Source organism: Musa acuminata, chromosome BXJ2-5 (assembly GCF_036884655.1).
Source record: "Musa acuminata AAA Group cultivar baxijiao chromosome BXJ2-5, Cavendish_Baxijiao_AAA, whole genome shotgun sequence".
NCBI classification, from domain to species: Eukaryota; Viridiplantae; Streptophyta; class Magnoliopsida; order Zingiberales; family Musaceae; genus Musa; species Musa acuminata.
This window is the reverse complement of record NC_088342.1, coordinates 38,919,965-38,990,697: the sequence shown is the minus strand read 5'-3', so window position 1 is coordinate 38,990,697 and position 70,733 is coordinate 38,919,965. Positions and strand designations below refer to the sequence as shown.

General features: G+C 40.3%; 5 protein-coding genes and 1 long non-coding RNA gene across 10 annotated transcripts; 4 read left to right on the top strand and 2 right to left on the bottom strand.

Moving 5' to 3' along the window:
* The first annotated feature begins 12,216 nt into the window (after positions 1–12,216).
* LOC135612727 (uncharacterized) lies at positions 12,217–17,903 on the top strand. Its single transcript, XM_065109342.1, has 4 exons — positions 12,217–13,524; positions 13,634–15,058; positions 15,840–15,954; positions 17,434–17,903. Exons 1-4 carry the CDS (start codon positions 12,556–12,558, stop codon positions 17,643–17,645), a joined length of 2,721 nt encoding a protein of 906 aa, XP_064965414.1. The 5' UTR covers positions 12,217–12,555; the 3' UTR covers positions 17,646–17,903.
* A 3,637-nt stretch (positions 17,904–21,540) lies between these two features.
* LOC135612726 (COP1-interacting protein 7-like) lies at positions 21,541–31,629 on the top strand. 4 transcript variants are annotated; one of them, XM_065109338.1, is made up of 13 exons: positions 21,541–21,698; positions 22,048–22,272; positions 22,926–23,105; positions 23,287–23,407; positions 23,478–23,517; positions 24,080–24,132; positions 24,903–24,961; positions 25,295–25,447; positions 25,838–26,058; positions 26,632–28,235; positions 28,845–29,762; positions 30,201–30,600; positions 31,290–31,629. In XM_065109338.1, exons 2-13 carry the CDS (start codon positions 22,214–22,216, stop codon positions 31,355–31,357), a joined length of 3,876 nt encoding a protein of 1,291 aa, XP_064965410.1. In that variant the 5' UTR covers positions 21,541–21,698; positions 22,048–22,213; the 3' UTR covers positions 31,358–31,629. The 4 variants fall into 4 exon arrangements, with proteins under 4 accessions (XP_064965410.1, XP_064965412.1, XP_064965411.1 ...); XM_065109340.1 differs by having other exon boundaries at positions 21,541–22,272; positions 28,845–29,358; positions 29,434–29,762; XM_065109339.1 differs by having other exon boundaries at positions 21,541–22,272; positions 23,287–23,392.
* Positions 31,630–32,019: 390 nt separating this feature from the next.
* LOC135612725 (large ribosomal subunit protein uL22-like) lies at positions 32,020–35,874 on the top strand. The gene is made up of 7 exons (XM_065109337.1): positions 32,020–32,140; positions 32,231–32,267; positions 32,692–32,732; positions 34,339–34,569; positions 34,650–34,752; positions 34,827–34,894; positions 35,647–35,874. Exons 1-7 carry the CDS (start codon positions 32,138–32,140, stop codon positions 35,713–35,715), a joined length of 552 nt encoding a protein of 183 aa, XP_064965409.1. The 5' UTR covers positions 32,020–32,137; the 3' UTR covers positions 35,716–35,874.
* A 6,513-nt stretch (positions 35,875–42,387) lies between these two features.
* On the top strand, positions 42,388–44,718 carry LOC135612724 (NAC domain-containing protein 21/22-like). Of its 2 annotated transcripts, none has more exons than XM_065109336.1 (3): positions 42,388–42,761; positions 43,286–43,506; positions 44,053–44,718. In XM_065109336.1, exons 1-3 carry the CDS (start codon positions 42,455–42,457, stop codon positions 44,437–44,439), a joined length of 915 nt encoding a protein of 304 aa, XP_064965408.1. In that variant the 5' UTR covers positions 42,388–42,454; the 3' UTR covers positions 44,440–44,718. The 2 variants fall into 2 exon arrangements, with proteins under 2 accessions (XP_064965408.1, XP_064965406.1); XM_065109334.1 differs by having other exon boundaries at positions 42,390–42,761; positions 43,286–43,551.
* A 2,240-nt stretch (positions 44,719–46,958) lies between these two features.
* On the bottom strand, positions 46,959–53,554 carry LOC135612723 (uncharacterized). Its single transcript, XR_010487066.1, has 4 exons — positions 49,459–53,554; positions 49,271–49,354; positions 47,539–47,819; positions 46,959–47,455 (listed from the first exon to the last, which is right to left on the bottom strand). It is a non-coding gene; the product is annotated as an uncharacterized LOC135612723 (long non-coding RNA).
* Positions 53,555–66,383: 12,829 nt separating this feature from the next.
* LOC135612722 (pentatricopeptide repeat-containing protein At5g04780, mitochondrial-like) lies at positions 66,384–69,966 on the bottom strand. The gene has a single exon (XM_065109333.1). It carries the CDS (start codon positions 69,873–69,875, stop codon positions 67,047–67,049), a length of 2,829 nt encoding a protein of 942 aa, XP_064965405.1. The 5' UTR covers positions 69,876–69,966; the 3' UTR covers positions 66,384–67,046.
* Between the last annotated feature and the right edge of the window lie 767 nt (positions 69,967–70,733).

Below are 70,733 nucleotides of genomic sequence, written 5' to 3'. Positions count from 1 at the left end.
TCCTTATACTACTTCAAGTGTTGCTCGTATTTTTGTGGAAAATATAACTAAATTGCATGGGAGTCCCCGTTCCATTATTAGTGATAGAGATAAGATTTTTACTAGCTTCTTCTGGACAGAACTTTTTCGTTTACAAGGTACTCAACTGAATATGAGTACTGCTTATCATCCACAAACAGATGGGCAAACTGAAGTGGTAAACAGGTGCCGAGAAAATTACCTCCGATGCTTTACTGGCGACAAGCCGAAGGAATGGATTAAATGGCTTCCTTAGGCAGAGTGGTGGTATAATACCTCTTACCATTCTTCTATTAAAATGACTCCATTTGAAGAAGTTTATGGTCAACCTCCACCTATAATTACAAAGTATATACCTGGTTCTTCTAAAATTGATCAAGTGGACAAGGAATTGATGGATAGAAACAAGATTATTCAGCTTTTAAAGGATAACCTCACAGCCGCACAAGCAAGAATAAAACAACAAGCTGATAAACACTAAAGTGAACGAGAATTTACTGTGGGTGATTGGGTTTTCCTTCGTCTTCAACCCTATAAGCAAACTTCCATAAATGTCCGATCTTTCATGAAGCTGTCTCCTCGGTTCTTTGGGCCTTATAAGGTATTAGAACGCATTGGACCAGTTGCCTACCGCTTGGATTTACCTGCTAGCTCTAAAATACATCCAGTCTTTCATGTTGCATGCTTTAAAAGGAAATTGGGTGAAGATGCAATAGTGTAGTGCCATTTGCCAAACACTTATACTACTGGAGAAGTTCAAGCTCAACCACAAGCCATACTTGATCGACGAGTTGTAATGTACCGCAGACATTCTGTAATTGAAGTGCTAGTGCAATGGGCCAACTTACCAAAGGAAGATGCCACTTAGGAGTCCTACAGCATGCTTAAGGAGAAGTTTCCAGAATTTGATGCTGCTCAACCTTGAGGACAAGGCTGAATTGAAGGAGGCGGGATTGTCAGGATCCTTTTATTTTTTCTTTTATTTTCTGCGTATTTATTAAGTCTGTTTTGTTTAGCTAAAGTCGGAACTCTATAAATAGGGATGTAACTGCTTCTTTTCAGTTATCTATGAAAATATTATTCTGTCTTTTGACAAACCCTAGGAGGTCGATCCCCTCGAAGTGATCATCCCTTTCCCTTCTTTTTTTTACGATAAGATTTTAGGGTCTTATCATCTCCTTGGCGCAATATTCGATTTTCTTGGCTCGATGCTCAAACTCATGGCACGAAGCCTTTTGCCAACACATCGACTGATCTTTCTGCTCGACGTTCAATCTTCTAACATGTTTTACTTCAGCCCAATATTAATTCTTCTTGCTTTAATCAAATTGTCTCTTCATGATCAAAGTTAGTCCTGTGTCACTCAAAACACATATTAGATCACAAACTTATCAATTGATTTCATCATCAAAATCTGAAATTCAACAATTTTTTCCTTTTTGATGATGACAACTAATTGATGACGGAGTTTAACTAAACTCCCCTTATCAATATGTCATATTGATAGAAGTTCAACATGTCATATCAAAATAATCATATGCAGCAAGTCATTACATTCATCATTGTATATATCATTCAAAATTATGAGTATTCATGCATAATACCTATTCATCATGTATATTTTCAAAATCATCATTATATACATGATTCCAAATCATCATGCATAATTTCAAATCATCATTTTAGGTTTAATATGCATCATTATCATCATATATTCTCTCCCTTTGTCATCAACAAAAAATAGAAGTGCAACTAGCAAATTTTTAGATATACAAGCTAGTAAGATGACAAGTTTTGAACATTCAAACTAGCAAGTTTTGAACATATGAAAGTTAATAGAATTTTTTTTTACATCTTTTGAGATATGCAAGATAGCATGTTTTTGCATCTTCTTAAAATGTGCAAGTCAGGAAACTTTACTTCTCTTTTGAGATGAGCAAGCTAGCAATTTTAGCAAATTTTATATCATATATGCTAACAAATTTTACATCATTTTACAACATACAAGCTTGCAAATTTCGTATCATTTTAGAACATGTAAGCTAGCAAGTTTTCTTCTCTTTAGAATGTGCAAGATAGTAAGTTTTCTTCTTGAAATATGTAAGTTAGCAATACTTTCTCTCCCTTTGTTATAATAAAAAACAAAAGAAGAATATAATATTTTAGTTCATTTCCTTTTATATCAATTATCAAATCCTCATATGAAGAATACAAAGAAGTACTAAAATAACTTTCAAGTTGTGAATCAAATATAAAAAAAATCAAGAGAAACATTATGATTCATTTGGATAAATCAAATAGCGAAAAGAAACATAAGAGAATATAATGGTAGAATATCTTGATTCATGCATAAGAAATCTCATAATTCATATAGAAAATCTCCTTTTAAATAAAATCCAAGAATAATACGAGAATAAAGAGTAAGAGATCATGATTCATAAAAAAATCTCAAGTATTAAATATTGAGAAATCAAGATCCTGATTAGGATAAAACTCATACAAATTTAAATTATCAAATCATCAAAATCACTTTCAAGAGATTTAAAATGGCATAAATAAATTTATCAATCTCTTATTGAAAAATTGATAAGATAAAGAAAGAGAAAATTTTAAAATGCATTCCCTTTTTATGTGTTTCAATTTCTATAATTTGATTTCATACAAGCATGCACAAGTTTTTTACGCTAAATCATGCATCATTGTTTAAAACTGAAAGAGTAAATTTAATCATAGAAATCATCAAGATCAATAAATTATAAATAATAAAAATCATTATTACTTCAAATCATCATACATAATTAAATCATTAAATCATCTAGCATGATTTAAACATAAAACATTTTTAAAATTATTTTGTTTCGGCAAGTGAGCTTTTTGAAGTGTGTTGGATTTCTATCATAAGCCTTGAGCATCCACAATAAAAAAATTATCTTTTGCTCATAGTTTTCAATTTTAGAGATGTCTACGAGAATGGTGGGTTTATTCTAGGTACCAATTTAGCTTTATACCTCTCATAATTAGGTTTATCTATCTTGATTTTTGGCATAAGGTCATTTATGATTCCTTTAGGAACTTAAATTAATTTATGCAAGTCATATCTTTTAAATGAACATTTATATGTAAAATGATCATATCTACCAAAAAATTATATTTATTTTCAAGAGAAACATATAATGTGGGTCATTTAACAAAAGTAGTTGGCTTTTGTTGAGTGTTACTCACAAAGCCAATTCCTTTCTTACTACAAACATGACTCTAATAGAATCCTTGCAGATTCTAAACTTGGGGTTGATCTCTTTAGGGGATCGATCTCCTTGGAACTCTATAGGGGTTCCTCCCTCCAATTTACCGCTCAAATGTTATAGAAAAGATTCATCTATTGCTTATCAAAAGAGGACGAATACATGGCTATTTATAGGGCTTCTAAACTATAACTCCTAAAAGGACTCATACTCAAGACTCCTACTTCTAACCAACTCCTAATATGACTCCTACTCAATACTCCTATTCCTTTACAACTCATAATTCTTCTCTAAGAAACAACCTCTTAACCCTAGCCGGCCTCTTCACCTCCTTAATAGGGGTCAGCTTAGGTTGGTTTTACATGAATACCCCTCTCAATTAGGACTCTCCTAGCTAGAGTCCTAACAGACTCGACCTCTTCAAATCAGACTTGTCCCCGAGGCTGAGATTCCATGAACTCTGGGAATTTGATCTTTAAGTCGTCATAGTTCTCCCATTGTATTAGTACTTCAGTGGTGGGTCATTGTCGTCGGGTCATGATTCGTCGATCAATGATACTCGACTAGGTCTGGAGTTCTCCTTGGGTAGTCATATTTGGTGGATGGCTTTGGGCTGTCTCCAAGCACCTATTCACCACTTTCATTTGGCCATCGATTTATGGGTGATATGCCGTACTCCTTTTCAATTTAGTGCCCTGCATCTGGAATAACTCTGTCCAAAATCTGCTCGTGAAGATGCAAGTATAATTTGGCACAAGCACAATGCGTCCTTTATAACACAATTCTTTTGAGTCCCAACTGTAATGAGCCATGGAGCTTGGTGCTTCCTCCAAATTTTTTTATGATCTTACTAGTCTCCGGATCTTCCTATCATTCCATCTAAATATCCTCAATGAAGTCGTTGGTCGGAAGTGAAACGACCAAAAATTCAGCTTGCTCGGGTAGCCTCGAAAGCGTATTTGCAACAACATTCTCTTTCGTATTTTTGTAAGTTATTTCATAATCATATCCAAGTTGCTTTGTTATCCATTTTTGCCACTCGGGAGGAAGATATCTTCTGCTCCAAGAAATATTTTAGGCTTTTATAGTTGGCCTTGATTTGAAAGCGTCGCTCGATCAAGTACGGTCTCCACTTGGCCACCGCATGCAAAATCGTGAGCATCTCCTTATCGTAAATAGTCATCTTGAGATGGGAAGGAGATAACGCCTTACTAGTATAAGTGAGGGGGCAGCCATCTTACATTAGTACATCACCAATTTCGACTCCGGAGGCATTAGTTTCAATAACAAAAGTCTTGTCGAAGTCGGGCATTATCGTCATTGCGGCTTTAAGTTCATCGAAGGTGGTAGTGGCTTTATCCAACCATTAGAAAGCATCTTGTTTTAGCAAGGAAGTAAGTGGTGCACTTATCTTTCTATAGTTTTTCATGAACTTACGGTAGTAGCCTTTTAAACCTAGAAAGCCATGTAGCAATTTTATGTTCCTCGGGGTTGGCCAGTTCTATATTGCTTCAATTATGGAGGGGTCCACTGCCACACCTTCCTCTGATATGATATGCCCAAAATTCATAGTGGTCGTTGTGTGTTTGAAAGGTGGTTTTCAGTATGTCTTCTTCGCACACTCGTATTTGATGATACCAGGATCGAAGGTCCAACTTTGTGAAGATTCGTGCTCCCTTTCATCCAACAATTCATCTACTACTTGAATAGGGTATTTGTCCTTGATGGTGATGCCATTTAAAGCTCGGTAGTCGATGTACATCTGCCAAGTTCCGTCCTTCTTGCGTACAAGTAGCACCGGTGAGGAATAGGGATTGTAACTTGGTTGAACCACCCCTATTTCAAGCATCCCCTTTATGATCTTTTCAATTTCATCCTTCTAGAGGTGAGGATATCGGTATGGCTGAGTGTTCGCTGGTAGCTTTCTCGAAAGGATTGGAATCTGATGGTCATGTTGCCACATAGGAGGAAGACTGTGCGGCTCAGCAAAAATGTCGATAAATTCAGCAAGCAATTGGGCGAGATTTTGATCTTCAATTTCTATTTTCTTCCCCTATAGTTGCTACTAGAGATGCATAAGAAAGCCACCATTTACCTTGTGCAAAACTTTCTTCATTCATTGGGTTGAAACGGTGGTTACGTTACTTCTGTGCTTTCCACGTAGGATGATCTGTTTGCCTTCGCAGATTGCTCCCGAAGCTCTTCTCTTGTCAACCTTTTTGGTGCAGGGACTCGGTTGACAGTAGGGGGGAGTTGAGGGCTTTAGTATTGCTAGTCAAAGAGTGACCCTAGTCCTTTGGGTTTCATGGTTCAATTGCTCCTCTTGAAATCGTGCAAAAGAGATGGATGTCATAAGCGTATACGGTTGTCGCACTTTAACTTCTTCCCGGATCTTTGGCTTCAAGCCCTCAATAAAGGTCCATAATAGCTATTTTTTAGACCAATCACAAGTTTGATTAGATAAACTTTCAAACCTGGTTTGGTACTCCTTAATGGTGGAGGTTTGTCGGATCTTTGCTAGTTGTCCGTTAATATTCTCGTAATCGATTAGTCTGAAGTGGATCAATAGTCCTTCTTTAAATTGTCGCCATGAGAGGACTCCATGAGTGTGTTCAAACCATTCAAACCATTTTATAGTATCCCCTTCTAGATGTATAGCCGTAATTTCTATCATAGATGCGTTCGCGGTTTTGTGGTACCGAAAATATCGCTCCATGCGTAAGATCCAACCAATCAGATCTCCTTTTTCCCATCTAGGGAAGTCCACTGTTATGCATGGATAGTTAGGGTCGGTCATAGAGCCTCTCATCCCATGGAAGTCATCTCTTGGTGCTTGGTGCGATTGGGCAGAGCTCTCTCCTTGATGTGATTTCTTTGAGCTTGGTGGTCAGCTTAATCTGAGTTCGGTAAAGAGCGTCCGAATCTTATCCTCCATTTGCGCCTCAAATACTTTGAATTTAGCATTGATTGTCTTATCAGATGCCATCGTATATGCCTTCAAATCTATGATATTAAGATCTCTCTTTTGTTGTCGAATTAAAGGCATATATAGGTTGAGAGAAGTGATGGTCGAAAGGGTTGGTGGATCGGTGGATGTAGGCTGCAGTTTATGCTTATTTTATGGCTGTTTTGGGTATAGTTTGAGGGTGTGGTTTAGTAGAGTTTTAGGGTTGTGATGGTAATGGATGAAGGTTAGGGAAAAAGTTTTAGATCTGTGGTAGATGGCAACAAAAGTTTGATAGAAATCAGTGGAAGTTGCTGCAGGTATGTGTTGTCTTGTATGAGCAAAATTGTCGTTGAAGAAACATCGATTTCTCAATGAAATTTCCAGCAAAAACCAAGAAATTTGAGGAGGGATTTGATAGCAAAATCATAGCTTATATGACAGCAAGGATGACCAATTTAATTAAAAAAATTTCGACAGTATAACAGTAAGGAAATTGATGCAAATTGTGATAGTAGAATTTTTGTCGAAAAATTTCAACGGTTTGCGACAAAAATTTCTTGCAACACAAGAACACTTTCAGAGATGAATTCCTTAATAGATCAATCTTAGATAGAAGCCAAGATGATATATGAAGTGTATAAGAAATTTCGTTCAAAAAGTATTGCAAATAGATCAGTTAAGGCAACAATATGTGATTGAAATTTTCTACAGCGCAGGTTTTCAAGTGTAGCAGATTGGACGTAAAAGATTAGTAGTTTATATTGAGAAATTTTCAATGAAGCTAAAGGGAAATATGCTGTTATGAAGTGTCAAAGTATCATAAAAATTTTGTATAGATTTGGACAGAAAAAACATAATAGTAAGATCAAACAGACTATGCTATGCGATTGAAATTCTGCAATATATCTTTTGCCATAGAGATGAAAACTTTACGACGAAAAGCTTATGCAGCAATATAGGAATAAAATTTTTTTAATTTTCAAATAAGGATAACTAAATTACAGTAGTAGTAAGGTAGGAAACCAAAACTTGTTGTAATTCACGGGGAGATCAAAGGATGATCCGCGATGGTGGAGATGATGGCGAAATTCGACGATGATTTTTTAAGCAATTATAGGAATTACTTTGGGTGGTTGTGGAGGGTTGATGGATAGCTGTGGAAAGGCAGCGAGACACTAAGAATATTGCTCTGATACTAGATGATAGAACCCTTGCAGATTCTAAACTTGGGGTTGATCTCTTTAGGGGATCGGCCTCCTTGGAACTCTATAAGGGTTCCTCCCTCCAAGTTACTGCTCAAAGGCTGTAGAAAAGATTAATCTATTTCTTATCAAAAGAGGAGAAATATATGGCTATTTATAAGGCTTCTAAACCGTAACTTCTAATAGGACTCATACTCAAGACTCCTACTTCTAACCAACTCCTAATAGGATTCCTACTCAAGACTCATATTCTTTTATAACTCATAATTCTTCTCTAAGAAACAACCTCCTAACCCTAGCCAGCCTCTTCATCTCTTTAATAGGGATCGACTTAGGTAGGTTTTACATGAATACCCCTCTCAATTAGGACTCTCCTAACTAGAGTCCTAACAGACTCTTATTGGCATGAATCATATTTAAAGATTTGCTATCAATTTTAAATTTTTTTAAAATTTATTGTAATAACAAAATTTTCTTTTTTATGAATTTAACTATTCACATTTAGTGCAAGAGCTTAACATGCAATTATCATGCTTATTTTTTAATTTTTTAAATTCATTAGAAAGAGAAGCATGATTCTTTTTTAGTAATTTAAAATTTTTGCTAACTAATTTACATTCATCATATAAATCATTAAATGCATCAAATAATTCATTGTAAGGTAAAGACATTTGGGTTAAGTCATTTATCTCATCGTCAAGAGCCATCAAAGAGAAGTTCACCACTTCATCTTCATCAGTTTGCTTTTTGTCTTCGGATGCACTCATTTCATCCCAAGTCACCTTGAGTGCTTTCTTATTCTTTCGTAGCTTCTCCTTTTTTAGTTCATTTTTAGAATTAGTCTTTTTTATGAACTTTTTAAATTTTTTGTTAGAAGTTTTATGTCATCATCACTTGAACTTTCGCTTAAGTGGTCTTTTATTGTTCGAAGTGTCAAATCCTTCCTGTTCTATAAAATGTTATTCTTATATTCATCATGTGCCTTGCATGTCATTTCATAGGTCATCAAAAAGCCGATAAGTTCTTCAAGTAAAAAGTTATCTAGATCCTTTGGCTCTTGTATTGTAGTTACTTTCAAATCTAAATTTTTAAAAAGTAATCGTAAAATTTTATTAATAAGTTTAAAATTTGAAAAATATTTGCTAAGAGCTTTTAAACCAATGATGACATTTGTAAAACGAGTGTACATGTTGTCACTTGGTTCTATTCGAAACAATTCAAAACTATACATAAAAAGATTAACTTTAGAATCTTTAACCCTACTTGTGCATTCGTGCGTGATTTCAAGAGTGTGCCAAATGTCAGTTTCGCAAATATAAACCCAATTAGATTCATTTTTATCTAGAGCATAAAACAAAGCGTTTATTGCTTTAGAATTCAAAGAAAAAGTCTTATTCTCTAAATCATTCCATTCGTTCATTGGTTTAGAAGACTTTTCAAACCTTTCAACAATGTTCCATAAATCGAAATTCATAGAAAGTAAGAAAACTCTCATTTGAGTTTTCCAGTATATGTAGTCAGTCCCATTGAACATAGGAGGATGATTGATAGAGTGACCATCTTGAAAGCAAAAAAAAGTCATTTCTCTTGGGTGTTAAACCAAATATAGAAAAACGTGGCTTTGATACCAACTAATAGGATCAAGTCGGCAGTAGGGTGGGTGGGGGAAGAGAGGGGGAGGGGGGAGGGGGGAGGGGTGCGTTGGTGAATTAATGCTTTCGATAAAAATGATGTTAATTCAAAGATACGTTTGATAAAGCATATATTTGAAAAAGTGTTTAAATTTAAAAACGTTTGTAAGTGATTGAGGGTAGTGAGCAAGTAAATCAGTGAGCGATGAGAATGAAAAGTATGAAAGAAATGTCATAGAAAGAAAGCACACCAGATTTATAGTGGTTTGGTCGTTATGACCTACGTCCACTCTTGATTCCTTTTTACTCGAGGTCACCGACTTCTACTACTGATATTCTTTTCAACGGGTGAATATCAACTACCCTTTTTCTCATTTTCATAGTTTTGGATGAGATACTCTATCTCCTCATCCTTGAAAATTATTTTATAATTTTTAGCATTTCTCGATAATGGCTCGGGCATAGGTTTTGTGACCCACAGTATTATCCCCTCTTAAGGTGAGTTCCTCGATAATGATGTCGATTTGCCTCTTAACTGGGCCTCGAGGTTAGGGTGAAGGTTCCTAAGGTCTTTGGATGAATGTTTTGAGATGCCTTCGATGAATGAACTCCTCGATTTGCTCATTTCAAATCATGATAGTCTTCCATATCATGACTATAGTTATGGTGGAAATAATAATATTGAGATCTTTCCCTCCTTTCCGATGGCATCTTTATCGATTGATGGTTCTTCAAAAATTAATTTTTTTTTATTTGTAAGAAGACCTTAGTTTTTATTATGTTAAGGAGTCAATTCAAGTCTTAGGCGAGGCAACTCGAGTTAGTCTTGTTTTCTTCTCTGAGATGACCTTGGGGTTGGAATCAATGATGATCGCTCCTACCGTGGCCTTTTTTGTATCTCCTCATGCTTACTTGAGACAATCGTATCAATGACTATGAATTAGTTTACCCTTTGGAGGACTTTAAATATAATCACTAATATCCTTTCTATCAATGACCAAAATGGGTGAGAGGACTTAGCCTCATCTTGAAGGTTTGAATCGTGAGTGATGGATGGACTTCTTGAATGCCTTAATCTCATTGGTTAATTGAGCAACAAAGTTGAATAGTATCTCTTCCTCCCCTTGCCCAACTCCGAGCAACATTATCGTTGATGGCTTCAGGCATATATTCTTGATGAAGTAGAGTTTGAACTCCTTTGTAAGCCAAGTGAAAAAGTCGACTAAGAGTGGCTTAAGATGAGTGTACCACTCTCGCGCCAATCAGCTCAACATCATTGGGTATGTGTGACACATCAAAGCATCTGAGATGCTGTAGAGTGAAATATGGGCAGAAAAGGTAGTAGTGTGTCAATCAGGTCGGTATTATCATCAAAGACTTATAACAATAAGAGGTGAAAGTTAGTCAGGATTGACTCGTCTTGGATGTTCTAGGTGAATGGGGATTGACCTGAGGTGGGATCGACCAAATTCTCCCCCATGGACTACTAGAACTCTTATCGCATCTCGTTTAGGCATTGATTTCTTTATCTCAGTTGGACTCTTAAGGAGCCATCCATTGAATTCATTGATTGGGTCTCGGATTTGGGCCGAGTAGAGTAATGATGTGGTAATGCACTAAACTCCACCATTAGGGAGTAGGGTGCTCCTTCAGCCGGTGGTTCCATGGACCTCGGGCAATCTTGAGATACTAGCATCATGTCAACTAGGGGGATTTTGATGGGTGCCGGTGCAAGTGGCAATTGAGATGTCGGTTACTACTAAGATGGTAGTTCTATTTGTTAGGCTAACTAAGGCAAGATCAGGGTGATAACTTGCAATATGCCCATGAGCATCTACACATGATGAGTGAGGTTTAAAAACATCTCGGCGGGAAAGAGTAAGTTGTTCAAGCTTGACCCTAGGAGTGAAGGGCTTGAGTTATTGAATATGCGCTATTACATTGCTGGCGTTTGCATCAAGGTAGACTCATTTATATGTGGGAAGGATGACAGTTGCTCTCTATAAGTAAAAGTGTTATGAGTTGAAAGTAATGTCTCATCGTTGGAGAGTTCGTTAAGAGGATTGAGGGATGGATATTCCTATGAGATTAAACTCTCATTCTAGCACCAAATTGTTATAAAAAAAAAAAATATTGATATTTTAGTCAACTCGATATGGTTTGGATCCTTGTGCGTAGGATTGTCCGAAGCTTCTCCAAGGTGAAAGTATCGTGCCCTCGAGGTGCTCCCTACATAAAGACCACGATCGGGAGAGGTTTCTTGATCCGATTCTTCCGATGCTAAGTTAGTGATCCAAGATCCCTAAATATGAGTTCGAGTACTTAAATAAAAAAAACTTACCCTTATTTAAAATATATTTTTATACCTTAAATATTATTTAAGAATACATTTTGGAATTGTCTGTTTTCTGGCTTAATATTTGTCCACGTAGACATATGGGTGAGAATATATTTTATTAATTTCTATTCTAATCTTTTAGGTTTAACCTTTGCTTGGTTGAATCTAGTCATATATTAAACATGTTTGATAAAATGTCACAAAGGAACCACACGTAAGGAATATATTTGTCATTATTGAAGCTTATAGGGACATGGATGTGAAAAAGCACTTTCAAGGGATGTTAATTGTTAGGGTTTTTTAGATATTTGAACTACCCCGGCGACGTGCGTTCGATCGATGAACAACAGCCCACAGGACAAGAGATATCCAGGATTTTGCGCACGACATCATTCGGAATTCAGGATTTCTCACCAATAAGAACTTTTATTTTAGTGGCCCCACTAATTTGGTTCATTTTTGATTCGGCCAAATCTCGAATTCCCGTTGAAGGCCAAATAGGTGATATTGTCAGTCAACAAACATGACACGTGTAAGCCTGCCAGTGCCTTGAAACCCCTGTCCTATGGTCTCCCGCAAAGCACGTCCGCCGATCCCACCTGTCGCCGTCACCTCGAACTCCGCGACGAGGACACGCTTGCCCCCTCGCGTCCGCTGCTCCGCGGTCCCACGTTTGGGAGCCGAAACCGTGCCTTATAATCCGCGAATGCAATCGTTTCGATGACCGCCGCGTGGTCAGCCAACCTGAGCCGCGGCGCACTCGACCGATGCGCCTAGAAAAATCGCCCCGGCCTGTTTAAAATCCCACGACGAGAGGAGCAACACGACGTGTGAAGTCTCCAAGTTCTATCCGTTCGATCTCCATCAGACGGCTCCACTCGCCTTGTCAGTCGTCATTAATAGCTGTGCCCGAATCCAAACCCTAACTCGCCCTCTCACACTCTCTATCTACCCCGACCGGCGACGATGTGAAGCGCCTTAACCGCCATCAGTTCAGTCCCCCTCTTCAGATCTTGATCTCGGAGGGAACCGGACAAGTGGTGAAACGAAATCGGCGTCAGGGTATTGAGACTAACTGAAATTAAGGAGGGGAGACGGAAGGATTCGGGATCCGATCGGGCTTTCACCATGGGCGGGTGATCGGAGTTGATCATGGGGAGGTTCTTGGGGTGCCGAGATGGCGGTGGTGATGAGGCGGCAAGCGAGACCGGAGGGCCCTAGCGCTGCGCGGAGGAAGCTGTACGGGGCGGCCGAAGCGGAGATAGGGTCCCGGGTGTTCCCACTGCCGGCGCCGGCACCGCAGTCCATGCCGTCGGTGGGGGCTCGGCGGTCGACGAGGGTGTTCGTCGCCAAGCCTTCCTCCGTTGCTGTGGCCGCGAATGCCTGCGGCGACGGCGACTCGAGGATCCTCCGGTCCGGGAAGCGGCTCGCTGTGTGGAAGCGCAGGGATGAGTGGTTGGATGTCTTTAGCGGCGGTACCGCGGATCTGCAGTGGTGGAAGCGGGAGGATGGCGCAAGGCGGGAAAATAGGGACTCCATTGTGTGGAACGAGCCGGAGGCTCGTGCTGCTGGGATCGTGAGGGAACTGCCGGAGTCCTTTGTTCCCAAGAACTCTCTGGATTGTCCGCAGACTAAGAAGTTTGGGATGGTTTATGGGCGTAAGCGGCAGAGGCAGCTTCCTAGTGACGCAGGGTCACCATCTTCGTCTGTTGGAGATGGGGATTCCGAGATCGAAAAAAGATACGGCTTGGTTTTCATGCGGAGAGGTCGCAGGAAGAGACTAAAGGTAGCGCCTGTACCTCTGGTAATCAAACGAGAGCGGGTGGAGATCTCGAACGAAAGAGGTGTTGTGAAGAGACAGCCTAGAGTTGCAGTATCTTCAGTGAATGGCGTGAAGAAGATCGGTATTAAGGAACGTAGTCTGTGCGTTACCACAGGTGGTCCTGTGGTGCTCTCACTGATCGTGGAATCCTCTTGCGTCGGTAGTTCACTCTTGTTTCCAAGACTCCTAATTGCTATACTTAGATGGACGAGGAGGGTCACGGTGACTCTTTGGGAGTTTGCTGCCTTCCTACTATCTGGGTCGTTGGCAAGTGTCTTCTCTCAGCATGGAGTCCATATATTGCCACTCCAACGAGACAGAGATGTAAGGCTTTTATTTTACAATGACATATTTTCCTTCCAATTTTGCACTGATTCTCTGAACGCCTAATTGTATGAAATCATGAATTTTGTTTTGTTTTGTTTTGTTTCAGAATATGGTGTTGACAAATGCTTTGCCTTCTTGTGGGTTATGTAAGATTTATGGTTCTAGACAGTCGGTTCCTATAATATGGCTTGATATTTCGGCCCTTCCGTCCTACTTTAGGAGCTTGCATGTCAGCTTTCTTCTTGGTTCACTTTATTTACCTCGTGTTCTTGCGAGGACCTTAATGGTCTCACATGTTGATCCCTACGTGGCTGTTAATTGCGGAGAAAATGATTCTCATGCTCTTGTGGAGGCAGATTATTCGGGAACTAAACGTTTAAGGCTTCATTCTATGGATGTATACGAACAAAATGATCTAGTTGATGCTTATAGATCATTTACCCAAAATGCAATTCCTTTTAGTGGTTTAAGGCCAAATAAGCATCGCAGGAGAAGAAGTTCCTCAAGGTTTCTAAGTAGTCAGAACCCGGGTTTGATGAGCTCATGTACAGATACAGCAAGTCAGAATGGTTCTAGTGTTTTATCAGAAGATAAAGCAAGTAGTTTCCCAGAACTCATGGTAAAGCCAATGTTTGTTGATGTGCCTGATGCCTGTGGTGAGGACTCCAGTTGCAAAGATGAGAGTGATGTCTCAAGTCCACTTAGTTCTCAGGGAAAGCAGAAGAAGTCTGCCAAGAAGAGCCCCGTGGAGCAGAATAAGGAACTAAAGTCTGCTTTGGCAGAGGTGAAGCGAAATATAGACTCTGTACATTGCAAGGCAAATGTTCTGGTTACTGATGCAGACAGGTGTTGGAGAGAGGAAGGTTTTGAAGTCATGTTGGACATGTTGGCCCCGAAGGACTGGTGTATAACTGTGAAGTCACATGGTCAAGTGAGGTACCTGCACAGGCCTCTGGACATGAGGCCTTGTTTTGTCAATCGGTTCACTCATGCCTATATGTGGGCTGGAGAAGATAGATGGAAGCTTGAGTTTTTGGATAGGTGGGACTGGCTTGTTTTCAAGGAATTGCATGCAGAATGCCGAGAGCGTAACCTGCAGGAGGCTTCCTTTAGGATGATTCCAGTGCCCATCTTTGAGGAGGTCTCCGGTACCGAGGCATGCGCTGCAGCTACTTTTGTACACCCTGATGAATACATCAGGATGGAGGATGATGAAGTTCAGCGAGCTCTATTTAGCAAAATTGCTAGGTATGATATGGACTCAGGGGATGAGCAGTGGCTTGATGAGTATAATTCTAGCATTCGACATATGGATCTTGGCGAATTGGCTGTTATTACAGCAGACAACTTTGAGAAAATAATTTATGCAATGGAGAAGGATGCTTTCAGCAATGTGGATGATGTATTTGATAAGGAGAAGGCATTAGATCTTTATCAGAATTTTGGAATGAGAGAGATGTTGGGTGCTGTTTATGACTACTGGATAAGAAAGAGGAACAAGAGATGTGCTGCTTTAGTTCGAGAGTTCCAGGTAATTGCAGTTGTTAGTTTATTGTGTTCTTTTATATTGTTTTAAGATTTGAATCAAGTCACAAAACGAAGTTTGATGACCTAGTATTAGGATACATACATGCATACATATGCATGCTAACTTACAGTGTTTGCTGTTAGCTGATTGCTGGATGCATCTTTCTGTGAAAGAACTCCACTTGCTTTTATATAATTTTAGAGTAGATACATGTTGTTTCATACCATAGGTTTTAGCGTATCACTACAGTTGCATGTTTCTTTTTTGTTCCATGGAGTCATAATGGGCAGTTGAATAAAAGTTGTTGATGGCGTCACAATTTTTAAGACTGACTCTGTTTCGTGAGAGCTTGTTGCAATATTTTGCTGCATCAGCTGTACTTTGATTTATTCCACATGGTCAACTATTTTCTCTTCTATACTTAATAACAAGCTTCAGATGTGGATCAATTTCTTACCAGCTTCATTTTACTCTATCTCATATCATGTAATGCTTATGCAACAGTATCATGTTTCACGAGTTCTCTTTGTCCATGTTGGTTCAGTGTTCTTAAGATGTATTTTCTTTTCTTTTGTCATTATGATTTTTTTCCATTTTAATTGTTCCAATTAGTCTGTTATGTATGGCTAGTGTTCTTTCTTTTATGTCTGTGCTTTTGGTGTTTATTGAGCTTAGTGCACTGATCACTTTAATGATGTTACTGTGATTTTTTAATTAATGGTTAGACATAAATTTTTTTTGTTTCAACTTAATGTCTCAGTTCCTTTAGTATAATTTTGAACAGGGTCCACCTTTGCGAAGGGCAAAGTTCATACACAAACCATTTGTGCGCAAGAAGAGATCTTTCAATAGGCAACGTAGCCAGATAACTAGAACAAAGCTGGTGGTCACCTCTCAAGGTTTGTTTTGCCTTTACCATGACATTGGTTTGGGTCTTATGCAAGCAGTTCTAATGTTATCATGAGATACAGATCGTTGAATTGAAATTTAGATGTCTGCGACGTGTGCTGATCTCATGTTTTTTTTGGTTTTTTGTTCTTAAAATATTTTCATATCACGAAAATTAATTTGATTTTTTCACGCCGTCATCCCCCCTTCATCTACACATCAAGTAGCCTAAGATATGAAATGCTGAGAGATCAAAGAAAGTTCATACAAGAGGCCTTGACCATTTATGTTTTGTTCAGAATTAGAATTTCATTGGTGGTTGTTTGATTGTGTTCTTTGGATTATTTGTTGGCTTCTCCATGGTTGAACTCGTAATTGCCCCTTTTCTGGATTGTCTCTCTTATAAAGTTGTACTTGGAGAGTTGCTGTGCTGTTGTGCATGTTTAGAGTGCAACGAATATATTACAAACCTTTCTTTATCAAACAGGCTTGTAATTTGTTGGCAGAACTTTGGAGGGTTCATGCCATGTTGCTGCCTGTTGTCAAGTATTTTTTGAACTTACATAAACTTACTCTGATTGGACATGATACACCTGCGTGCTGTATCTGTTTTGTTCAAATTTCGTACTGTACCGAAAATTTGAGACTTATTCAATACGGTATGGTATTGTATACTGAACGGTATATTTCAGTAAACCGCTTGGTTTACCTCTATGCGGGGCGACGTCGCTGAGGCGATGTCGCAGATAAAAAAAAAAATTGCGATGTCGCCTCGAGCGACATTGCAAAAAAAAAAAAATTGTGACGTTGCCCGAGGTGACGTCGCAGATAATAAATAAATTTGTAGGCGACGTCGCCCGAGAAGAGAAGAAAAAAAAAAAAAAACTTCGCCTCTCTTTGCCCCGCGACGTCAATGCCTCTTCTCCTGGGCGTGGAAGAGAAGTCGCCGACAGACGAGGAGGAGAGTGGTGATCTCCTGGTTCTCCCCTTTTCCTATTTCTTTCTTCCCCTTCTCTCTCTTCTTTCTTCTCCCTCGGTCATCGTCAACGATAACGCCTCAATCGATTGTACCGCTCGGTAGCGGACAGTCAGTGTGCTGGTCTGCTGATGGACCGGTACGTATCGTCTGGTACGGGCGATATCATTCGGTATTGCAGACCTTACCCACAACCTTTGGTCCAGTATCCATAGAATAGTTAGGTTATTTTGTTAATGAGACCCTTATGTAGTAAGTTTAATTTGCTTTGATGTTAACTTGTGTTCTTTCTGATTATGATGAAATGCTTTCCTAGAATCCATGCAAGTTTCTCTCACCCGCAGAAAGTAGTTTTCTTTTCTTTTTTTGGCTCTTTTTATAAAGTCATTAAACAATTTTTAGAGCATTTATATCTTGAACTCTTTGTCGGATTGATTAGGTTTTGCCACTCAGTCTGGCTTTACTTTTTTTTGCTTTTCTGTGACGTGCCATTTATCACTGTCAATTATTATAGTTGAACCACACGAGGAGGCCTTGCAGAGGGTACAGGAAGCCAAGAATGCTGCTAACAAAGCTGTTGAGCTTGCCATCCATTTACGTGGTAGAGCTCAGATGCTTTTGTCAAATGCTGAGCTTTTAGTGTACAAATCTGTCATGGCTCTCAGAATCGCCGAGTCTATTGAGGCATGTGATACATCAGATCCTGCTCCAATGATTCTGGACTGAATGCAAGGGGCTATCTGATATCTGTGCCCTGTCATGGCTCTTAGAATTATGGAGTCCATTGTGGAATGACTACCAGCGGTTGAGATTGTACAGGAACACTATATAAAAAAAAAAAAGAACAACTGTTCGCCTAATGGACTTTTTGTTGTTGTTTTTTTTTTGTGCTGCCGGATGGTTCTCCAGCAGAGTAATGTGATAGGACTGTTTTCAAAGCCATTTTTGAGGTCGGTTAGTGGAAATTATGCCGATCAACCATAATCTTTGTATAAAATGAGACGATCCCTATATTTTGTAAATTGTATCATTCTTGCGTTACATTTGCAGTTGGTATCTTATCTTGTGCTTCTCGATGCTTGTAAACTGAATCCGAATGTCTATGCCAGTGTTGAGTTATTGCTTTGAAATTTTTATTCTGTTATATGTAGATATCAACCATATCCCTTGAGATCTCCAGATTGATGGTTCTGGGAGAAAGAACATTTGCTGCTGTAAATGACTCTCTTCTTTCTTCTGTAAAAGGTGAGTTACATGGGTGTACTTTTATTAATTTGAAATTAAATATTTTCAAATAGCAGTTGAGAAACATCAAATCGACGAGATTGATGGAAAAGACATGGATGCCTCAGTTGTTCAATGTTTAGGTTTCTGCAGTTCTGACTACAGAACAAACTGGTGAATTGCATTTTCTCCATTCAGGCAGATTCCGAAGCTGAACATTTTTGTTAGTTTGAATACAAGAAAAACACTCTGTACCACTCCCCTTTCGCTTAGTCAATGAACAAAAGGCTAATCATTCCTTGGAATGATAAAGTTGGTCTGCCATTAGGCCCCATATATTGGATTCTACCTCGGCCAGTTCCAGAAATATGACTGAACCAACTCATGCAGTGGGTTACTCAGTTGTTCATGGATCTGTCTGTTCGAACATTTCATGTAAGAAAAAGAAATCTTGGAGATACAAGCTTCTGATACATGGAAGTAAAAAAGGACTTCCTTTTCTTACACCAGAGGGAAAAAAAGTCTCGCAAGTTACCCTTCTCCAACCTCTGATCCCCTTCAGAAACCAAACAATATGCAGTCCAAATGTCACCTGCTTAATAACAAGTGGTGTTTGGATAAGCTATAAGTTAGCTCAGCAGTTCCTTTCCAGCTCAGAAAAGTAGTGTTTGGTAGTATGATTAATACGTTTCAACCTCATGGTTGTGTCCGAAACCAAGTCTTCTTTAATGTCCCAAAATCCTCTCTTGTTCTGCGCCCATGGCTGCTGCCATTGATGTTTCAGATACAGTAGGATGTCGGCAGGTGGCTCATTTTTCACCTAAACAAGAAGGTGGAGAATCTCCCACCTTTTGATCGATCAAGCAAGGTGGTGCTGAAAATCTGGCTCAAGATACTACTGTAAATGAAGATTTAGTAATCATAGAAGCTGAAATGAACCGACAAGCCTGCACAGATTGCCTTTCTCTTCCAGTGAGAAATGAAGATGGCATAGGTTAGGTTGAGTTAAGGAACAATACTGGTGTGCAGGCCAAGCTGTGTTCGACAACATGATCATATTTAGAGCTTCAGCTATTAACCAACATCTGTTTCAGTCAGCATGATGTGTTAGGGGTTTAGATGGAGGTTTAAATATATTGAAACATGTTCATCATCTTGATCAAAATCGACATCTCTAGGTAGAAAAAGTTGCTCTTACCTCAGTCTCTTCACTATCCAGAATATAGGATTCCAGGTTGACATTATGTAACCACAGAGCTTCTATCCTAGTCAGCCTCCAAATGAGGATTGACAATTGTTTCTCATATACTGTCCAGTGCTGATATAAGAATTATATTTCTGAATTTAAGAACTTTTGTGCCTGAATTATTACTCTTAGCTTCTTATGATTCATGATTCACAAATCCCAAAAGCTTAAATGGTAAAGAAAAGATAAAAGGTTCAATATCTTCTTTAACATCTAGTAAACTTTGATTGTATGAATATTTTTTAATTAAACACCTGAAAAAAGAGATAAGCACAACATTTAAACTCATGACCACTCTGGGATCATCTTGAGATTGACTTGGATGACCACAAATCAAATCTTAGTAGGTTAAACTTTTCGAAAAAGAAAAAAAGGATAATATATACTCTTAACAAAAAAAATTCAAAAAAGCTGGGAGAGAAGGTATAGGATTGCTGTGACTGCAAATGCATAGTTTACCCTGTTTCTTGTCTGACTTCCCACCAACCATAGCAAGTGATGGGAGAAGCAAATGGGGATATGTTTCTGATGGCAGACAACTAAGCAGCAGCTGTTAATGTGAATGATAACAGTGCAGCAGAGCATGTGTAAGCAATAGGCCATGGCCTAATGACAACTTGGATGCCGGCCACTTGTTGGCTAAGCTTTCTTCTCGCTCCATGGCATCCATCAAGAACAACACAAGAAGTTGACTTGTACTTCACTGCTGGTTAGAAAATGAGCAGTAAAAAGAAGTCCAAACCTTTCACCCAAACTTCACATTAGCAGATGTGAGTGAGAAGAAGAACATAGAAGAGAAAACTCTGCTTTGACCCAACCAGGTTTTCATGTCAGAATCATATTTCTTAAAGACAAATGGACAACTTAGTTTAGGTGTGAGCTTGGAAGTCAGCAGCATCATCAAGTGAGATCTGGGAAGAGGGTGGAAAGATATATTCCACCCAACACCGACACTGTGTGGTTAGTGGGCAGTCACTTTTGGGAGGGAGCTCCAATCTGATGTGGGTCCAAAGAAGCCAACCTGTGTCTACAAAAAGATAACATCATATGTCAAGGGAAAGAGGCCTCATTCATTTCTCCCACCACACAATGAGGGAGGCATGCAGCTATCTTCCTTGTTATGTTGTAGCTATCACCACATGAACACTCCCTAAATCATCATCAAATTGTGGAGAGAATATATATGCACATCATCAACTCCATGTAAGAAACATCACAGATGCAGCCTTCAAAAGCTGGCCAATTTAACTTTCACTGTAGAAGACTTCAAAACCGCAAACATCAATAACCGAATATAAATCTAAAAATCCAATGAATCAACACAATCAAACGCAATAGAATTTACAATTTTTCATCAGGTAAGATCAAACAATAAATTTTCTTGAGTTAATGGAAACTCAAGCTCGAAATCTTTTGCATACTAAAAGTATCTGTCATAGGAAGATGGAAAGATGATTGAGTTGGTGGGGGAGATGGCACTTTGGTCTCAGGTGAAGATGCCAAGAAGCACCCTTTGCTTCTTCCTCAAGATCAAAAAGATAAAATGGTTGGTGCTGCAATCATTGACAGAGTGGCTTTTGCATCTATGCTTTGCTGCTTTCACTCCACATAATTGAGGTGCCATGAGAAGTGAGTCTCTTGTTCTTTGTCATGTCCTGCACCTACAAGCTGGAGATTGATGGGTGTTTGGGCTTATCATCACCACTGCCAATGAAGACAACATGTAAATTTTCTATGACCCTTCAGAGAAGAATAAAAAAAGAAAAGGTTGGAATGCATGCTATGCCATTTAATACATTCACAATCATTCATTCTGAATGATCCATCAACACAGTTAGGCTTTATCCTACACTCAGCAATTTCTTCTTTTTCTTTACTCTCCAAGAGGATGAAAATTATTCTTAATATAAAAAAGTAAGACTGCATAAATTAACCCCCCAATACAGTAAAATTTTTCTTGGAATTTGGAAGATTTTTAAGAGTAAGCAAAGTGAGAGAGGACGGTATGCTAATCAAACCGAGCGAGTGAAAGATCCTCTGCATCCAAGATGTCCTGCTGTTCCCTGGGACCCATGTTTTGTGGACCCCTCCACACCCCTTCCACTCCTACTTACTCAACCCTCCCACTACTGTGAAGCATCCCCTCTTCCTCTCTCTCTCTCATATTCCACCATTATTTTGGATAAAAAACTCTGCTTTTTATTCTCTTCCACCCAGTCTCCAGTTGTCCTGTTGGAATCCAAAGCCTCTCTCCCTCTCTCTCTCTCTCTCTGCTCATTTCATCTTCCGAAGAATTTAATTCATTTTTGGTCTGCAAAGCTTCTCTCCGTCTGTATTTTCTTTTTGTTGTTTGCATAGATGCCATGCTCTGCTACAGTTGTTCGGAAGCTCTTTTCTTGTGACTCCTGAGGCCTCTTTTTCTCCAGCTTGCCGCCTCTCTCTCTCGCTCTCTCTCTCTCTCTCTCTCTCTCTCTCTCTCTCTCTTATTTATACTGTTTGTTTACTTGTAATTACAGTCGCCATTGAAGATCCATTTGGTACCTTAATATTTTAGAGAGTTTCAGCATTAAGGCAGCTGTTTCGAGCCATTACTCCGCCGCTTTGCGCTCCCAAAATTGTTCATTGATCGCTATTCCTTGACTTTACTTTTTCGTTTAGGTTTCTCTGAATGTGGCGCTTTCGATGCCAGAACCTGGCTACGAGTAAGATCTGATAGAGGGCAGAGGGTGGAAAGAGGAGAGAGGGAGAGGGAGGAGTGGGATCAAAGACCTAGTCTTTCTTCAAAGATCTCATCTTTCTTCCGAGATCTTTGCTTCCGGGTGCAATGAGGTCGGAGGCTCGGCTAGAATCCTTGGTGTTTCAGCTCACGCCTACTCGAACCAGGTAAAATGTTAGATCCTTCTAGATGTAATTGTTTCTTGTTCAAGGGTTGGATCAAGGTGAGCGGATGGGACCGTATCAGATGTTTCCATATAGAAAAAGTTCAGATCTTGGGAGATTTTGTGGTAATTTTGTTTGAGATGTGGGAAAAATCTTCTTGACTAATTGATAAGATCTATCAGGGTTTCTCAATCGAGCTCCAAAAGAAAGAAAACAAATTTCTGCATGCTATTATAATGGGGACTTTGGGAGTATGAGTGGAATCCTTCTTTTTTTATATAGGAAATTGTCAAAGTTGTTAGATTACACAAAGGAATTTGCATTGACATGCTTCGGATGTGATTACTTCCCGCTAGTTCAGATAAGGATTAAACTGACAATTTTGGTTCAGGTAGTAGTTAGTATTATTTTCGCTATTTCTGTATACCAGGCTTCTTAATGAGTATGATATCATTTGGATTGATATCTATCCACCCTGTAGACCATTGCCTGACTGAAGAGTATAGTACTCGATAAAATTCATCCCTCGTTTTTTGTTTATTGTAGCCATATGTATTGGGCAGACTTAGGCTTGTGTGAATCATTATAAGATGGTTTTGGTATCATTCGTGGAGGATGCTTGTTCATTATGGAGTCTTGCTTTTCTTTCTTAACAGGTGTGATTTGATCATCATAGCAAATGGTAAAACACAGAAGATTGCATCTGGCTTGTTGACTCCTTTTCTTGCCCATTTGAAGTTCGCCCAGGATCAGATTGCCAAGGGTGGCTATTCCATCATTCTTGAACCAGACCCAGAAACTGAGGCAGCATGGTTCACCAAGGGCACTGTGGAGAGGTAAGCAAATGATCTTTCAAGTGAACAACACAACATGGAATTGTCATATTAACTGTTGGTCTTCAAACATGTCATTTCTCAATTCTTGATGAGCTAGTTGCATTTTATCTTTTTGGAGGAACTTTGGGCACATGCTCAAATTTTAATATCCAAATTCAGCATCTAATTCTGATATTGACAGGTTTGTTCGTTTTGTGAGCACACCTGAGGTTTTGGAGCGTGTGACAACCATAGAGTCTGAGATCTTGCAGATTGAAAATGCAATTGCCGTTCAGGGGAATGATAATGTTGTCTCAAGCATTGTATATATCCGAACTATTCATATGTTGTTTGTAAAACTCAAATGACATCCTTTTTTATGCAATTTGGCAGGTAGAAGATCATCAATCAAAGCCAGCAGAAACAGTAGAAGGTATATAATTTCATCTGGTTCTATAGTAGTCCTAAATAAAAAACCATAATTGATTTGTGAGCATTTTAACATTTGGTTTCTCCTTTCCTAGGTGTGTTAATGTAGTCCCATGGATCAAAGAAGTTGTAGTTTGTGTCCAATTTTCAAACTAACATCTTGTTAGTAGGAGCAGGTTTCTATATGTTCCAGCATCAGAACTTTGTCAACCATAGTGTACAAGAACAGCATTAAAACACAATTTTTTTTGTTCTGAACAACATTAAGACACTTTTTTTTTTCTTCAAAAGTAATGAAGTCTGCTATGCTGGCTTTTCATTAGGGCTGATGATCTCCTGACCTACATATCAAAGATACTTAAGGAATCTTATGTCATCCACCATACATGCTAGTTGCATTTTTCATTTAACTTTCTGAAAGTTAGTTATCTTAATATTTCTATTTGGCCTTAATTATCCATATGTATGCCACGGACACATCAATTTTAATATTGATTTCAGTTTCTGTTCCACTACTTACACCCTTTGCTATTCTGACCTTTGTATCGTCGCTGTCTCATGGGTAGGTACGAAGATCTCAGTTGATACTGATGCAGCGAAGGCAATAGTTCTTTATAAGGTATGATTTTATGCATGCATCATACACACATACATGTATATTTGTAACAGTTGACATTTGCATACAAAACCTCTGGAACACTGATATGGAGAGCTGATATGATGTGTTACTTGCATGTCAACATGACAAATATTGAAAAGATATAATAGGATTTTGGTTCAAACATAATAATAAAGTATATTAAAATGTATACCATATTATACGGTAAAATTTTCCATTTATTTGAATTACTAAAATATGTAGTTAACAATCATGATAAATAATAAAATATTAGCTAGCTTCTATTCGACATGAAAGTATACAACCAAAACTTATGATAAGTGAAGTAAGAAAAAAAATAGTTATTATAGACTTATAGTTTTGTTAATTGTAATATGATGTTAAATACAAATAAAACCATATGATCTGTCTAGAGTTCAATATTCATATTGACTATTATCGCAAAATTGACATTTGCAAAAAGTGTTTGGCTATAAATCTCTTTTTTCAATGAAATTCCTATACATCCTAAAAGTATCCTATTTCTGAATAAATAATTATTTGAAAAAAAAATTGATGCTTCAAAAAGTTATGTTACTTGTTTAAGAAGTATCCTTCCAAGTGTTAGTATTTGGTATGTATTTGATGTTGGTACATTGAGAGATTCAAAGTAATTTTATTCTGTGCACACAACATGCATATACGTAGCTACACACATGCACATTTGTATGTATTTAATACTTGTCTCACAGAGATGTTAATAAACATGTTTTTTTCTTGATATGTGGCAGCCTGATTCACAACCAAATCCACCAGATTCTAATGGATCCACCACACAAGAGAATTCAAAGTATGAGCAACCTAACATATCCTTAGCCTTTTCTTTCCTAGAAATTGGTTCTTCTGAAGCATGCAAGAATAGTAGTACGAATGTCCCCCATATATGCAAGAATAATTTATATTGTCTTTTCCATTTAATATGTTGAAGCATCAGATAATCAATAAATAACGGATAAGTAAGGTGGCGTCCATGTTCCTTTTAGATATTTCCAGTGATAGCATCCTAATTGCATGATAGGAATAACAATGAAAAAATAAGTCTTTTCTTTGGTGGATGCTTATATTATCTTCCATTAGTACTTTTTCATTACATGTTACAGTAAGAATGAATTCCTTTTTGCAGAGTTCAACTTCTAAAAGTGCTTGAGACTCGCAAAATGGTGTTGCGGAAGGAACAGGGGATGGCCTTTGCACGTGCTGCAGCAGCTGGTTTTGACATGGACAATTTACTGGATTTGATATCATTTTCTGAAAGCTTTGGTGCCTCACGTTTAAAGTTAGTTTTGCCTTTGTCCAACTAATACATTACCGAATACTGCTAGTTTTCATCATTTTAAATTCCTAGTTAACATGTTGAGATATAGAATGATTCAGCAACCGCAGGGAATATGTGAACTGGGAGTATATTTGCTGTCAAAATCTGAAAACTTCAGGTGCATAAAATGACAAAGTAAAGAGTAATATGAATGCATGAAAGGTATTTTGAAAACAAAATTAAGGAACACTTTGTAAATCTCGATATAGTGACAAGTCTATGACTTATTTATCTCTAATGATGGTATGACAAAGGTTTGAGATAATTCCTGTGATCATGTCACCATTGTTTGATATGTTTTCTTCATCTTATATTCATTATAGTTCTCATTTCTTCCACGTTATAAAACAGGGATGCCTGCTTACAATTTATGGAGCTATGGAAGAAAAAGCATGAGACTGGACAATGGCTTGAAGTTGAAGTTGCAGAAGCCATGTCAACTCGGTCTGAATTTTCTGCTTTGAATGCCTCTGGGATTATATTTGCTACAGATCCTATGATGCAGAATGATCACGGAGATGCACAATCTGTCACTGGCGGTGATATGCTTACAGAGACTGATGGAAGAGCTGGTATATGCTCCGAACATGAAAGCTGAGACCACTTTACATCAGCTAATATTCATGTTAAAGTCGGTAGCTAAAGAAAAAGTCCTTTAATTCTCATAATACATATCACAATCCTAGTAAAAGATTTTAACTGCTTCTAATTTTTGGCCTAAATAATCTAAATTATTTGATGCACCAAGCCTTCTCTAATTCTACATTTCCATGCATTGTCAAAGGCACTCTCCCCTATCTGTAAACTTATGACAAGTTCTTCCTTTTGGTTTCAGCATTGCAACGTATTATTTCTTATTGATCATATAGTCAACTCATTTTATTTGGTTGACATATCATCTTAGTTGGAAGTTTCCCATGAGAAAACCTCTCATAATCTTTATTCTTTTAATGCTATTCAAATGGCAAGTCTGATCAAATATGTAACATGAGTTCCAAAACAAATGCATGCATGAAGATAACCACAATGTATTTATGTGAATTCTTGCATAATGCAAACCAATTACCTCAATTCCAGATTTCCATATATTAGTATTCTGGGTTGATAGATCAGTGTATCTTAATTCATTTGTTTCTTCTGTTCAGATAAACAGATTCCTTCAGATTCAAAGGTGCCACTGGGACACCAGGAGTATCTTCAAGGTCAATTCCAGCATCCTGCTTACTCACAGTGGCCTATGCATCCTCCACCAGGTCCTCCTATGTTTCAACCTTATCCCATGCAAGGAATGCCTTATTATCAAAACTATCCAGGGAGCGTTCCATATTTTCATCCCCCATATCCTCCAATGGAGGATCCTAGATTCAACAGCTCTCACAGAAAGGGGTCAAAAAGGCAGTCAGCAGATAATAAAGACATTGAATCAGAGACTTGGGAAAGAAGTACGAGGTCACAAGATGATTCAGATCAAAATACTTCAGATCTTGAGAAAGAAGGTTCTCATGGTCATAAATCTCACAGAAGAGTTGGTCGGAAAGGAAAGAAAAAGCCTGGTGTTGTTGTCATTCGCAACATAAATTACATCAAATCGAAGAAGCATGGCTCAGTGGAATCTGAAAGTGGTTCACAGTCTGTCTCTGAATCTGAAGCTGAAGAAGATAGTGAAGATGTGCATGCTGACATGCGAGAAAGAAAGCACAAGCACTCTGTTAGGCGTTCCAAGAAAGAAGATCGTCCAACAAAACCTGAAGAATTTTCAGATGCCTATGGCAATGATAAAGCTGCATATCGAGAGGAGGCAGATTCTGGAAATTGGCAAGCATTTCAGACTTTCTTACTAAGTGCTGAAGAAAAGTCAAGAACAGTTGGTGAAGACATGTTCATGGGAGAAAAAGAGCCTCAGTCAAAGAGAAAACAGAGCAAAAGCGAAGCTGATCCTATCGTTCTTCCTGAGCGAGATTATGGTGATTATCATGATGGGGGGATGGCAGAATTTGATTCTGTTAGTGGGAAGACTATCCGAATGAAGCAGGTAGCTTCTGATGATCAATTTTTAGCTTCAAGTAACGGAAGAGACTTGACAGATAACCAGTTCAAGGAAATAGAAAGTGGTGGAAGAGCATACCGGCAGATGAGCAGTGATGAATTTATGATTTATGAGCAAGAAAAGCAATTCAGTATTAAGAATTCTTCTGACCCATTTGTTGATCATGTGGATGAGCATCCTGTTAAAGCAGTTGAGAGTTTGTCATACAACATAACAGATGAGACCTTCATGCTTCCTTATAGAACAGAATCACAGGATCTTGGATCAGACAGCATAATTCCTATTGACATGGATTCTGAGTTCTCCTCAGCCCTTCAGAATGGTTCGAATTTATATGATAAAGCCAAAAATCAGCTTAGCTACGAACCAGATGACTTGTCCTTGGTTCCTGAACGTGAAACAGAAACTGTCTCTGTCGGATATGATCCAGCAATGGACTATGATTTTCAGATTCCTGTTACAAATGCTGTCAAGCTGGAAGCCACTAACCAAGAGGATCTCTCAGAAAGCACTAAAGAAGAATCACAGAAATTAGACAAGGAGAATTCAAGGGCCTCAAATGATAGTATGGAGAAAAGGAGGAAGGATGCACTGGTGAAGAAAGGGACATCCTCGAGGCTTAACCTATTGACTGAAGCCCAAAAACGTGCAGAGAAGCTGCGTTCTCACAAAGTTGATCTTCAGAAAATGAAGAAAGAAAGGGTACTTCTTATGATTGATCCTCTGTTGGCTGTCTGAAATATGTTATGAATATTTCTCTGGTTGCTAATCATAGAGGAAGTGAGAAAGGGGTGTCAGACAGGAAAGCACATTCCAAGAAACCTGATGAGCGTATACTTCATATTATCTTTCATTGATAAAAACAAGCATAAACCTGATTGCATATTTCCTTTATTCATTGAGCTATCCTTTTCTTGATTAGTTCTTTCAATCACCCTATCCTTTTCTCTTCTTTGATTAGCATGTTAACTATCTTTTTGCGCAAAACCTTGGTATAAGTAAACTAAAGATAGAGCACTGACAATCTCATACTATGTTGTTTCTACTAGTGTTTTAAGTCTCTTTTCCTCTGATAGTCCATTTGGCTTTTGATTGTGTCTCACAGTTCTGAACAAGTATACTTGACATTGTTTGAAGGTACTAAAGATTGTAGTTCAGAAGTTTTAATTCTTTGGTATGTTGTTGTTTTAAAGTCTTGTTAGTTGAGTATAGCTGTATAAAGAAGTTTTCTCCGCTAGTCTGTTGTGGCTTAGTCTTGATGTTTTGCTTCTCTGCTTGGCTGAGCATGTCACTATTTTTTTACTTTTTTAGGAAGACGAAGAGCTAAAGCGTTTGGAAGCTTTGAAAAGGGAGAGGCAAAAAAGAATAGCTTCAAGAAGTGGTTCGACAGTCACTCAGGCGCCATCAACTCCACAGCAGACAAAGGCCCGTTTAGCCATAAAGCCTTCACCAGGTCCTCACAAAGGATTAAAGCTTAGCAACACAGAGCCTGTTTCTTCTTCACCTTTGCGAAAATTGCCCATCAGAACCTCTTCAGACGGATCCAATGATCCCCAGAAACCTATTAAATCCAGCAAATTAAATGGCAGTAACCATGGGTTAACTCGATCAGCATCTTCATTACCTGAGGTTAAAAAAGAAAGTAATGGGCTCATGCCGGAAGCAAAAACAGATTCTCTTCGGATGAAAAGACACTCTGATCCCAAAAGCAATTATACTCAATCTGGTTCCTCGGTGAAGTCTATAACTGCAGATCAAGATTCAAAGAGAGGGGTACCTGATGAGTCTCAGAAAAAGATTACTGCAATCATACAACAGGAGGAAAGTAAGTCAGCAACTCTACCAGAGCTTAGGATTAAAACACCACCAACTTCAACTGAAGTAGTTGAAAATGAAACAGCTAGCAAAGACCCATTGCAGAAGGAGACTGCAAGAGAAGCTTCTCAGGCATCTGATACCAACAACGGAAAATCAGCCAATGACAAGCCACCTAGCAACAACGACGAGAATCCAGTGATCGAGAAGACTGTCGTGATGCTTGAAAATAATTTGGTCACTGCCCCTGTGGTCCAGCAGTCTGATGAGATGATAGACACAAAGGAGAGATCACATGGAGATGGGATGGTTACAGGATATGCAGCTCTTCATGCTCCACCTTCACCAGTTGTTATAACTCAGGTTGAGGATTCTGGTGAAGGCAAGTTGAATGAACAGCTGAATTCCTACAAGGTATATTTTATCTAAGTTGCACATCTTTAAAGGACTTTATTAGTTTACTGATTGTCTCATCACTTCTCTCTCTGAGCACCATTTTCTTTCTAGCAAATATTTTAATTCTCAACATCTTTAGCATTTGAGTTCTTATAAAAGCAAATATCTATTTGTATTTAGTTTGTTTCATATTTCAATGCTTTGTCTGATAATGCTAATGGTTCTGTTTGGTGCTTTTCTTTTGCCCATTGTTCATGGGCAAGCTGCTTGTGGGATCAATAAGGCTCAAATCTAATCACATTATTTAAGGGGCTTTCTAGCGACGTATACAATTACATAAATTTTATCTTGACTACTGCTTCCATTTAGAGCACTCCTTTTTTATTTATATATCTTCTTTCCTCAACAAATGCTACTTTAGGCTGATGATGGATGCATGTTGCTTCTGCTGATCAGGTGGTTGTTCCTTGCTTGGGGAGTGAGCCTCAGAAGTTCTCAAACTTGACTGTAACAGAAAAGAGTTATCAAGCCCCTTATGCCAGAGTTACATCCTTGGAAGATCCTGCTGCTCCTAATTTGGGATATGGAGGTGTACCTGCATCAGAGTCTGAGATGGCTGCAGAACATGCTGAGAATGGGAGTATTACGGTACATGTATCCGGTTTCAAGAATTCAAGTTTAACTGATATAACTCATGAAACACATGAGAAGCCTCGAAGCAAGGAATCAAAAGGTTTCAGAAAGTTGTTAAAATTTGGACGTAAGAGCCATGGCTCAGCTTCAGGTGAAGGTAACCTTGACTCAGATGCTTCATCAGTCGATGATCCAACTGTTACTGCTGCTTCATCCAACGATGGTAAGGTCTCAGCTTCTGCAGATTATTCCTTTTTTTTTTTTTTCATTTTACGTAATGGATTATTGCGTAAACAACTGAATTCCTCTAATCAAGAAAGAAAAAATCTGCTCACCTTGATTACGTCTTTATCTTTACCTAGCTGATTCAATCAATAATTTGTGCCGTATCGAGTTAGTCAGCTGTTACTTGAAATTTTGATGAGTTTGCTACTTCTAGTTGTTAAGTGGAATAAAAGTAGAGGCTTTTAGACCAGTCATCAACAACAACATGGAAAAAAAATTGAAACAGCAAAGTTGTCTTTGTGCTTCTAAGAAAATATTTATCACAGAAGCTTGCGTGTTGACGCAAAGCATAGTGGAACCCTTCTTGCGAAATGATATGTGCATGTTGCAGGTCTTCACTTTCTTTTCAATTCATATACCGAAAAATCACATTTCTTGCAATGATTCTCATGCTGGGGGCACACCAGCTAATGTTCAGACATCTATTTTACAACTTCCAAGCTCATCTACATATAGCTCTGTGCTGTTGCTCGAACTGTCCAAAATTGGTAGCGTGACAGATCTCACTAAAACATTCTTTTCTGCCTTTTCTCCCTCTAGGAGTAGCTGTTGCTTGTATAAATTTATCTGTGTGGATTTTACTTCGACCCAATAGTCGTTGCTCAAAATATCAATTCTTTGATGCAGTTACCCATTCGTTCTCCCTCCTTTCACCCTTCCGAAGCAAGAACAGCGAGAAGAAACAAGCGGCGTGACGAGCACTGCAATGAAAGTTCTATCCAGTCGAGGAAGATACATCAAGAGGGGGATCTGCTTCTGTCGAGTACATAAACATATATGGGATGTGATATATCGGTTTTCGAGTTGGCCATATACCATTCTATTCATAGTCCTAGTGTAAAATTGGTGTGTTATTTATTCCTTATTGTTCATATTAATATTGACCAATTGTTTGTGCAAGAAATTTTCTTGAGGTTGGATGATTGATGCAAACTTGTATCTTGAAGCATTCCAGTTTTGTTGTTCATGGGTTTCTTTCCATGTGAATTGTGGTGTTGATGGATCATGCCAAAATAGCTCTCATCTTGGTTTTATTGTGTACATATCAAACCACAGTTTTCAATTTCATATCCATATATAGTATGTTGAAGTTGAACTACCCACATAACATTATTGAACTTTTGAGGTATAGTTTATTTAATTGCACTTTTTCATCATAGATTCCTAATGCTATAACAAAGCATTAATTCTCTCTGCAGCCTCTAATGGTATATAATGAGTTCTTAGATGCATGTGTGAGACCCACGTGTATCGCACGTGTCACTTAGTAGGTAGAAGAAGAAGCCAGCCCTCATTAGGCCCACTTAAGCATGCGTAGGTCGGCCCATTGGGTCGGTAACATTCTTCTGCGTCAGGGTTAGGGTTCCGTTATATTCGTGGAGCCGCCTCATCTTGGGGCCACTGCCTACCCCTTCGCTCCCTCGCTCCTCCTGCAGAGTGTGCAAGTCGGAGATAGCGACGACTCTTCTGCAGCCATGGTGCAATTCTAGTGTTCGCCTTTCTTCGATTCGTTCCTTTTGGTTGTAATCCGTTACTAATCTGATGTTTTTTTCCCTGTTTTGGATCAGGTGAAGTACTCGAGAGAGCCTTCCAATCCTACCAAGTGTAAGTTGCTTTCGATTTGATTTTTGGGTTTCTTTCGACCTCGGATATACTCATCTTTGAAGACTGGGTCTTGGTTTTGATCGATCTCCTCCGATGTTTGTCTTGGTTACTTAGTCCTTCCCCGGGAATGTAGGATCTTGCGGTCGTTATTATCTGATGCTTTTGATAAAAGGTCAATAAAAAAGAGATTTTGCGTTTCCTTGAACCCTGATTTCGAGCATTTTGGAGCTCGGGGTATCGTTTTTGTCTGATCTACTGCGATTTAGTAACGATTCGGATATAAGGATTTATGTCTGTTGTTTCTGTTGGTTGTGGCGAATTCTCTTCTTGAACTGATATGCTCAGTTACTCTTTATTATATGATGTTCTCTTCAGATTTTTGTCATTCTTTTTCTTTGAGCTTATATGTTTTTGGTCTTTGCAGCCGCCAAAGCCATGGGTCGGGACATGAGGGTTCACTTCAAGGTGCGAGATTTTTCACTATTTTATGAGTACAAGTTCTATGCTGTCCCATTGTTAGTTCAGATTTTCTTTTTGTGCAAATTGTGATAGCCAAGCTAGTATATGGATCTCTTGAGTTGTGGAAAAAGGGAGAAAATGATATATAGACATCCATCCGGAAGGCTAGAATTCAGTAAAAACATTATTTTTATATCTGAAGGCGATTTTTTTTTAACTGAGAGTCTATAATTATATTTATTTCTAGCGTCTCATATCTTTGGCAATATTTTGGTTGATTTGGTTTTTTTATTGTATTTATGTGAGATTTTCTATCTTCATCATCCATATTCTTTGCAACATGGTAACTGTGATGATGCATATTATCTTGTACTTGATTTTGATACTTAATAAGTAGGTTTTAATGAAAGATGTTAGTATAAGCGGTTGCCATTTCAGTGTTAGAGCTCAAAATTCAGTGAACCAGAAATACCTAAATATAGAGCAAAGGGGAAAGGGAGGGAAGTTTTGGCAGCAATGTTTTACGTATTACTAGGATCAATATCTCATGTTTTATAAGTAGTTGCAAATAATACTCTCTTCCTGGTCTTCTACTTCATGAGTCTGTTTCATTTATGCCAAATTCTCATGCTTTAGGTTCAGCATTGTCTTTCATTTTTAATTCGAGGTGATTAAGATTCAACTTTCCATTGACCGTTACTAACTCTAGTGTCAAATTAGTTTTCAATAGTAATCTGATGCTGTGCTTGAAGCCATTTTCAGATGTATCAGTAGTGACCGCATGTTCTATATATATGATTATGTGCACATATCTACGAAAAATATTTTATGTTTATAATGAAACTTTGAAAGCAAATTATTTTGGGTGCATTTAGATAGGATCTGTAAATAATAGTCCAATTAGTTTTTTCTAATTGTTGTGACTGCTCCACACAGGACTATGTATATATGTATACTAAATATGTTAATTGATGGTGCTCTTATATACAGTTAAAAATATCACTGTCTCTGAGTTTAAAGTCTTTTTTAACCTATGTTAAAATGGATACAGATGCAACTTTCTAGACTTCAGGTTTATGGGCCACAGGAGAGATACTAAATGCTCTTGATTTTTTTTTCGTTCAAATTCCTTTTGTATCTTGGAATAAACTGAACTAATGTATTATTGATTAAATTTATAACGTGGATCGTCAATCATTGGCTTAATGAAATTAAGAAACTATCAAGTGTTCAATATTTTGTTGTTGCCATGGGGACAGGAATGGATTTTGGAATTCTTGTTGGCAACTTAAGATTATGGTTCTTCATTATAAAACTGATTTGTTTGGGATCTCCTTTTTTGTCACATTTTATTTATGTTTGTTACGGATGAAAAATCATGTACTTTATTTTACTGAAGTAGATTGAGAAATGCCATTGAATCAGAACATTGAACACATTGAAATTTTACAAATTTTAACTCATTTTAGTTGCTTGTGTATCAGCAGATGAGCAGGTGCCTGTACATGGTTTTAGATATATATTAAAATACTATATTTCTATATTGTCTTAATGGCACATGCAAGTTTTATTAACTGCCTGTACATTCTCCAATGATGTAATTATATAACAGAATACCCGTGAGACAGCTCATGCCATTAGAAAGCTGCCTTTGTCAAAGGCCAAAAGATACCTTGAAGATGTAATTGCTCACAAGCAAGCTATTCCCTTCCGAAGGTTTTGTGGTGGTGTAGGACGCACAGCTCAAGCGAAGGGCCGGAACCCAAATGGGCAGGGCCGGTGGCCTCTGAAATCAGCCAGATTCATATTGGATCTGCTCAAGAATGCTGAAAGCAACGCTGAAGTATGAACATACTTGACCAATTATTTTCCATCTTTGGTGTTTTGCTTCTATCACTAAATTGCTCTATTTCTCTTATTTAGGTGAAAGGTTTGGATGTTGATGCGCTCTTCATATCACACATCCAAGTGAACCAAGCGCAAAGGCAGAGGCGCAGGACTTACCGTGCTCATGGGCGAATCAACCGTAAGATCACTTATTGAGCTAATTTTCAGGTTCTTTTTGGTACAGAAATGATTCATTGTGTTACATGTTGGCAGCTTATATGTCCTCCCCCTGTCATATTGAACTGATTTTGTCAGAAAAGGAAGAGCCCGTTAAGAAAGAGGTAATTTCTTGGGCTATTTTGTTAACTTCAAAAATGGTACATCTGTTTTGTACTTTTTTTTGCTGCTTTTCTACCTTCTTTAGAGTGGCTTAGGCTTTGTTTAGAGTTTCCACACTAGTTTGGATTTTTAGGACCTTTCATCTCATCATTACTTATTTTTTACTCGTCTCTCTCTCTCTCTCTCTCCCTCTCCCTCCCTCCCTCTCTTTCCCCTTGTTTCTCTGTTGCTGATGCAGTTCTTTTGTCACAACTGCCTTCTTTTGTTGATATTTTGCTGCTTGGATTCTTCCTATTCTGTTAATGTCATTGCTGTGAGCGACAGATTGCACTATTGTGGCCATTGTCTGGTGATTCTGCTTTACACTCTCACGTTTGCTTGCTCTGCATTCTTCTTCTAGCTCTGGTGTTGCCATCTTGGTGCCTGCTTCTCCCCTTGTTTCTCGACTAACTCGCTCTGCATTCTTCTTCTAGCTCTGGTGTTGCCACCTTGGTGTCTGCTTCTCCCCTTGTTTCTTGACTAGAACCTTTTCTTGCTTTGTCATGGCTTGTTCTTGCTGTTGCCACCTCCTACTCTTTCATCTTTTAAGTTTCATGCATGTCCATGAATGGCTCCTCTCTCATGCCTAAGGTCCAACATGGTGGTCACCTCCTTGCACATCGTGACCTAGATTTCGTTATACTTGTTTGTCATCTGTGATCTTGGCATGCATGACATTTTGTTTGCTTTCTGATTCTATGTTATTACATTGCAGCCGGAGACCCAGATTGCTCCCAGTAAGCCCAAGAAAGCTCAAGCAATTAGAAGTGGGGCTTCTTCTTAGGCGGCAGCAGTAGTTGCATTTTTCAAGAAGATATCCACCCCTTTCTAATTAGCATGTTTCATTGGGGTATCAAACATATCTTCATGAGCTCTATGCACTTTATAAACTCTATTATAGTTGCTTTATTTAATGGAGTTCTGAAGGATTTGATGGACCCAACACCACTGTGCGCTAAGTTACAGGTGAAGAATTACGCTTTACATACTGGATTGAAAAGGTATTTGTGACACTCTTGTTGAATCTCGGATTTTGATGATAAAATCAATTGATGGGTTAATTGATCTAATCCATATTATTGAGTTAAGTGTGTAGGATTAACTACGATAGCTTGAAGACATAAAACAAGTTTATCGGAGTCAAGTTCGAAGAATCGTCGGAAGTGCTGTCGGAACCAACCGAGAAAGAATTAGGGATTTGTTGAAGTTTTTGGAAGTCCGTCGGAAAGATCGTCAGATGTTTGCGGAGATCGCCGAGAAGGTTCGGATACTTGCCAAAGACTCGTTGAACTCGTCACAAGACTGGGAGCTTGCTGGGAGTCTGTCGGAAAAAATCCGAGGGTGTATCGGAAGTTCGTCGGAAAGCTCGTCGGAAGGAAACTCGACGTTGTCGGTTAAAAATTTACTTAGGACTATGTCTTAATTTCGTAGTTTGCATATAATTTGGGTTAGGATTAAGGGTTAATCCTATAACCCGGTTACGGGTCAATTGAGCTTAAGTTTGGACTGGTTTGGGTCAAGTTTGGAGCCCAACCAGTGAGCTGGAACAGTCCAAGCGGTGGCACCACCCAGAACCCGAGAGGTCCGACAGTGGCACCGTCAGTACACTGTCAGTGTCAGACATTGACAGGCGATGACATCGCCAACACCGGGAAACCCAAAAGTAATTTAAATTTGAAGCTCAAATTTGAATCCTCTTGGGGCCTATAAATATCCCTCAATTCTCAATAGAGATTACACATTTTTAAGAAGTTAGAAAGTGAGAAAAAGCTCTAGCAAAGTCTTGTTTTCAATAGCTTAAGTGTTCACCTCCTTCTCTCTCTTTGAAAAAAATCTATTTGAGTGTGAACCACTTGTAAGAAGGTTGTAAGATGGGTATTTGGTCCTTCCCCTTCAAAGTGATTTGCTAGTGGAAGTTGGGAGCCTCATCGAAAAAGGCTTTGAAAGTGGATGTAGGTTATTTAACCGAACCACTATACATCGTGGTGTTCCTTGAATGTGCGAGTGTTTAATTTTTTGAACCATTTCTCTACTTAGCTACAAATCGTTCGGTTTTCATCTCCCTACTCTTGACTATCTTTACTCGAGCTATTTTAGCTAAGTCATCATTTGTCGAATCGAAATCTCTATATATTTAGAAAATCGATTTCAAACTTACGAGTTTCAATCCGCTGCACTAATTCACTCTCCCCTCTTAGTGTCACTCCGATCCTAACAATTGGTATCAGAGAAATTCTAGAGTTCTTATACATGACATCTATCTTCTGGTTCATCAGTCGTAGTTCTTTCAAAATTTCAACTTGTTGTAATTGGATTTGTTCTTGCTGTGAGTTGAGTTGCTCTTGTTGTGATTTGATTTGATTTAATTCTGCCATGATGGGATCTTTAGAAGATGAAGCAGGAGATGGTTCTGAAGGTGTTGCACCAAAGGGACACCAAAGGGACTAGGAGGAGGAGATTCATTTCCCTTAAAAATGTGTTTCAGGGTGTTGGTGTTCTACTAGTGGGGGAACTGGATCAGTCCTTCTAGGTTGCCTAATTCATATACTATTGCTAAAAGTGCACATAAGTCTCTTGAGTAGGTTTCTGTTGATAGTGTTAAATCGATCGACCTGGATTATTTCTTCATCGGGTGAGACACAAATATTATAGGCAAGCATTAATCGAGTGACTAACCTCTCATACGGTAACATTGAGTCTTTAGCTATTATGTCCTGCATATGTTGTCAGATTAAGTATCCAAAATAATTATTTTGGTCGATCATAATCCAATACATAGTACTTAACTCTATTTGACTAATCTCATAATGATGAAATTGTTTAGGAAGTATGATGCTTATCATGATGTGATGAAGAAATTTAGAGTTAAAGGGCAACAAGTGCACGTAACTTTTGGGAATTATGCTTAGGTTCGGATTTGCAAAAACAGTTTCTAAGGCTTCGGAGTAAGTTGCTCCGATTGCATTGATATCTTATTTACTTCTAAAATAACAACCCCTATCCTTTTCGGTAATTTCAATTAACTCACATATAATGTTATCAAAGATTTGAATTTGTGTTCCTAAGAGGTAGTTAGTTGACTTACCAAAAAAAAAAGAGGTAGTTAGTTAAGCTATCATTGTCCACACTTAAGTTTGCATAAAATAACCTAACCAACCTAGGGTAAATCGGTTCATCGATTTGTAAGATAGATAAGACATCTAAATTTGCAAACCATCTAATGAGTTCTAGGTTTCCAAGTTCATCTAGAGAGGTAGAAAGCTTTGATCAAAAAACATATAGGGGAATGATTGGTAGTTTACTTTACCTCATCGCAATTAGATTGGATATCATGTTTAGTGTAGGACTTTACCTCATCGCAATTAGATCGGATATCATCTTTAGAACCAGCTCCTGCTTCATCTTTTGAAGATCCCATCATGGTAAAATTAAATCAAATCACAGCAAGAGCAAATTCAATTACAGGAAGTTGAAATTTTGAGATAACTGCGATAGATGAACCAGAAGATATATGTCATGTATAGGAACTTTGGAATTCCTCCTAAGGAATAATCGTTGTGTTAAACATTTCTTATTATTGTAAACCTTTATGCTATCTTGACATGCGTTTGACATTATCCTAGTATATTATGTTGGATGTTTCTTTCCAAAATTTTGTCAACATTTTAATGACACCTTCATGTTATTTTGGATGATTTAATGTCTTCTTGAATGATCGATCTTAATGCCAAGTTTGATGTCTTCAGTTATTCTATAAGAGTTATATATCATCATTAATAAGCATTTTGGAGCCAGTGAGTGATCCGTAGATCTATTAAATTAATAAGTCGATTATGATCGGATCATGATATAAAATATTAGAATTGATTTACTATTGAGCATCAGAGACATGGGGAAAGAAAAAACAATCATTTGATTGGGTTTCATTCTATATTAGGTTTAACTTGTAGAGTTAATGGTTATACACTCGAAAACTCTTGATGCAGAGGTCACTCTCACCGAACTCGTCCGTATTCGTGAGCTGATGACCCACATCTGGTGAGCAGTAGCATGCCAACATGGAAGAAACAAGGTCGAATAATGGAGATCATACCATCTGCAATCTAATAAGCCATTCTACGGCACTCGAAGCATCAAATCCTGTACGTGTCTCAAGAGATCTACTTGCTTGTACCCCTTCCTACCGTCTTCTTCTTCAACGCTTCAATCTTCACCTTTTCTCCGGTTTCACTGTGCATCCGATCGACATCAGCCACCACTGTTGCTTGTTGTGACATGACCTCCTCCTCCTACCATCCACAGACGGGGAGAGGTAGGTGGGTCCTGTGACCGCCACAGTTCCAGCAGCAGTGGGAACCTTGTCATCGTCAGCGAGGCATGCACAAGCTCGATGCGCTTCTCATCACATTACCAAACCCTAACTCCTCCATGAGATGCGTTCCACCTTCGCTTTCAGCCCTATCAGCATGAGCGATGCTTGCAGACAACGCTTTGCCATTTCCCCAAGCCACCAACGCAATCTTTTGCTGAACTCGAGCCCTCACTGGCTAACTCGAGCAAATATTCTAGTCCTGCAACAGTGGCCTGTCCCTCTCGTGAGAATGATTGGTGACAGCCATTCGAGAGCTCCTTGGCGTGGATGATCGCCCAGGGTTAAAAGATCAAAAGGTTCGCAGGGTAATTTGCAGATGCCATGTGTTATCATGCAACATCTCCGCCGTATTTTAGTGGCCGTGGACGAGAATGATGATGCCACTTCTTCGACAGCTTCTCCATTTTTCTTTGTCTAAGCATCTCCCGAGATCATTCATAACCTACAGCAAGCAAACCATGGTGGACATGGACGATCTTCCATCAAGATCATTCATTTTATGTGAACCTTGGACCTCCATCGACTTCTCTATCAGATGGATAAGGGAGCATCCTTGGCAGCTCACCTACCGACTCCAAGCTTTTCAGGAATCGACATCCGTTGCTTGCTGAATGTTGTCGTTGTAGATTCCATCAAGTAAAGGAATTGCGTGTAATATATATATCTCTTAGTAGGGTGAGATGGATGGAATCTGTAGGGGTGAAAAATCCACTCATCCTTGGGAGCTTGTCGCCATCTTCAGCTGTGATCAAAATATCTGCTTTTGGATCTCCCCTCAGAAAGAGCAAGTAGATCCCAATTAATACAGTCTTACTTAGTGTTGTGGATCTTTCTCACGCTGATAGGAAAACTTGTGTTCTTTCCACGTGAACGACGGGACCCCGATGAGAATTAAAATGGTTCTTTTTGTCCCACAGTAAATATGCTGCTGCAATTAATCAATGCAAATGATTTGCTCTGCTGATGGAGACAAAGACAGTGACGAGTCTGTCATCTACTTGTGATGAGCAGAGCAAATGGCACAAGCGGAGTGGTCCATCAGGAATCCTATCATGATCACCATCCACCGCAGCGTACCACCTCCGACCACTGTTCATGCAGATGATGATGATGATGATGATGCTGATGCTGATGCTGTCACAGAATGATTGACCTGATTATGACTGGGGGAGCCGGCGACGACGTGGCGGTCGAGTAGCACGTGGCCGAGGGAGAGAGGGTTGGCCCGAAAGGGACCCACGGCGCGGGGGGGGGGGGGTCGCAAGCATTCCATGCAATGCAAGTGTGTTCCACCATCTGCAAATTGCTGGAAGAAAGGGAGTATGGAGCCGTCACTCCATGGACAAGCGTAAGCTTCATGAGCAGCTACCTGTCTGAATGGAGAAGAGCCTCAAGGACCCAATCATGGAGCTTAATAATTGCAGCCGGTTTCCTTTTCCAGATATGCTTCCTTAGCACTGTGCTCTCCCCCATCCACACCCAAACTCGTGGCGAGCTGCGCTGCAACTCATCGACGGAGGCTTGACGAGGAGGACAAAGCGGACATCTGGTCAGGATCGAAGCTGCTGAATCTAATGCTTGCCATTAGCCAATCATAAATCATAATTTCAGATTAATCATGGCATTTCTTATCCAAAGAAGTAGGGTTCATCTCGTCTCTTGCTTCTGTAATTACGCGTCGAATCGAACTTAAATTATTGGTTGATGCAATGTCACAATGACAGATGATCGATCACATGACAACTCTTTGTGTTTGCAAGGGACAAACTCTAACAAGCACACCCTAATTTGGATGCTACTGGCAGAGAATTATGTCCACCTACAACTTGGACCAGCCTAAGATATGACTGCTATTCCAGCTTGGATCATATGTCCAGACTCATTATTATTGCTTTTCTTCTTCTTCAGTTTGGTCCCAAAAGAGACATGTTTCTGCAATCAAACAGTGAATGTGGTGATGAGCCTACGAGTAATCAGATCCCATGAACCCACACTACAAATTAGTGCAGTGTACTTGTGGCATTTCCTTGGAGCTCCATGGTGTGATGTCTCCTTTGCCTGATCATGGTGGTGCCAAGATCACTATCTACACAAATCAATGCCTCACATTAGCTCAGGAAGTACCCAATAGGACTATATTTTAGGGCATTGAAGAGCTTTGAAATCCAAGACACTTAAACAATTGGTTTCCTCATTTCAATATTTAATTTCTCCTCCGTTTAGGATTCTTCTGCTGCTGTTCTACAGTTCCCAAGTGTGTTGATGTACTATTAAAGAGGGAGAGAACAAATATTCTAAAAATTAACAAATAAAATATATCTGATGTAAAATTTAATATAGCTCGACAACTCCGATCTGTATTCACGAAAAAAAAAAATCAAAATCTTCTCACCTTCCCACCAAGTGGTATAAAGATCATATAATTATAGATTCAACAAGGATGAGCGATAAAGATTGAAATAAGTGTGAATCAAAAAATATTTATTTTACAGGAGACACAAAATAGATAAAATACTACTCACTGGTTAAGATATTATTAAGATTGATAATTATTTTGGAAATACTGGAGTAGGAGAAGTAGTTCTAAGTAAGGTAGGGTCTAAATATCTCATAAATCTGTAGGTTTCGAATGGGAAAGAACAAATGAATACTTTGCGTGTTGTTCTCTAGAATAGAATATATAGAGAGGGGATTTGTAAACAGGATAGAAAAAAAGAGTATAGATTTCTCATAGATTAATTTTAATTATTTTTCATAAATATAAATGAGAGTTGCCGAACCTCTCTGCGTCAACTTTCTGATATATTATATTTGTTAATCATCATGTAAGGTGGAGGAGAGCAAATGATTCGACCCCAACGCACGCGTCGCCATGCATAATTATGCTTGATGATGCCCTCTCGGCCAATTGCCACACCTCATGCCAACATGTCATCGTCATCGGAATTATTTCTCGTACGTTACAACCTTAATGCATTAAAATCGTTGTGCATTGAAGCGTGGAGCAGATTGGAGATTACTTGTTACTGCGGTCTTCTTTAGTTCAGTAGCACAAGCATCAGTGCCCTGACATCTTGTCAGCGATGGCGATGGCGATGGCGACGTCGGTACACGCTTCTCCTGCAGTTGATAGACTCACAATCCAACTTTAATGCGCCATCTTCGGTATATAAACCCTCCAGCCTTGCTACTCTCAAGAATTCAAGCTCTCGCAACAGATCTAGAGAGAGAGAGGGACTCGAAGACTGTTCATCCAATCAAGGAAGCAGATCCAAGGCGTATGGATAGAATGGGGTTGAGAGAAATAGAATCCACACTGCCGCCGGGGTTCAGGTTCTACCCAAGCGACGAGGAGCTGGTCTGCCACTATCTCTACAAGAAGGTGACCAGCGAACGGTGCTCGGAGGGGACGATGGTAGAGGTGGATCTGCACACTAGTGAGCCGTGGGAGCTTCCAGGTGAGTTCTCAGTTTATGTTCCATTTAAGCTCCCAAGTAATTACTTCATGAAGGTGCCGACTGGCTTAGCCGATAGAAACCTTAACAGATCATCGCAAAGTCCCGTTTTTGCCACTTATCCTTTGCATCAAACATAAAAAAACTATTAATTCATCCACCCCCCCTTTTTTTTTCCTCTTTTGGTTCTTCGGAAGCTTATAATTCGATCCTGAGCTGCTCTACCAGCCTCTTTTCTTCTCTTTCTGTGAAAGATACTTCCACTTTGTGCTCACTTTTCCCACCGTGCTACTGATAATTTGACCAAACACAGCTTGTTGAACTCTTTTTGATGTGATTGTGAGACCTCTTTTCCCAGATTAGAATCATAAAAGACACTAATTAATCTAAAAGCCACAACAAATTTGAGGCTGAAGTAGTAATCAGATGAAACCCTTTGCGAGTATATGCCCTGCTATGCAACCATAGGAATTTGCATGAGGTCTACGGTTGTATTGCGCTAATCTGTCTTCTTGGATGGATGATAGATGTGGCTAAACTGAGTGCCAACGAGTGGTACTTCTTCAGCTTCCGCGACCGCAAATACGCCACCGGATCGCGCACCAACCGAGCAACCAAATCGGGATACTGGAAAGCTACCGGGAAGGATAGAATAATCTGTGATCCAAGAACACACGCAAGGGTTGGGATGAGGAAGACATTGGTGTTCTATGGAGGCAGAGCTCCGAATGGAGCAAAGACTGGCTGGGTAATGCATGAGTTCCGACTGGAGACTCCCCACTCACCTCCCAGGGTATCGTGCATAGTTACTATCTGATCGTAGGATCATGCAATCTTTGCTTTGGTCGTCTTCTCTTCCACATCCTTGTTGCAACACTACCTGACAAGAACTTACATCACGAGCACAATCTTTTTCTGTTTCCGAAATGGGTTTTATCTTTCAGAATTGCTTGATGAGATTGCTGGCCGTAGAGCTTATGTAAGTACTATATGGTGAAGCGAATGCAATTGTCGACTGGAAAGTTAAATGATAAGAATCTATTATAGTGATAAATAGTAGTAAGATAATGAGAAGATCACATCGTAGAGATAAGAGATGCTGCAAAAAGACATGCCTATATTCACAAACTGAATGGCCTGTTTGGACTATTCAGGTGAAAACAATTGATGCCAAAACGTACTATTAACTCCGAGAATTCATAATGGACATATATGTGTGTGATTGATTATCTTATGATGCATGGAATGCTTTACTGCGATAATATCTCATTTTGGTGCGCAATGTTATCTGCAGGAGGACTGGGTTCTTTGTAGAGTGTTTCACAAGAGGAAAGGGGAGTCGGATCATGACAAGACTGCTTCTTCTTCTCCCACTCGGATGTCATCTGCTTGTGTCGTGGACCAGCCCATGCCAGATGTGTGCCATGACCAGCTTGGCTCATCCTTCCCTGCTCTCCTGCAGCAGGAGGAAAACAGCTCAGACCCCTTCCTGATGAACATGGCACTGCTGCAGCGCAACCTTCTTGACTTCCCACAGGAGATGGGAAGCGCACCCGCCGGTATGGTGGGGATGAGCTCGAGGTGTGAGGATGAGCTGGGATTCCTGTTGGACTTGGGGTTTGAGCACAGCTTTGGGGAGGCAGGAATGGTGAGGTACGAGCTACCGAGGTGGCAAGGATAGTTACACTCTACCTGTGGTGGACAAGTGGGGATTGATGTGGGAGTTGCATGCTTCCAACAGTAGACATGAATGTTGATTTCGACTGGAAGAGAGCGATTGAAATAGATCTGTACAGATGTTAAGTAGTTGGAGTACATGTTTATAGTTGTTAATAATCTTCACAAAAGCAAGAAGAAGATAGACATTTCTATAGGGGATTTTATTGATCTTGGAAAAGCTTCGATCGGAAGGAGCTTTACAGCTCCTTTAGCCTAACATTAACTGATCTCTTCTCTTGGCTTTTGGTGACCGAGACACCTGTGGAAGTGAATTCAAGATGAAGATAAGGATGGCTTGCATGCGTGTCGGTGTGTGCAGGGAGGGTTTGCACGTTCAATCCATGCACGCAGGAAACATGCAATGTGCTTCATTACCTTCATTACAATCAATGTTTGACTTCGCTACTGCTCTCTCTCTCTCTCTCTTTGTCTCTCTTGAGCTACCTTCAATCCGTAGCAGCCTCCCTTCTTGAAAGGACCAGCCTGTCCCCTCGACATAATCACATGTTATGGAGTCCATCATCTTCCTCAATCAAAGATACATGCGAAGAATGACTCGAACAAGTAGAAACCCTTGCAAGGCAAAAAGTACTAATAATAATACGACAGAGATTGCCGATATTGTCGTTCATCTTGTAAAGATTGATATCAAGAACAACATATCGAAAGATCATGGAGATTGGGCATGAATAAATCATTTATCATTCAAAATTTCTTCTCCTCTGATAGGATATGCTTTATTTCCTCCCTCAATTATCTGTTTTTGATCCACTGCGAATCTCTCTATTTTCTTCTTGTTTTATATGGTTCGACTCTTTATCAAAATAAAAATAGATATGGAATAAGTAGGATAGAAAAATATGCAGAGGTTATAATTTCTCAATATAATCGAACTACATAAAGAGGAAGAATCCTATCAGGAATTTGACTTCACGTAATTTAAGATTGCCCTTTTTTGACTTGTTCCATGAGGTCAATCTTTTGGCTCTTCCGTGATCTTCGTGAGGTTAATTAATTGTCTACTAATTTCTCTCTCTCTCGATCGAATTCAAGGCACAATCGAACTGCTAGTTTTTCGTCGTCTCTCTTTCCTTGTCAAAGATGGTGTGGTGTGAAGCACTAAGAATTCATTGTGTCGACAACGACACAATAGTTTGTGGCTGACTTTGGACGATGCAAGCTTTGAAATGGTCAAATATATTTACTTGGATTTGACGTCTTCACGTACGAATCTTGTCGTGATGATGCGGTTGCTCGTGTCCTGCACGTGGCATGTGCACGTGCGGAGCAGCTGGCGACATTTTATCTATCTATTGTTTTATTTTTTTCAATTAATCGATTTTCTATTTGACTAATATTTTGACTGACATGAAATATTAATTTGATTGTGATGTATCGTATTCACGTATCAAATTTGATGGTCTGAAATTTTATCTTATATATTTTTGAACCGAATTTTTTTCTAAAATTGATTCGATTATGATCGATTCATTCGATTAATCGAATCGAACTAATTTTACAAAATTCCTTATGTACTTGGGTTTTATATGGGTCTAATTTTATAAATCTTATTGTATCGATCCAATTAGATGAAAATTTTGATTTGATTTATAATTATATAAGATAAAATTAAATCAATTCATTTAAAAATATATATAATTTTAAATTATTTATAATTATAAATCGATTAATCGAACCGAACTAATCAATTTTGAATCGATTTGGTTAGATAAATTCGAATCAGATCAGATTCAGAATTATCCTAATCTTAACCTAATCAACATAGGACACAGCCACGTATTGTCGTCGTCCCCGAGACGCAAGCAGAAGACAACATCAAGATTGCAACCATGCATGCACTCAAGCATGTGAAACACACTTTTGGCTCCTCGGACCCATTCCCCATCTCCGCTGCATACAATTCCTCCACCGTCCTCGTCGTCGTCGTCGTCGTCGTGTTTCTTGATCTCGAGAAGAGTTCCCATTTGTAGTCCATCCATGAAAGCCACACGCTTTCTCCGTCTTCTAAAAGGTATGGTGTCCCTCGACTTTTGTCGCTTTTCTTATGATGCAAAAGAAGCCATTGGTCGAACAGTAGAAATAACATCATTCAATCTAATATACACACACACACACAAAAACATCTAAAATGAGATAGAAAGCAAAGCATTTATGTTGCCATCAAAATGCCGGCAAATAAAGAACAAAGCCATCAAAAACATCGTACCTTATTTGCAGCATGAAACAAACCAGTCCTTGCAACATCATGGTCAAATCTTGCGGCCTGTCCAAAGCAGAAGTCTCCATTTGCTGCATGGCTGCTGCAGATGTTAGATCAGGGTGATTGTTCTCAAGTCTAAGCAAGCCTGCCAAACCACAACAAACAAGAGACAAAAGAAGATCGAAGGAAATGCAAGTTAGTAGGTAAACAAGTGTGAGGACTCGATGGAAATGGATTATGCAGCTACAACGATCAATTGAAACCAACAGTCACTGTTGGATCATTTCCATATGTATCTTTTTGCAATACCTGGAAGAATTGAAATGATCTTAACTCTTTCCAAATAGCACTTGCTCAAGTTTCTTTTTTTTTTTCCTTTCTTTCTTTTTGAAACAAAAACCTTCAACTCAGTTGATAGGACTTCAAATGTCCCCAAAAGTACAGGAATCGCATCCGATACTGGAGAACAAAAAAATCCTAGTCGGATTGACAATCTGTTTGCATGCTCAAAACTCAAAACACTAACTTCCTCAGCATGTTTGGGAACATCATTACAGATATTTCACAAATGCCAAGATATGAATCTAATTCTATTACAAATAAGTATGGCTTTCGGTGAGTCCGAGTTAACAATGATATCATGTAACTTCAACTGAGAGGCTTTTGGTAAATCATCCCTTATCGCTCGGCATTCTGCCTGCAGAGGACCAGAAGCTAGATTAACATTTCTGCTGATCAAAGAAGCAGTAGCCGGTACCTGCACAATCATCAGTGTTAAAAGATCCATCACATAGAAGTGTAAAAGAGTAAGAGCCTCTACTCTGTTCCAAAAGGTCATACCCTTGGAGTAAAAGATCCATCAGCAATGCTCAAGTTAATAGGAAGTACTCTCATCATCCCCTTGGAGTATCCAATAATACATCATAATCAATTAAGCTCAATACTGTTGACATCGATCTACTTAAACAGATTTAATTTATGCGTAAATTTAAATTGAGACTTTGCTATTTCTTTCTCTTCTTCCTTCCGTTGTCCTGCTTCTCCTCCTACCACTACAGCACTGTTTTTACTCTGCTACCATCGCTCCTCCTCTCTGGTATAGCTTGATCATCGATCGGTATCTGTATTAGATTAAGAATTTAATCCTTGTCTCATACGACTAAAAATATATTTCCAAGAAAACGTTATTTCCACAGATAGATGAGATCTATGTCACTGAGTGATAAAAAAAATTACACTAAAATAAAGACATTAAAGAACTTACTGAGGTCAAGCAAAATTGTTAGATATGCTTGGTTTCCCATGGCCAAACAGGATTTCTCTTGGATGAAGAAAATTAATATCATTCAAATTTACAATATTATGAGAATGAATCATTACCAAGGAAATAACATGAGCAATCTAATAAAAAATACTCTCGTCCGACACATTACATAATCTGTTTCCCTTGGCCAAACAGGATTTCTCTTGGCTAATTAAGTCTGTGGAATCAGTATGGGTCACACATATATTCAGAATTAAGATTCTGGACATCAAATTTTTCCAGATGAATCTATGCCACAGCATACTGCTAGCCTGAAAAATCTCAGATTTACAAAATCCACATAGCAAATCCTAATCTCATAGGCACAAATCTACAAGTATAAAAATGTAAATTAGGGACAAAAGCTCTTGAATATGCCTTGGCTTCTCAGCCTATCAAGAGTCTCACTATCCTTCTTAGATTTCAATCACAAATTTGAAAATCAACAAAACTAAAAAAACCTTAAATCCAATTTAAGTCAGTTTTATTAGATTTAACTCCTAAATTTCAGTGTAACATATTATTGACTTAAAATCAGCTTGCGAGCCTCTCTAGGCAAAGTGAAACTATAAATTTCATGAATTGTCACAATTGAAGTTAAGCTCTACTCCACTACCACAACAACAATAAAAACCAATGGTCAGCTACGTGGATCTTTTGAGCTCCATGTAATGTGATATCTCTAGTTAAATCAAAAGTATTTGAAACTTTTTTTTTAAATTTTTGCAGTAAATTCTTCTTAGACTCTACCTACCTCTTCACACGCCATTCATCTCGTCAACTCACATAAACATCACTTTTAAACAAGCACATAAACATCACTTTTAAACATGCCCAGACAATATATAGATTTTGCATCAATTTATCTTCCATCAGGCTATAGATTTCATTGTTCCTGAATTGAAACATTGCTTATTTTACTTTTCTAATAACTCTACACAACACCTTTCTTTTTCCAAAATTAAATGGCTATATATTAAGTGAAAGAGCGAATACAACCAGTGCTGGACGCATCAGCACTCAGAAAACCCGCAAGAGGATCCGGCCAGTGGCCTCACCACAAAAAAAGTGTTATTAGTTGACCGAGCCTAGCCGGCCAACCAATCAGCACATCTATTTCCTTCCCAATACACATGAACAACAACAATGCTCTGGAAGGAAACCATACATTTCACACTAAATTGATTAAGTTCCAAGGAGGATCAGATTCCTTGTTCAGGATTTTGATGACCTCCATGGAGTCAGATTCAATGATAATCCATTGCATACCATCAGCAGCAGTCAATCAAAGTCCTTGAAGCACCACGAACATCTCCATATATAGAATGCCCTTGTCCATCAAAAAGCTGCGACCTGCAAACAAACAAGAATCCGCATCATCCTTAACAAAAACCAGCACCCCATAGATCAGAATCTGCACAAAAAGCACCATCCACATTCAACTTAAACCATCCCACCTCCAGGCTCCGGCAACCTCCAGACCACAAGAATGTGGGAAGAAGGGGCAGGGGGACCCTCAGGAGGACTTTGGACAGGATCGACAGCAATACAAGCCACCACCTTACAGAAAATACTTTAAGAGGTTGTTGTTTTACCATTGAAAATGACATCATTCCGAGCCTTCCAGATCATCCAGAAGGCATATGCAATAATGGCTTTAAGGGTTAAACAAGATTGTTTACCCAACTCATCACCTTCCCTTTACCATGCACCAGTATGCCACATATCATAAAATCTGAAGGAGATATCTAGCTTCTGTTTAATGATATAAAAGACAGCGTGTGAAAAGGAGCATCCAAAAAACAAGTGGGATAAACTGTCTTCATGAAAACCACACATAAAGCAGGAATTAGCTCCCATTATACCAAAATTCGCTATGTAATGAGAAGTCGCTAATCGACCATGCAGTAATTTTCAACAAACTAACATAGTACGAGGAACAGCAGGAATTCTCCAAAGACTAGACCACACATTAGATTGTACATGATCCGCAGCACAGTGAGATGATAGAAAGCCATATGTAGCCTTGGTTGATGGTTGCCCCTTTGAGTCAAGGGTCCAAATCCAAGAATCGTCATTGGGGACACATGATAAATCCACTTTTAAAACCATATCGACAAGCAGGGATCCGAAAAACAAATCCAGTTTAGCAACATCCCAATTCTGATCAGAAATCAAAGTAGAAATGGTAGAAGCCTTATGCACATAATCCATATTTACATAAGTAGGTATATAAGAAATCAGCATATCAAAAAGCCAACTGTGGTCAAAAGTGTGAACCAAACAACCATTACCAATTAAACATGAAAATGCCAAATGCAAATCCCACATAGAATGCATAAACAAACGCCAAGACCAGCTAGCATTAACAAAAGAGCCTTTCTGCCAAGGATAAACCTCTCCATATTTAGCATAAACAACTTTGCACCAAATACTGTCAGTTTTGTTTAGATAATTATATATTCTCTTAATTTGCAATGCAGTAAAAGTAAACACCAAATGTTGAATTCCAAGACCACCCTTATCCTTAGCTGCAGTGATGGTATCCCAAGAGAGGAGGTGAAGACCCCTGGTAGAGGAGTTCTTCTGCCATAAGAAGTTCCAAACCATTCTATTGATATTGTTCAGAAAATGAACCGGCATCCAAGAAACAGACAACATATGGACAGGGGAGGCCATCAAAACCGATTTAATATAAGTAATGCGACCAGCTTGCGATAAAAAATTTGCTTGCCAAGAGCTTAACTTCTATTGAATTTCATGCAAATGGTTATCAAAAGCATAAACCGGCAAACGACACAAAGAAATCATATAGAGGCTTTAGTAGATTGGTTGTTATCACAAGGGAAGAAAATTTCAGATTTTACCAGATTCATTCGTTGGTTAGTGAGGATCTCATACATACGAAAGATATTGACACTAGTTTTGCAAGACTTCTTGTTAGCTCTAAAACATAAACAAAATATCATCCGCATACATCATATGAGTGAGCTTATATTTGTGTTTAAAATGAAAGGGTGTGAACCTCCCTTCTTGAGTAACACTATTTAATAGATGTCACGAACTTAGCTAATTTTGCCTAAGTCGTGTAGCACCCTTGCGTGTTCGTTCGCAAAGATCAACCTCCCCAAAATCTCCTATGGTCCCTTAGGACCTACAAAAGAGAAAACGGGTTTGAGAAAGTGTTTCACTCAGGATCTACAAGCAACTATTTCAGTAAACACTTCATAGCCAATACAAATTACAAACATAGACTTCACAAGCTCTGAACAATCACATAACAAAAGGTCCAAAATGGTCCACTACAAATCGAAATACCCACAAGTGCCCACATGACACAACCTTTGTTTACTAGCCTAAAGCGACTACTAAAGCCAACCAAAATAGGGTTGCTAAGCCTACTGTTAGCCTTTTACATGCTGTGCAAATCATGAACAAAACCGAAAGACACGGACATACATGAGCATTACATCAAACACCTCGTTTACAATTTTGTCTGTGACATTCTCCCCCACTTATTCCTTCGACGTCCTCGTTGAAGCCTTTGCAGATGCTACATCTCCTTGCCTTTGCTGAGCCTTGAATCTTCTGCTCCAAATGCAATGTGCCTCTTGGCTCCCAATTGCACTCCACCGCTGTTGTTGAGTAGTCAAACTTTGATCTACCATACTACTTCAACACGCTAATGACTCTGACTCTGGTCTGGGGTCGACTGAGTTGTGCTGATCCCTGTTAGTTCGTACGGATCCCTCAGATGAAGGAAAAGATCATCCTTGGTATGCACTAGTCTCTCAAATGCCTCATGCCGCTTGAACTGGATGGATGCGTGTTAGAGCTTTAACAAGCATCGCCTCGCAGACTTTAAAGTTTTTGGGTCCTTCCTCCGCAAAATTTGCCTATCGATTCTTCTTCCACTTAGTTGTCATTTCCAAGTAGGATCACATCACTTCTGCTTTCGATTAACATTCTGTTAGGAAATGAAGCGGACAATCTACGCTCAGCAGCACCGATCACCATTGATGAGGATTTGACAACCAATGTCTTCCCTTAAGTTTCTTCAAAGGGTCTTTGAAGCTATGCAGAGCTCCTCTGCTGGATATATAAGAGAATTTGAGTACTCGGTTTCGCCTATTCTCTTAAGAGTTGAGAAAGCAAAGGTTACTTGACTTCGCTTGCCTCCTCGAGGGTTGTACTCTATGCATCGAGCTGGTTATTAGCCTTCACCCGCTTTGCTCATACTTCCAAAGCACTTGAAGTATTTGCACTCCTTGCGTTGAGTTAGCTACTGTGATTCACCTTCTCAATGCCATTGAACTTCTAGAATGTAAGAAGTTTTCACCCCAACTTGGAACAAGAATCTAATAGTTTTGGCCGCCTTTGGGATTGTACCATCTTCTCTATCATCTCTGCTGCCTATTCCTCTTAGTAGCAAAGGTACAGCACCATATACTGCCTACTTCGTTCCTTGGTCGAGCACTCATGCATCGATCCGAAGTCCTCAACTTTTGGTTATCTTGATGAGAAACTCGTTGACACCAGTCTTACGAAGTTTCTTGGCCTCTGCCCTTCAGCCTTGTCTCAGTACTTAGAGTTTGCTTTTGCATTCTCTACCTCCTCAGCCCCTTTCATGACCAAGCGCTCTCCCTCCATGAGAGCAAGGGATCGATGATTCCACGAAAGTCCCACCTCTGCAGTACCATGGCGCTGTCATGCCCATGGCCCTACTATCTGTCAGCTCGTATCTGCGTCCCTTTCTTCGTGATCAGTAGATTCGCCTTCGCGGCACTGTGGCACTCCTCCGAGTTTACCTCTATTCTAACCGATACTTGGTTTTGGGTAGCTAAGTCCCTCTGGACTCGTTGTCACTTTCTCGCTCCTTTTGACCACCTACTTCAACACCTTTGTGTTCTCCGAGCAATTCCCCTTGGTCGATAGAAAGACAGACTGCAACTCTCATGCATAGCCTCTGCCATCATGTTACAAGGCTCGCACTGATTCTGTTCTCCTTAGCTTCCTTGGTAGCAACGTTCGCTTACTCGACCTTGTCCCCTGACTTGTCAGGCTCCCTTAAGCGAATATGAGCTCTGGAATAATCCAACTCTCCAACCGCTTCGATCATACTTCTGCATGATCAAGTCTCCCCATGGGACTCACTAGTACTTGCATTCGAAATTCTCCCTTGGCAATACATAACCCCCATATGCTGATGACTAAAGCTTTCATCCGATACAAAATTCAATGCATACACGGAAGACCCGCCTTTGCAGTACTATGACATTCACTCCTTAAATCCATAGCCTTTCTTGTTGTCGTGTTGTTCACCAGAGTGGAGCTCCCAATACCTCCCGATCATACCTCTGTATGATCTAGTCCCTTGCGGGACTAATTTCGTGTGTATCACATTACCATGAACTGTTCCACCACGATCCGCTATATCATGTCACCTCTTGGTGACATCTTCATTGCATTCTAATCATTGTGGGATGAACTTGGATTACGATCCCTCCATGTGTGGCCTCTGCCAGCACATCGTAAAGCCTCTTCCACCTTCAATTATATTCGCTCATTTGACAATCGACTTTCGTCCACTCGCTCTCGGGTCACACCTGAACGAAGCACAGCTCTAGGACAGTTCATCACCTAGCAACTCTGGAGTCCACTGACTTTGCTGAAATTAGTGCACCATTATTTGGATCTTGAGCCTCTACTCCGATCAACACAATCTCCACTGTGCACCGCTTCCTTCATTGCAACTCGAATGACAACACTGTAGCGTATTCTTCAAGATTACCCACCTCCGCGTCCTCTTGCTCCGTGCCAAGGCCTTCTGACCCCAACTTCGCCTCTGCAAGTTGAGTCGCCTTCCTCCGTCAAATGCCTTAAAGCTCTCTTTGTCTTTGGCACCATGCAAGATAAGTCTACTCCATCAAAATGAGGGACCCATGGAACGACATTATCCCCCTCTTACCTCTGCAAGAGTTCATGTCCTTGACGTTTGTCTAAAGAAAGCTTCGTGCCTCCGCTCCATGTTCCATCTTTTATGTTGACTCCCTTCATACGGCTTAGGTACTTCACCAAGTTACACCCAAGTTGCTTCACTCCAAGTTACACCCAACCATTCCACGGGTCAGCCCTTCGTTGAGTCTGATTTATATCGGCTCCAAGTGTGCCTTCATTTATGTCACCTTAGGTCGCTCCCTCACTTGATCTCGCAATGCATCCACCAATGCAGTACTTCATACGAGATCATATGATGACTCCTCATCGCTCGCTCGATTCGTTGAGCTTTATGGAGTTGTTGTCTTGAGGTACTCCTCAACATGTGTAGTCCATTGCATATAATTCTCCCTTTAGAAAACCGGGACTTATCCCTCCTAGATATCTGTCCCGTTGGGGTAACTTCGTCCTTCGGATCCTTCCCTCTAGAAGTTTTGGAGACCACCATCCCTTGGACTACTCCACCTTGCAGAACAAACTGTGCATTGTTCTGCCCCTTCAAACCCACTTGCTAGATTGCGACTCCTCACCAATACAACCCTCGCTGCCCCCCCTCAAGGCCTAGCAACATGCTGAACTCGCTGTATACTTCAGCCTCCTATAGAAATATCATTCTCATGCCGAAGAGAAAGTTTCAATGCTCCACAATAGCGAGTTTCAGTCACCTTAGGATGGCCATGAACATTCTATCGTCCGCATATAAGCCCTTACATGAGTATTGAATTCTTCAAGTTAGCAATTTCCCTCACCTCTGTGAGCTTTACACAACTCTTTCGGTTGCTGAGCAACCCATTTCACTTTGCATGATCTTATCCTCTACCAAATGCCCCGCTTGTCTTGAGCACCGTCAAGTATGGTTGCCAACGTCGAGCCGTAGCTCGAACTCAGCCATCCCAACCTTTGTGCGCTACACATTCTTCCCAGCTTGCTTATCCTCGTGGTGCCTCTCGCGCGAAGGGTTGGCCATTTCTGTAAATATCAATCTCACACGCCCGCTCCTTGAGCGACTCCTTTCCCTACATCTCCATGCTCGTTTCTCCCAAACGATCATGCGTGCTAGTTACCCTCAACACAACCCCGCTAGATCCCCCACGTTTGCATGCCAAGTGTTTCTAAGTGTGCTTGTCCCGCTCTTTGTCCCGCTCTGATACCATAATGTCACGAACTAAGCTAGTTTTGCCTAAGTCGTGTGGCACCCTTATGTGTCCATCTGCAAATGTCAGTCTCTCAAAAACCTCCTATGGTCTCTTAGGACCTACAAAAGAGAAAACGGGTTAGAAAAAACGTTTCACTCAGGATCCACAAGCAACCATTTCAGCAAACACTCATAGCCAATGTAAATTACAAACATAGACTTCACATGCTCTAAACGGTCGCACAACAAAGGGTCAAAAATGGTCCACTACAAACCGAAATGCCCATAAGTGTCCACATGACACAACCTTTGTTTACTAGCCTAAAACGACCACCAAAGCCAATCAAAGTAAAGCTACTAAGCTTACTGTCAGCCATTTACATACTGTGCAAAGCATGAACAAAATCGAAAGACAAGAATATATGTGAGCATTACATCAAACACTTCGTTTATAATTTTGTTCGTGATACAGATGGGACAACAATTGAACCACAAGTATATACAGGTAAGGTGAAAGAGGATCACCTTACCTAATACCTCGGGCCCCCTTGAAAGATTGTAAAGGGAACCCATTGACAAGAATAGCATACTCAGGCGAGGACATACAACTATAAATCCAAGAAATAAAAGTTTGAAGAAAATTAAAAACCTTTAAAGCCCGAACAATGGCATCCCAAAACAATCTATCATATGCCTCTTCAAGATCAACCTTAATAATGATTAAAGGATTCTTTCCTTTAGATTTAAAGGAAGGAATGTGCCACTTCCTAGGCTACTAGGATATTATCTTGAATGCTTCGCTAAGGAAGAAAAGCAGAATGCTCCATAGCAATAAGATTTGGCACAAAACCTTTAAACCCATTTGTAAGTACCATGGACAAAATACAATAAATAACATTACAAAGAGAAATTGACCGAAAATCTTTCACAAATAGGATTCGCATATTTAGGAATAAACATAATGTGTTTTTGAACCCAAGAAGAATGCAAGACAGAAGTATCATGAAAATGATTAAAGAAAATCCACAATGCACCAGAAATAGTATCCCAACAACCCCTATAAAATTTAACCGTAAGACCATCAAGACCATGACTCTTCCCATAGCCTATCGATCTAACAACCTATCAAATCTCATTTCTATCAAAGGCTTTAGTCAGAAAATGGTGATGTGAACTATCAATGCCCTAGATAACATGCCAAGAAATATCAATTCTAGGGATACCAGAGGGAGCATTCCAAAGATCTTAGTAGAAGTTCACAAAGCTAGCCATAATATCCTTGGGCTAGTCAAACACAGAGTCATTAACCTTAATGGACTAGATGTGGTTACTACGGGCACGAGCAGTGACCAAAGAGTAATAATACCTAGAATTACGATCGCCATCCGATACCCATTTGGTTTTGGAAAGAACCCACCATTTAAGGTTCAACAGAAGAATTATACCTTGAAAGCGGTTATGTAAGGAGATCAAATATCTGGTCTTCTCACCTAATAGACAAGACAAGGTTTCTTTTAGTTCTAGGGAAGAGATGACCTGTTGCAGCCAATCAACTTGTGCATTAGGGTTTCCAAATCTTGTCCAGTTCCACCTAGATAGGTCACACCTAAGCTTCCTAAGGTTATAAGAAAAGGAGGCAGAAAGCATAGTAGGGCAAATATAGAAGGACCAGCTATTCCTAACAACCTCATGGAAAACCTTATTTTCAATCCAAAAGTTCTGAAAATGAAACAAGTGTTTAGGATTCATGCGGGAATCCTTAACATGCAAAAGAATTAAATAGTAGTCCGAACAGACCCGAGTCATATGAGAAATCGAGGAATCACCAAACTTCTAAAGCTATCGAGAATTGGAAAAATCCCTATCCAGTCTAACCAAAACTTTGGCCAACCCTGCCGATTATTGGACCAGGTAAACCTCCGTCTAGAAAAGCCAAGATCCATCAAACCCAAATTATGAATAAAGTCACGAAAACACCGAATAACATAATTAACCGAGAAAACCAAACCCCCTTGCTTGTCGTGAGCATCAAGTAAGCAGTTGAAATCACTAATAAGACACCATGGGACATCGGATAAATCCACAGATGCTAGAGAATTCCAAAACACATTATGTAAAATCAAAATAACATTAGCATAGATGACCAAAATCAACCAAGGTGAACTATTTTTACGCTAAATCGCAGCATACATACATTAAGCATGAGACGATATCACCTAGACTTGTACCATAGTGGTGTGCCAAGCCGAAATGATACCCCTAGATGCCCCAGCCACTGACTGAGAAAAACTGTCCTGGCACTGCCCTAGAGAGCGAATGACAACCTTCGACCGCACCTCATCAGCATGAATTTCCTGCAGTAATATTAAATCAGGTGAGTCTAAAACCAGCAAAAATTCCAAAAAATCATAAACTGGGCAGCGCTTGGGCCCCATACAGTTCCAAGTAAAAACTTTCATTAAGAAGAAGATGGGTGAGAGCCAGAACTACTCCCCTTAACAGGGTGCACAAACTCCACCAACTCAGTCGGCACATTACGTTGACAACGGACACAGGTGTTTATAGATTTGAAATGGGCAACCACGGCCTTAGCCCTAAGAGTCATTACAGTCTTGGGATGTTTCAGCACGGCAACTTCTTGCAGAAGAGTGTCATCCGGTGAGTCTTTGGGTTTCTCTAAAGGACCACCACCCTCCTCCATCCTCGACTCCGAGAGGCCCTAAAGGATGGGGCCAACCTTATTCGCCAAGGACAAGAGGAGGAGGGGGGGGAGCGTGGGGCGGGAGGGCTGATAGAACCCTTGCAGATTCTAAGCTTGGGGTTGATCTCTTTAGGGGATCAGCCTCCTTGGAACTCTGTAGGGGTTCCTTCCTCCAAATTGCTGCTCAAAGGCTGCAAAAAAGATTCATCTATTGCTTGTTAAAAGATGATGAATACATGACTATTTATAAGGCTTCTAAACCCTAACTCCTAATATGACTCCTACTCAAGGCTCTTATTCCTTTACAACTCCTAATGCTTCTCTAAGAACAATTCCTAATAGGACTCCTAACCCTAGTTGGTCTCTTCACCTCTTTAATAGGAGTTTGCTAGATAGGTTAACATGAATGCCCCTCTCAATTAGAACTCTTCTAGCTAGAGTCCTAACGGACCCGCCCTCTTCAAATCAGCATTGTCCTCGAGGCTGGGATTCCATGAACTCAGGGAACCGGGTCTTCAGCTCCTCATATGATTCTCATGTGGCGTCTTCAAATGGTAAATTATTTCAATGCACTAGTACTTCAGTAGAGGGACGTCGGCGACGCATCACGATCCTACGGTCGAGGATGGCTTGTGGTTGGGCTTGAATAACTCCATCCTCAATGGTTCTGGGCAGTTGGATTTGGGGTGACTCGTGTTCTCCGAACTTGGGCTTCAGGCATGACATGTGGAAAACAGGGTGAATTTTGGCATCCTTAGGCAATTTAAGAATGTACGCCATGACTCCAATACACTCTGTGATCTGATAGGGCCCATAAAAACGTGGGGATAGCTTCATGGAGGCTCAAGTGTTGATAGAGAGTTGCTTGTATGGCTGTAGGCAAAGATAAACCCAATCTCCTACTGAAAATTCTCTTTCGCTTCGTCGTGTATCGGCTTGCTGCTTCATTCTAGCTTGAAAGGTAGAGAGATTATCCTTTAACAGTTGTAGGAGTTTGTCCATGTCAATCAATTCTTGGTCGACCTGATCTACCTTGGCTGAGCCAATTACATACTTTGGAATCATAGGGGCCGACCATACAGTGCTTCATAAGGGGCACATTTGGTAGATGAATGATATGTAGTATTATACCACTATTCGGCCCAGGGAAGCCATTTCGCCCACTCCTTTGGCTGGTCGCTGGCGAAACACTGAAGGTATGTCTCTAAACACCTGTTTACCACCTCTATTTGGCCGTCAGTTTATGGATGATATGCTGTGCTCATCTTGAGTTTGGTGCCTTGTAACTGAAATAACTCTGTTCAAAATTTACTGGTGAAGATCCTGTCACGATCATTTACAATGGACCTTGGCATCCCATGCAGTTTAACAATATTTTCTATGAAAATCTGGGCATTACTAGAAGCAGTATAGGGATTTCGCACAGCACAAAAATAAGCACATTTCGTAAGTCGATCAACCACCACGAGAATTGTGCTTTTACCTTTGGAAGGTGGCAGCCCTTCGATGAAGTCTATGGAGATGTCAATCCACACCGAGTCTGGTATGGGTAGTGGTTGTAGCTTCCCTGGACTTGTCACTGTTTCACCCTTGTGCTGTTGACATACATTACATTGTGCCACATATTCAGCAATAATTTTTTTCATCCCTCTCCAATAAAAATTTTGCTTCACTCTTTTGTAGGTTCTTAGGAATCCAGAGTGCCCTGCTGAAGGTGTGGAGTGTATTTCATGCATGATGATTTTGATGCAAGGGGAGTCAGGTATAAGCACAATGCGACCTTTGTAGCATAGATCCTCGAATCCCAAGTGTAGTGGGCTATTGCACTTGGATCCTCTAATTTTTTTATGATGTTGCTGATCTTTGGATCCTTCTTCCTTTCTTCCCTAATGTCCTTGAGGAAGTTGGTGGTAGGAAGGGAGATGGCTAAAAACTTAGCTTGCTCAGGTAGCCATGAGTGTGCATCTGCAACAACGTTTTCTTTCTCATTTTTGTAAATAATTTCATAATCAAATCCAAGAAGTTTGGTTACCTATTTTTGCTGCTTAAGGAATGATATCTTTTGCTCCAAAAAGTACTTGAGGCTTCTACGGTCGGTTTTAATTTGAAATCGCCGATCGATCAAGTAGGGTCTCCACCTCGTTACTGCGTAGACAATGACGAGCATCTCCTTATCATATTTTGACATATTTTGATGGGAGGGAGATAATGCCTTACTGATGTATACGAGTGGTCGACCATCTTGCATGAGAACGACTCTAATTCCGATTCCAAATGCGTCGGTCTCAATGATGAAGGGTCGGCTGAAATCTGGTAGCGCTAGCACCGGCGTCGTCGTCATGGCTGCCTTAAGTTTGTCGAAGGTAACGGAGGCTTTGTCCGACCATTGGAAGGCATCTTTTTCTAGTAGAGAAGTGAGGGGTGTGCTGATCTTCCCAAAGTCCTTAACAAATTTTCGGTAGTAGCCCGTTAGTCCAAGGAACCCGCGTAGTAATTTCACGTTTGTAGGTTTCGGCCAGCCTTGCATTGCTCCAATTTTTGTTGGGTCTACCACCACTCCTTATGATATTATATGCCCAGTGATTTAAAAAGCGCTAGGCGCCAAGGTCCAAAAATGCCCGAGGCGTTAGGCGCTTGCCCGAGCGTAGTGAGGCGCTAAAATATAAAAATATATAATATAATTAATAAATTTAATTATTTAAATTTTTAAATAAAAATATACTATTAAATTAATCTAATAAATACAAATACTATTACTAGTATATAGTTAGCAGTATACAGTAAGTATACTGTTAACAGTATACTGTTAACAGTATACTATCGAAAGAGGAGAAGAGTGTAAGGGAAGAGTCGAAAGACCGAGGGTGTTAACTGAGAAGAGCGGGAGCGGCAGTTGTGAGCGACGACAGTAGCAGCGGTAGCGACAACGACAGCAGCAACAACGGGAGCGGTAATAGTGGCACCGGCAGCAGCGAGTAGCGGGAGCGAGAGCGAAAGCGGCAAGCGGAGACAGTGGCAACGGTAGTAGCAAGCAGCGAGAGCGGGAGCGGAAGCGGCGAGTGGAGACAATGGCAATGGTAGCGGCGAGCAGCGACAGTGGGAGCGGTAGCGGTAGCAGCGAGCAACAGCAACGGCAGCAGCAGCGAAAGCGACGAGCGGCAACAGCAACAGCGGCGGCAGTAGCGTGAACGGTGAGTAGGGTTAGGGTTGGGGAAGTCACGCTGATATCGATGCTTTAGTTGGTTCGATTGAACCAACTAAAGCACCGGAGACCGAACCAGACCTCAAACGCTGGTTTGGTCGCTTGGTTTAACCCAGGCGCTCGCTTGAAGCGCTTGGCACCTAGGCTCAAGCGAGCGCCCAGGCGGCGCCTCTTTGAAGCGCACCGCTTGGAAATGAAGTGAGGCGTTCGAGCCTTGCCTCGCCTCACCCGAGCGCCTTTTTAAATCACTGTATGTGCCCAAGGTACTCTACATTTTGTTGGAGAAAACTGCACTTTGGCTACTTAACAAAAAGATTATTCTCCCGAAGGATCGTCAAAACAACCCGTAAATGCTGAAAGTGAGTCTCAAGAGAAGGACTGTAAATGAGAATATCATCAAAAAATACCAGCACAAATTTGCGAAGTAAGCTCCGAAAAATATCGTTCATGAGACTTTGAAAGGTTGAAGGAGCATTAGTGATTCCAAAAGGCATTACCAAGAATTCATAATGGCTGTTATATGTGCGGAATACAGTTTTAGTAATGTCGTCTTCACATACCCGAATTTGGTGATAACCGGATCGGAGGTCCAACTTCGTGAAGACTCGAGCTCCTTTTAACTCATCAAGAAGTTCATCCACCACTGGTATTGGGTACTTGTCCTTGACGGTGATATCATTTAAATCTCGGTAGTCGATGCACATCTGCCAAATTCCGTCCTTCTTGCGTACAAGTAGCACCGGTGAGGAATATGGGCTGCAACTTGACTGAATCACCCCTGTTTAAAGCATCTCCTTTATGATCTTTTCAATTTCATCCTTCTAGAGGTGAGGATATCGGTATGGTCGAGTGTTCGTTGGTGGCTTGCCCGGAAGGATTGGAATCTGATGGTCATGTTGTCGAGTAGGAGGAAAACCGTGCGGCTCAGCAAAAATGTCGACAAATTCAACAAGCAATTAGACGAGATTTTAATCTTCAATTTCTATTTTCTTTCCCTCTGGTTGTTGCTGGAGATGCATCAAAAAGCCACCATTTACCTTATGCAAAACTTTCTCCATTCGTTAGGTCAAAACGGTTGTTACGTTGCTTCCGCGCTTCCCGCATAGGATGATCTGTTTGCCTTTGCAGTAGAATTTCATAATTAATTTGGAGAAGTTCCGACATCACCTAGCGTCGTCAGCCATTCTATGCCAAGCACGGCCTCATAGTCATCAATTGGTATGAGGAAGAAGTCGGTGATAATTTTTGGTCTTGCAGTAATAGTTTCACCTGCGGACATCTTTGGTCGCACTTTAGGATTCTTCCATCGGCGACCTTTACGTCGAACTTGCTGTAACCTTCGATGTGGAGCGTCATCCGAGTAACAACCTTACCGTTTACGAAGTTATTAGTGCTGCCCGTGTCGATGAGAACAGTGATTGGTTGTTGTTTGAGAAGGCCTCTAACTTTCATCGTTTGCGGGTTTGAGTAGCCGGCTAGTGCGTGTATCGTAAAGTCGATCGGTTGTGGCTCTTCTTTCACATCTTCTTCTTCATGTTCAAGGCTCTCTTCTGGATGTTCAATGACCTCTTCTTCTACTGGTTCAATCACAAGAAGTCTCCCTTTTTTACAGTGATGCTCGTGGTTCCACGGCTCGTCGCAATGCCAACATAACCCCTTCGCAGATCACTCTCGAAGCTCTTCTCTTATCAACCTTTTTGGTGCAAGGGCTCGGTTGATAGTAGGGAGGGCTGAGGGCTTCGGTATTGCTGGTCGGGGAGCGACTCTAGTCCTTCGGGCTTCATGGTTCAATCGCTCATCTTGAAGTCGTGCGAAAGAGATGGCTGTCATAAGCGTGTACGGTTGTCGCGCTTTAACTTCTTCCCGGATCTCTGGCTTCAAGCCTTCAATGAAGGTCCCTAATAGCTGTTTTTCAAACCAATCATGAGTTTGATTAAATAACCTTTTAAACCTGGTTTGGTACTCCTGAATGGCGGAGGTTTGTCGGATCTTTACTAGTTGTCCGTCAATGTTCTCGTAATCGATTGGTCCGAAGCGGATTAGCAGTCCTTCTTTGAATTGTCGCCATGAGAGGACTCCATAAGTGTGTTCAAACCAGTCAAACCACTGTATGGCATCCTCTTCAAGATGTATAACTGCAATTTCCACCATAGATACGTCTGCGGTTTTGTGGTACCGAAAATATTGCTCCACACGCGAGATCCAACTAATCGGGTCTCCTTCTTCCCATCTAGGGAAGTCCACCCTCATGCGTGGATAGTTGGGATCGGTCTTAGAGCCTCCCCTCTCTTGGAAGTCATCTCTTCGGGCTTGGTGTGATTGGTCAGAGCTCTCTCCTTGATGTGATTTCTTCGGGCTTGGTGGTCGGCCCAAACTGAGTTCGATAAAGAGAGTTTGAATCTTATCCTCCATTCGCGCCTCGAAGGTTTCAAATTTAGCATTGATTACCTCCTTAGATGTCATAGTATATGCTTCCAAATCTGTAATGTTAAGATCTCTCTTTTGTTATTGGGTTAAAGGCATGTATAGGTTGAGAGAAGTGGTGGTCGAAAGGGTTGATGGATTGGTGGATGTAGGTTGCAGTTTAGGCTTGTTTTGTGACTGTTTTGGATGCAATTTGAGGGTGTGGTTTGGTGGAGTTTGAGGGCTGTGATGGTAGTAGATGAAGATTAGGGAAAAAGTTTTAGATCTGTGGTAGATGGCAGCAAAGGTTTGATAGAAATCAATGGAAATTGCTGCAGATATGTGTTCTTGTAAAAGCAGAATTGTCGTCGAAGAAACAGCGGTTTCTCGACGAAATTTCCAGCAAAAGCCGAGAGATTTAAGGAGGAAATTTGACAACAAAATCTCGGTTTATATAACAACAAAGATGACCAATTTAATCAAGAAAATTTCAACAGTATAACAGCAAGGAAATTGGTGCAAGTTGCGATACCAGAATTCTCGTCGAAAAATTTCAGCGGTTTGCGACGAAAATTTACAACAACACAAGAACGTTTTTAGAGATTAATTCCTCAATAGATCAATCTTAGATGGAAGCCAAGAAGATCTATGAAGTGTATAAGAAATTTCGTTCAAAAAGGGTTGCAAATAGATCGGTTAAGGCAACAATATGCGGCTGAAATTTTCTACAGCAATCCTTCGTTCGTAAAGATGATAACTTTTCCGACGAAAATAATTCGCAAGAATATAGGAACAATTTTTTTGGATTTTCGAATAAGGATAACTAAATTACAGCAACAGTAAGGTAGGAAACCAGAACCTGTTGCAATTCACGGGGAGATCAAAGGATGATCCGCGATGGTGGAGATGACGGCGGAATTCGGCGACGATCTTTTTAAGCAATTGTGAGAATTGCTTTGGGCGGCTGTGGAGGGTTAATGGATGGTTGTGGAAGGACAGCGAGACGCCAAGAACGCTGCTCTGATACCAGATGTTAGAACCCTTGCAGATTCTAAGCTTGGGGTTGATCTCTTTAGGGGATCGACCTCCTTGGAACTCTATAAGGGTTCCTTCCTCCAAATTGCTGCTTAAAGGCTGCAGAAAAGATTCATCTATTGCTTGTTAAAAGAGTATGAATACATGGCTATTTATAGGGCTTCTAAACCCTAACTCATAATAGGACTCCTACTCAAGACTCCTATTCCTTTACAACTCCTAATGCTTCTCTAAGAACAACTCCTAATAGGACTCCTAACCCTAGTCGACCTCTTCACCTCTTTAATAGGGGTTGGCTAGATAGGTTAACATGAATGCCCCTCTCAATTAGGGCTCTCCTAGCTAGAGTCCTAACAGGGGCTTCAGAAGCAGGGGCCACCATCAGATCCACTTCTTCGGTCATCGAGGGAGGACAAGGGACAACCTCAGGAGGAGCAGGAGAGAAGACCTTAGGTGATATCACTTCAATCCACTCTCCCCCAACCATCAAAATAAAAGGAGAAGGGGCGGTAGAAGAAGCCTTGAAAAGTAGAGTCATTATAGGAGGAGCCACCATGATTGAGGCAATAGGGCTAAGATCTTGACCGTTGATAGGAAGATCAGTTGGCACCATCTTAGACCTGTCAAAATCACATGCCTCCCTAGAAAGGTTTGACAACGAGAGCAGAGATATCAATTAATGTGGCATCTCCCAAGGAGCCCTTGGCAGGAATCGATGGATCAAAAAGCACGTGTGAATCACATGAATCCAAATCCCGAGGGAGAGGAGGACCCAATAGCATCGAGCGCCTCTCGGATTCCCTCCCTTGTTCCGGCGTGGTTCGACCACCATGCCATAGGCCTTTCCGACAAATGATCGACCAATGCTTCTCAACTTTAATCCAAGGGCCAACAGATTGGTATCCAAGCACGAGGGCAAGTCATCTTTTGGGGTGGTAAAGCCATCCAACCCAGAAGGGGGTTGTTCCACCTCTCTCCAGAGATCAACCCCTTGGGAGGAAACCGACAAAATAAGGAAGGAAGTCCAAGAGGGGTTCGAAACCAGAGGGCAAGCTTCAACTTTATGCCCAACACAACCACATTTGAAGCACGCCACCGAAAGATTCTCATAGGAGACAGCCTAAAAGATGCCTTCCTTAGGTCTTCTGAGCCAACACACAACCCCCCCCTCTTCCCCCTTGAGGGGTTTAGTGAGATCGATATCGATACAGACACTCACATAACACCCTCTCTCCATCGACAAGGAACGTTCATTAATCCATAGGGGGCGTCCCAGAAGCGAGGCCAAGTGAGTGACACACTCATGATTCCAATATTCAAGCAGATGAATTGAACCCAGACCAGAACCAAGGGGATCCTCTCGGTGAGAGGCTAGAAATTGGCTCTCTAAGGGAGCCAAGAATCCCCACAAGGGAGCCAGAAGTCACGATCGAATAAATGGGAGGCAAGAGACTAGAGAGGCCGAAGAGATGGGTGGATTCGAGGGCCTGTTTTCTCCCCATCGCCCTAGAAAACCAAAGCATCACTCTCTAGTAGTAAAGAAGAGAGCATCACTCTACACTCCACCTTAATATTCTCATCTCAACAGTATCAAATTTTTGTACATGTTGTTTTCTATTTATCCGATGCTCTGACTCATAAATCTGACAAAAATCTTACATTTATCTTACTAAAACTTCTTTTTAATCTAAATGGAAAATGATGATAGTACAAAATTCCCAAAGGAAGCCAATTTCTTAATAAAACAAATGTTTTTCATTATGCAACAGGTATTAAGGAGAGTTAAGCGTGAAGCTAGTACAATTTCAATCTTCCTGTTTTTGTTAATGATGCCACATGAGGAAATCACCAAGCTTTGCAACTGATAAGATTCATCAAGCTTGTGACACTCTGGTAACAGATGCAGAAATGAAAATGAGATATTACATTCAAGGTAATTAATCCAAATAACCATACAGATCTTAATCCAAATATCTCATTAATTCAAGGTAATTAATGAGATATTACATACAGATCTTAATCATTTATCCAAAATAACCATCTGAAAGAATATCAAAGCAATCTAATTTGTCCACAGTGCAAATTTTGTTTTCTTACAATTAAACAGTGTATTATCACCTCACCACTCCAGCTAAGATAATTGTTAAATCCTTTTAAATGCATAAGTAGATCCACCTTACCTCAATGGAACACCATGCAGCAATAGTGTATAGAACAACTAGGCATGTTGGTCTGGGATATCATGTAGCTGGTCCTGCTCAGTCTGACTGTTTCATCCATTGCCAGCAATGTCAGTCGGCTATTTTCTGATGCAGAAACTTCAAACTTTGCAACTTACATCTATGTTAAGTCGACATCTGACCATGACTGTTGCATCAATTGAAAGAATGTCTACAAATGGTAATTTTCTGATGCAGATACATCCAGTTTGAAGCTTACCACATCTAACCACATATATCCTGCATGATCAGTGAGCCCTTAACTCATTATTTATTATGGATGTTAGATCTTAGGTGAACCATCACCTAGATGAACAATACACCAATTCTAGTTCGTTTCTAGTGTTGTTCAATCACCATTTGTCCCCGCAGCTGCAAGTTCCATCTTTAAAATGGTGATAGAAGCACCCATCTGTTATAAAGATATCTCGGTCCTCGATTTTGCTTATAAATTTAATTGATGAGTGGCAGTCAATGCACATCCGGACATTCTTGGAGACACGTATAGGGATGTTAGCACGCAGAAAGATAATGCCTAGACATACTGCAAGCTTTTCAGTGTGGTAACAAGTGAAGGGATCAACTTCTCCTTGATCACAGAACACAATATTCTGAGGAACATACCCACCCTTCGACATTCCATCAGCTAACTTGTTCCACATGGCCAGAATTGTCTCCATTTCAGGATGGGAGCTATCTCCAGATTTAAAGGAGTGGATGGCACTGCCTATTTCTATCCAGCTACATATGTCAACCATCTTTAACCCCTGATCCCTCAGCGCATTCCTCATGGTACTAGCAGAATCCCACAACCCGGACATGGCAAAGATGTTATAGAGCACTATGTGATTCAAAGCATTTTGAGGTTCTAACTCAAAAAGTGCCCTTGCTGCCCTTTCTCCGATCTCATAATTTGAATGTAGTCTACATGCTTTAAGAAGAGTAGCCCACAGGCAAGCATCAGGTCTGAATGGAATTCTTCTGATGAGATCCAGAGACTCCTCCAGTAAACCTGCAGTACCCAACATATCAACCATGCAGGTAAAGTGCTCCAAGGTGGGAGAAACTCCAAAAATATCCTCCATCATTTTAAAAAGCTTCCAGCCTTCATCTACAAAACCTTCTTGGTTGCATGCCGAAAGGATTGCAGTAAAAGTAATATGGTCCGGCTTGATACCAGATTGCTGCATTTGTTTAAACAAGCTTAGGGCATCCGTAGTCATTCTGTGGAGTGAATAACCAGCCATCATCGCGTTCCATATTACCAAGTCCTTTTCAATTACACAGTCGAACACTAATTTAGCATCTTTAATACTACCACATTTTGCATACATATTTATCAGGGTGCTTGCTAAAGTAAGAGGACAGCCATCAGGTCTGCCCTTTTCAATGCGGCTATGCAATTCTCTGCCCAACCTCAGAGCCATTATATTGCTGCAAGACAACAGTAGGATCATCAACGTAATGGAACTAGGAACAAAGTTCTGCTCTAACATTTCCAAATATAGCTTCAAAGCAGCTTCTGGATGCTCATTATAATTGTGACCTGCCATGAGTACATTCCAAGACACTACATTTTTGTCTTTCATTCCATGAAAAACCTTGGTAGCAGAAGACATGTCACAACATTTCGCATACATGTCAACCAATGCACTTGAAACAAAGACATTAGACTCAAAACTATTTCTCAAAATGAAGCCATGAACTTCCTTTCCAGAATGATGTAACTTAAGGCCTGCGCAGACTGAGAGAATAGAAGTAATGGTTACAGCATTAGGTTGGATTATCACATCCAACAGGCCAATCAGAACGCTAGAACATCTTGTGCTGAACGATTTTGGCAATTGCATCTCTCGAAACAAATCCAATGCCTCATCATTAAGACCAGAATGATGGAAGCCAGATGTTAGTGCATTCATAGAAACAACATTGGGCTTCAAACCCTTCCGAATAATTTCAAACAAAAACTTAAAGGCCTCATCTTTTTGGCCCCTTCTTGCATAAGCAGCAATAAATGTATTGTATGTGATCACATTAGGCACAAATCCATCTTTCTGCATCAAATCAAGAAGATCCAGGGCCTCACTCATCTTATCCTCATCAGCATATGCTGCAATCAGTGCATTCCACACAGGCACATTCCTATTCTCCAGATCAGCAAACACCCTCTCTGCAAAACCACTCTTTCCGCACTTGAGATACATATCAATCAAAGACCCACCCACGAAAACGTTCATCTTCATTCCATTCCTTATCACATATGAATGCAATTCCTGCCCAAGATTCAAAGCCGTCAGGCCCGAGCAAGCAGGAAGAATGCTTGCTATCGTGACAGCATTTGGTTTCTCATGCAAGCACATTTGTCTGAAAATTTCCAGTGCATCATCAAAGCACCCATTCTGAACAAGACCAGACACAACTCCATTCCAAGAATTGGTGCCTGGCTGAAGCCCATTTTCTTGCAACTCGTCCAAGAGGAGAAGGGCCATGCCGGTCTCCCCGTTCCGAGCAAACCCAGAAATCAACGCGTTCCACGATATCAAATCCGGTCGAACCCCATTCTCCCTCATCGACTGAAACATAGCTTGCGCCACATCCAGCAACCCAGCGTCAGCATAGGCATTGACGAGAGCGGTCCACGAGATGACATCCCTTACGGTCATCCGATCAAAGAACGCGCGCGCTGAGGTGATATCTCCGCACTTGGAATACATGTCAACAATAGAATTTCCGACGACTATGTCGACCTCCAGAGGAGCAGTAATCACATACCCATGGACGGTTGCGGCAGTTCCCCAGTCCCGCAGCTCGGAGCAGGCCTTGAGGATCTTCGGCAGGAGGAACCTATCAGGCGTGGCACCGTCCGCGATCATGGAGGCGAGCACGGAGATCACGTCGCTCCACCGCTGCGACCGGCAATGGGAGCTGATGAGCTTGGCGTAGGAGCGGGCTTTGCTATGGGGCGTTTCGTCGAACGGGTCGGCGACTTTGGGGAGATATCGAGAATTGACGGAAGACGTGGCTTGCGCAGTGCATTGTGGACTCGAATGGGTCGCCGGGATTCTGGAGGGGAGGCGGTGAAGAGGTGAGAGGGATTTGGCTTGGAGGAGAGAGGGAAGGATGGGGAGAGAGGAGTTGGAGGTGGAAGAAGAAGGAATGGCGCAGCAACAGCAAGGTGACATTTTTTTGCCCTTCTTTACCCCAAAGACCGAGACTTGAGGCTGCTGCAGGTTTAAAAGGATCCGCCTATAACCCAAAGCAGATCTTTGTCTGAGAGACCAAACACAGCAGCGACGATGTAAAGATCGCAGATTTTGTCGACCCCGGAGACAATAGACATATGAAGGGCTCACTATCCTGTTTGGTAGCTTGCCTAAACACAGGATTCGGTTTCCGTGGACCACATCACCCCTGAAAGTTTAAATGGGTGATATAGGGGGCAGGGGGCCTTGGTCCCAAAAGATTATGTAAGCACACGTGTCGCCATGAGAAACAATCACAGATAGATTACGCACGCAAATAACGGATCAGATCATCCCACGTCTCCCACAAATATATCTCCATTAAATAAAGGGATCGAGGCCAAGAAAAAGAGACGAGGTGAAGGAGATCGAGGCCAAGAAGAAGAGACGAGGTGAAGGAGCTCGAGGCCAATGGAGACCTCGATGGCTCTGCCTGCGCCCTCGCCGATCGGTTGTTCCTAGAACTCTAGCTTCTCCAAGTGAGAGGAGAGCGGTAAGCAATGGAGCACATTACATGACGATGGAAGTAGGATCAACCTCTACTACCATTAACATTGCATTTCCATGATTGTTTCGATCGTTGGCTTGACTCCTATTAGGCCTTACATGTGTATAATCGAAGGCAGTGAATATACTTGTAGAAGTTGTTAAATCACAGCTAAAGAACATGAATTTACTTTAGTGGAATAGCCAGAGATAGAAGGGATGCATGTGACTATATAAGTTGTTCTAGCATCAATGTGAGAAAGCATTATGAAGATGCGATTGAAAATAGCAAGTAAAGGTGACTCTTTGAAG

Bases quoted from the DNA above. Each gene is read 5' to 3' on its own strand.
- LOC135612727 (XM_065109342.1), top strand. From the start codon at position 12,556: ATGGCGGTGGTGATGAGGCGGCAAGCGAGACCGGAGGGCCCTAGCGCT. The intron at 13,525-13,633 runs GTAAGGCTTTTA...GTTTTGTTTCAG, and splicing joins CACTCCAACGAGACAGAGAT to AATATGGTGTTGACAAATGC. The intron at 15,059-15,839 runs GTAATTGCAGTT...AATTTTGAACAG, and splicing joins CTTTAGTTCGAGAGTTCCAG to GGTCCACCTTTGCGAAGGGC.
- LOC135612726 (XM_065109338.1), top strand. From the start codon at position 22,214: ATGAGGTCGGAGGCTCGGCTAGAATCCTTGGTGTTTCAGCTCACGCCT. The intron at 24,133-24,902 runs GTATGATTTTAT...GATATGTGGCAG, and splicing joins AGGCAATAGTTCTTTATAAG to CCTGATTCACAACCAAATCC. The intron at 29,763-30,200 runs GTATATTTTATC...TCTGCTGATCAG, and splicing joins AACAGCTGAATTCCTACAAG to GTGGTTGTTCCTTGCTTGGG.
- LOC135612725 (XM_065109337.1), top strand. The intron at 32,268-32,691 runs GTAAGTTGCTTT...TGGTCTTTGCAG, and splicing joins GCCTTCCAATCCTACCAAGT to CCGCCAAAGCCATGGGTCGG. The intron at 34,753-34,826 runs GTAAGATCACTT...ACATGTTGGCAG, and splicing joins TGCTCATGGGCGAATCAACC to CTTATATGTCCTCCCCCTGT.
- LOC135612724 (XM_065109334.1), top strand. From the start codon at position 42,455: ATGCGCCATCTTCGGTATATAAACCCTCCAGCCTTGCTACTCTCAAGA. The intron at 42,762-43,285 runs GTGAGTTCTCAG...GATGGATGATAG, and splicing joins TGAGCCGTGGGAGCTTCCAG to ATGTGGCTAAACTGAGTGCC. The intron at 43,552-44,052 runs GTATCGTGCATA...TGTTATCTGCAG, and splicing joins CTCCCCACTCACCTCCCAGG to GAGGACTGGGTTCTTTGTAG.
- LOC135612722 (XM_065109333.1), bottom strand. From the start codon at position 69,875: ATGTCACCTTGCTGTTGCTGCGCCATTCCTTCTTCTTCCACCTCCAAC.